Here is a 72089-nt window from a genome sequence, read left to right on the forward strand (position 1 = left end):
ATAATTTCTTATGGCAATTTTTATATGTCTCGATCATTTTTTCCAAAATCTTTTTAATATTCTTATTCGCAGCTTCTATTACTCCATTTATCTTTAGGCAATATGGTGTTGAATTATGGTACCTAATTTTGAATTGAGCATATATTTCTTGCATCATCTTGCTATTTAAATTCTTAACATTTTTTGAGATAATCCTCTCGAGGAGTCCATATTCATAGATTATCTCTTTCTTGATAAACTTGTAAACTACTAATCATATCACACTTGCATAAGTAGCTACCTCAACCTATTTGATGAAATAATTAAGCATCACAAAAAAGAATCCATTCTTATTTAATGCTTTTGGAGTAATAGGTCTAATGACATTCATACCCCACATAGAGAATGATCAAGGTGGTGCCAAAACATATAAAGTAGTAGCTGAAGAATGTATCTTGTTAGTTTAATCTAACATCTATGACATTTTTTAGCATAATCAATGCAATCAGCTTCCATTGTTAACCAATAATATCCAGATCTCATAATCTATCTGGTTATCATGTGCCTGTTTGCATATCCTTCATACATGCTATCATACACGACTTCGATAATCTTTTTTGCCTCAGCTACATTTATACATCACAATAAAACATGATCTCTATTTCTTTTATAAAGAACCTATCCATCTAAGAAGAATCATATAGCTAATCTCCTCAAGACTCTCTTATCATTTTTCTGTTACCTGATATGGATATTGCTGACTCTTTAAGTATTATAGGATATCATGATACCAAGGCTTTCTATTTTTCTCTTTTTCCACATTGGTGCAATGTATTAGTATGTTCTTGACATTTAACTTAATGGGTTGAACTTTAGCATTGTAATCAATCAGGATCATTGCAGCCAGAGTGGCCATGGCATCCACAATTTGACTTTCTTCACGTGGCAAATGTTCAAATTAGACTACTTCAAACTGCTTGCGTAACTCTGAAATGTACTTATGTTATTAAAACTAATGCTTTTCCAAAAAGCACACTCACAGAAACAATTTTTTTTTTTACAAACCAACCTAGATTCACCCTAAAAAAAACTCCAAAAAGAAATAGAATTCTTTTCATGCCAAAAACCTACAAACTTCCCCATTCTTTTGTGGGATTTAGGGTGCCATTTTGTAGGGCCTTGTTTACTAGAAATTCAAAGATTTTATTAACTAAATCAAATCTACCATATTCGATTAAGGTCTTATTGAATAAGAGAAAATCATGTCTATCAATTTCAATCCCAGTCACCACGTGAGATATGAATGAAATCCATTGATTATCTTGCCTTTAGAATCATGATTTGATTTAGGGTTTTAACATATGATTTTGTTTCCAATTCAGCTTCTGGCAAGCATGATTTTAAGGTTGACCAAAAAAACTGATTTCATTCCCTTTTCCTTTTTCGTTTTTTTTAATTATTTCTATTAAAAATAGTTTAAGCAACTCAAAAAAATATGAAAATAAAAATAATAATAACAATAAAAATTGGGTAGCAAAACAAAATTAGAGTAAGTCAAAGGTTTGAGTTCAAAACCCAAGCAAAATAAAGTCTTCAGTTGGGCTTAAAATCTAAATTATCCGCTAGAGTAGGCTTACCTGAAATCTGAAAGTTCCAGTGCACTTCTCACAAGCCTGACAATCTTGATAATCAAAATTTGAGAAATATCATGTAATCCTGAACAAAAAGGGGTGTCTATAGTTTGTCTCAACTTTTTTTATCTAATTAAGTCAAGTTTTTCTCTTCATTTAAGATTATTAAAGATTAAATTTTGATAATTAAAATTAAAAATTTAGCATTATATTAATATGACTGCCATTAGGTCAAGTCTATTCATGAATCTTTTCTAATTTTTTTGTGTGTATGAGTATGTATTTTTTTTAATTGTAAAATATTATCATTTTTTTCATTTAAGACTTAATTTACTTAATTATTTAAAAAAAAAACTTAATTTAGTTAATAAGAGAGATAATATATGTCATAACATATCGGTTCGAAGACTCGATCGTTAGATATAAAAATTTAAAATCAAGAAAACGAAGAGAGTCTCCATCAATTTTTTTTCTATGGTGTGATTGACCACCCAAAAAATTTATCTTTGTAATAAAACAATAAAACAAGTTTAAAATTTATTAAAAAGATAATTTTGATCTATAAAAATAAGAGTGGGTTTAGGAGTCAATTACACGTAAGAAATGATTAGTAACCCTACAACGCTCATAAAATTGGTATCAATTAACCATGTGCTATCTATAGATTTGGACAAAAATGATTTTATTTTAGATTTAATAATAATTTCCTTTTTTAAGGAAAGAAAATCAATTAAAAAATTTTTATTTAAGAATATTGTGAAAATCTTTAAATTAAATAAATATCTTATAATTCTCCAACATTTAGGTAAAATGTAAAGATAATCATTTTCGTTTGAGATTCACCACAACATTCCTCTAAAAACAAAATAACATTTTTTGCAAATGATAATTATTGGTGAATCTCTAACTTCTTGACAGAGTACCAAGAATTATTTCATTCGGAATGTTATTTTAATTTTATTTTTAAATCCATTTTTAAATAACTTTTTCCATAAATAGATATTTGTGCAAGAAAAAAAAAATGATGTTACAATTAAACAAAGGACAATAACAACAATTTAAAAATAAGAGTATATGAAATGAATGAAAATAATAATCTAGAAAATAAACATATGTGAATGGATGAAATGCAAGACAATGAAATGCAATTTTAGAATCATGTCCTTAAATATAAAAAGACCACTAAGACTCCCCAATATCTAAGTATAATTTAAGTGTGACTATATATATTTAAAATCTCTTTTTTTATTTTTTATTTAATTTTATTAATTTTATCTTAATAAAATAAAATTTTCTAAATACCATATCATTTATGCAACATTCAAGAATAGATTATTTCATAAAAGATTTTCACATAAATTCTTAAATTTTGGGATGGTTTTTGGGTTTTGAGAGGATTTAGGGTTTCAAGGTTTTATTTAAAGTTTCAACTAAGGTTTTGAGGTTTCGTTTAAGGTTTAAGTTTTACCTAGGGTTTCAGGTTTCATCTAGAATTTAAGGCTTCGTTTTAGGGTTTTACTTTAGGGTTTTATTTTAGGGTTTCGTTTTAAGATTTTACTTAGGGTTTTACGAATTTACGAATCGCTAAAAATCTTTACCATATAGGCAAATTTTCAGAGTAAGCTTGTTTTTCATAATTTCTCTAACAAAAATAAATTTTTATATTTTTATATTTTTATTAAAAATTATTATTATTATTAATTTACCTTTTATTATTTATTATTTTTATTGTTTAATTGTTCCCCAACATTTAGGTAGAAATAAACTTTTTAAATCTTGATTTTTAATTCTTTCTAACATCTAGGCAAGGTTTTAAAAAAAATTTTAAAATCTTTTTTTAAGCTTTGTTTGTTAATAATATTTTTTAGAAAATTTTTAAAATATAAATAACAATGAAAATGCTTGAATAATCAAAGATAATATAAACATATAAATTAGCAACATAATTTGTGTATAAAATCGCTAAACAACTAAGATCAAGCATAGGCTAAAGTAATCATATAATAATAATAATAATAACATCAATAACAACAACAATAATAATAATAACAATGTATAAGCCCATGTAAACATTTATAAGCCCTAAGCTTTTTCTTACCATTTTTATTTTAGTTTTTCTATTTTTCCTTTTTATATATTTTTTAATATTTTATAGTTATAATTTCTTTTTAACATCAATTTTTTTATAAAATTTAATTCTTCAATATTTAGATGAAATTAAATTTTTTTAAATTTGATTTCGAATCTCCTACAATATTTAGGCAGCATTTTCAAAAATTATTTAATTTTTTCATATATAATAAAGATATTATTACTATCATTTTTTAACCATCAAATTTTCAAAAATATATACATAATTTATTAGTTTTATTATTATTTTATACTTATTTATTTTTTTAAAACATACACACTCTTTTTTTTTGTATTTTTAATTTTTGTCCCAATTCTATGACACATGAGTAGAATTTTAAAAAAATACCTAAAATTTAAAATAAAATAAAAACTAATATGGGTAGCTCCTTAACAACCCAAAAATCAATTAAATAAGATGGAAATAATACTAAAAAAGGTGTTCTAAGCAAAGCTATCACTGTCCCCACCTCCTATCTCGCTAGCTTCATTATCCCTCTGTTATCCGATGTTATCTATTTAATGGTTGTTACATGAGAAGAAAGGTGCGACCCAACCCACGCGACAAACCCAAAAGAACTACAGCCCCTAATCATAATTTCGTAAGTTACGGGGGTTTTAATTATTGGATTGTTATTCCTTTTGCGTTTGTGAAGTTCTCATTATATTTATTATTTTTTTAAATCATGAACTACTTTACTTGCATAACAATACCAGAAGCATGAATGGAAAACCATGAACTTTAAAAACTAAAAGAGAGAACTTAAACTTCATGACAGCTAAGAACGAAACCAAAAGAAAAAAGGATTCCTTCTCTAGACCCTCTACGAGTCCTTCCCCTATACTAAGGAAATGGTGAGTGCCTGCATTCAACTTAATGATAGTACATTACATTCAAATCACTCAGATCTGTTCTTATGAAATGTGAAGTTTCAAAGCCGACTGCTAGCAGGCTACAAGTAACAAGGAAAAATGATTCTCATAGTGTTTTGTAATCATGAATGGCCTACCTCTCTTCAGTGGTTGGAATGAATGAAGATGATGATGACAATGCCTTGCTTAGACTTTCTCTTTACTATTGACTTTTTGGGTTTAAGTGCATTTGTCGGATCAGTGAAGTCTAAAGGTGACCTGATAAACAAAACATTTTGGGTCAAACAAATTTGTTCATTGATTAGCAGTGGACAAGATAATTTCAACCTGAAATTGTTCCATCTTGATGTTTGATATTTAGCACTTTAGCACATAGCTTAATATTTTTAGTCAATATTTATGATGCATGCTTGCTCAGTGCTCAGTAATTTGTATTGTAGCATCCATAGCTGCATCTAACTTTCCAGGAATAACAAAAGCATGTTCATTTTCTTACAAGAACAACTGGTTTATTTGTTTTTTCCATGGGCTATAACTTCACCAATCTGATCTCTCCCTAGTCTTTATTACCCTAGATCTATGAACTGAAAAACAATTGTATACAGAGATCAAGACCAATTTTGCACTCAGATGAACAACATCTAGCTTTCAAAAATCTCATAGCTTTATTTTATTCTTGTATAGCATCAAATTTTTCTTGTTTGTGAACAATATTTGTAATCAACATCTCCTTTTTGTCAAATTTTCTATTTCAGCACTTTTCTGCTGCTAGAATTGATTTGAATTTTAGAAACTCAATCTCCACAATAGTCAATTCTACATCAAATTCTGGGAATATATGAAAATTGCCAACAAATTAACAAAGAAAAAAACTGCTATCCAATTGCTAACAACTAATATCATTATAATTTTCATCATTTACATTGATAAATTCAGACCCAAAAAAACTCCAACAACACTAAAGAATACAACGAAAAAAGGGAGAAAAAGTTTCTTGTACATTTCAAACCAAACCACCACCTTACATTTCAAACAAAATAATCCTTTATGTCTAAGATTCACCACATTTCTCTAAAAACAAAGTAACATTTTTTGCATAAAATAATTATTTATTACTCTCTAACATGTAAGCAAAGTACCAAAAATTATTTTTTTTGGAATGTTATTTTAATTTTATTTTTAAATCTATTTTTGGATAACATTTTTCATAAACAAATATTTATGCAGGAAAATGATGATGTTACAATTAAACAAGGGACAATAATAACAATTTAAAAATAAGAGCATGTAAAATGAATGCAAATAATAATTTAGAAAACAAACATGTGTGAATGGACGTCATGCAAGATAATGAAATCCAATTTCGAAACAAGTCCTTAAATATAAATATACTATTAAGACTTTTCAACATTTAAGCAAAGTTTAAGTATGACTATTTATATTTAAAATCTTTTTTTTATTTTTTATTTTTTATTTAATTTTATTATTTTTATCTTAATAAAATACAATTATCTAAATACCCCATCATCTAGACAGTATTTAAGAATAGATTACTTCATAAAAGGCTTTCACATAAACTTTTAAATTTTAAAATGGTTTTGGGTTTTAAATGGATTTAGGGTTTCAAGATTTTACTTAAAGTTTTAACTAAGGCTTTGAGATTTGGTTTAGGATTTCACATAGGGTTTTGGGTTTCACATAGGATTTAAGATTTCGTTTTAGGGTTTTATTTTAGGATTTTACCTAAGGTTTCATAAATTTACTAACATCTTTAAAAATCTCCGACATTTAGGTAAATTTTCGAAATAAGCTCATTTTTCATAATTTCTCGAATAAAAATGAATTTTTATATTTTTATATATTTTCATTAAATTAATTTAACTTTTATTATTTTTATTTTTATTATTTAATAATACTTCAACATCTAGATAGAATTAAAATTTTTAAAACTCGATTTTTAATTCCCTCCAACATTTAGATAAAACTTTCAAAATCTTCTTTCAATTTTTTTTTTTGAAGCTTTGTTTGTTAATATTATTTTTTACGAAATTTTTAAAATGTAAATAACAATGAAAATACATGAATAATCAAAGATATTATAAACATATCAATTAGCAACATAATATGTATATAAAGTCACTAAACAACTAAGATCAAGCATATGTTAATGATAACAACAACAACAACAACAACAATAATAATAATAATAACGATGCAAAAGACCATGTAAACATTTATAAGCCTTAAGCTTTTTCTTACCATTTTTATTTTAGTTTTTCTATTTTTCCTTTTTATATATTTTTTAATATTTTATACTTATAATTTCTTTTTAACATCAATTTTTTATAAAATTTAATTCTTCAATATTTAGATGTAATTTCGAATCTTCTCTAATATTTGGCAACATTTTCAAAAAATTATTTTATTTTTTCATATATAATAAAGATATTATTACTATCATTTTTTTACCATCAAATTTTCAAAAATATATACATAATTTGTTAGTTTTATTATTATTCTATACTTATTTAATTTTTAAAACATACACACTCTTTTTTATATTTTTAATTTTCATCCTAATTCTATGACACATGAGTAGAATTAAAAAAAAAAAAACCATAAACTTAAAATAAAATAAAAGCTAATACGAGCAGCTCCTCAACAACCCAAATAACAGTTAAATAAGAAGATGGAATAATTGTAAAAAAGGTGTGCTAGGCAAAGCTATCATTGTCCCCACCCTCCTATCTCACTAGCTTCATTCTCCCTCCGTTATCCCCTGTTATCTGTTTAATGGTTGTTGCAAGAGAAGAAACGAGGGACCCAACCCACGCGGCAAACCCCCAAGAACTACAGCCCCTAATCATAGTTTCGTGAGTTTTGAGGGTCCTAATTCTTGGATTTTTATTCCTTTTGCTTTTGTGAGGCTCTCATTATATTTATTGTTTTCTTAAACCATGAACGACTTTGCTTGCATAACAATAACAGAAGCATGAAAGGAAAACCGTGAACTGTAAAAACTGTAGGGTAGAACTTAAACTCCAAGCCAGCTCAGAACGAAACTAAAAGAAAGCAGGATTCTTTCTCTAGACCCTCTACGATTCCTTCCCTATACTAAGGAAATGGTGAGTACTTGCATTCAACCTGATGATAGTACATTACATTCAAATCACTCAGATCTGTTCTTACGAAATGTGAAGTTCCAAAGCGGGCTGTTAGCAGGCTGCAAGTAACAAGGAAGAAGGATACTCAGAGTGGTTTGCAATCATGGAGGGACTACCTCTCTTCAGTGGTTGGAATGGATGAAGATGATGATTACGATGCCTTGCTTAGACTTTCTCTTTACTACTGACTTTTTGGGTTTGAGTGCAGTTGTAGGATCAGTGAAGCCTAGAGGTGACCTGATAAACAAAACTTTTGGGTCAAACAAATTTGTTCATTGATTTGCAGAGGACATGCAAATTTCAACCTGAAATTGTTCCATCTTGGCGTTTGATATGCAGCACCTTAGAACATGGCTTAATATTTTTAGTCAAACATTTGTGATGCTTGCTTGCTCAGTGCTCAGTACTTTGTACAGTAGCATCCATAGCTGCATTTAACTTTCCAGGAACAACAAAAGCATGTACTTTTTCTTACGTGAACAACTGGTTTATTTGTTTTGTCCATGGGCTGTAACTTCACCAATCTGATCTGTCCCTGGTCTTTGTTGCCCTAGATGTATGAACTGAAACACAATTGTATACTGGGATTAAGAACAATTCTGCACTCAGATGAACAGCATCTAGCTTTCAAAACTCTCATAGCTTTATTTTATTCTTGTATAGCATCGAATTTCTCCTGTTTGTGAACAATATTTGTAATCAACATCTCTTTTTTTTCAAATTTTCTATTTCAGCATTTTCCTGCTGCTGGAATTGATTTGAATTTTGGAAACTCAGGCTCCACAACAGTCAATTCTACATCAAATTCTGGGAATATATGAAAATTGCCAAGAAATTAACAAATAAAAAAACTTTTATCCAGCTGCTAACAACTAATATCATTATAATTTTCATCATTTACATTGATAAATTCAGACCAAAAGAAACTCCAACAACACTAAAGAATACGCCAAAAAAAGGGAGAAAAAGTTCCATGTACATTTCAAACAAAACCATCACCTTACAGCATCGTTATCCCAAGAAACAAAAGTGTCTCCAAGGCCAGATTCCAAATCCACCCACTGCCCTTCCTCAAACTCCACCCCACCTGCCACCACCTTCACCTCCATCAAAACAAACTACTCTGCAATCTCCACCACCTCCACCAGCAACACCACCCTCCCTTTCCCCAACCCGACAACCCCTCTTTTCCCTCTCTCCACTCTATACCCCAATCTGTTCCCAACCTCCCCAACCCTGTCCACCACCCCATCCAATGACATCATCGAAGTACTGTACCTCTTTTCCTTCCTCCTACTATGATTCCCTCCTTCAAAAAGCCCTGACAAATCCAGTCCTGAAGATAAAGATATTATATCAAAGGCATTAACTCCATTGCAAACCATATCATGTTTTAACTTCCTGTCACGTAACAAACTTTCTTGTTGGTTGTTTGATGACGTAAATGTCATTAAACTTCTCTTAAACCATGAAGTTTCCATTACCTTTGCTATGCTCATTCTCGTATCGGGATTCGGGTCTAAAAGCTGCCATATTATAGCTTTTGGTTGCTTTGAAATCCAAGATGGAAAGTGAAAATCCCTACGATGAATCTTTTTGTACATAGCCACCAAGTTACTATCATCAAAGGGTAAATAACCAGCCAGCAAAACAAACAAAATGACCCCACAAGACCAAGCATCCGCCTTGGAACCGTCATACCCTTTCCTCCGAACCACCTCAGGAGCCGTATAAGCCGGTGTTCCGCAAGCTGTATGTAGAAGTCCGTTGTTTAGCTGTTCGGGTAGAGCTGAGAGACCAAAGTCTGAAACTTTGAGGTTACCATTGTGGTCTAATAAAAGGTTTTGTGGCTTCAAATCACGGTGGGCGACACCGTTTTGGTGGCAGCAATGGAGGGCAGAAACGAGTTGTGAAAAGTACCTACGTGCGGCTGGTTCAGCTAAGCGGCCACGGCGTAACACTTTGGCGAAAAGTTCACCACCTGAGGCTAGTTCCATGACGAGGTAGATCTTAGTCTTTGTTGCCATGACTTCGTGGATTTTAAGGATGTTTGGATGATGTTGTAGACGGCGCATAGCTGAAACTTCCCGGGTTATACTCGATTCCATGGCAGCGTCAAGTGTTTTTGTCTTGTCTATAATCTTAATCGCCACAACTCCGTTGCTGTCCTCGAGTGAGGTTGCCTCGTGAACTTTTGCAAAGCTTCCACGGCCCAACAGGCGACCCAATTGGTACTTACCTAAAAGTTTAACGGTGGGTGTTTTGGTACGGGTGATTGTTGGTGTTGGTGTTCGTTGTGGCGGCGGTTGGGGTGGTGATGCCCCTGATGACATGGTTTAAGGTGGTGGAAACGGTGGGGGAAAAGAGACGTTGAAGCAACTAGTTTGCTTGGGACGGTGAGCTGAGCTGGGTTATATAGTGAGGGAAGTTTTGTTTGGTTGGCTTCTCACTGTCAAAGATTCATGCTAAATAGGACTTTCTTATTTTAGGTTTCCTTAACTACCCTTTAGGTTCGTGTTTTTGTTGCTTCTTTGGACTCCAAATTTTCACTGAATTTAGGTGGTCTTTTTTGTAAATAACAATTATTAGGTATCAATTTTCTAATGGGTTTATGCCTTAAATAAATCACCAACGGTATTGTGGAATAGTTAAATTGTACGTTTCTTTTCTACATTTTTATTGACTCTATTTCATTTTTTTTTAGGAAATATTTCTCTGGATTTCTATTTTTAGTTTCTACTCTATTATTTTGAAGTTTATTTTTATCCTAATTTTTTAATTTTATAAACCAAAATTAAAAGACGATCACATGTCATAAGTAAGATTTAAGGGTATGTAGTATCCTAGTAATAAAAATTCCACCATCAGTAAATGTAACAATTTTTTATTATTTTATTTAATTAGGCAAATAATGATTAATTTTGTTAAATATTTTATTTTTAAAGTATATTACCCAAGTTGATTGCTTGGATTGTTTATTTTTGTTAAATTACATTGTGTTTTAAAATAAATATTTTTTAAATATATATTTAATTTTTAAATAAACTTTCGCTCACGTTAAAATGGTATATAATAAGTTATACAATTAATACTAGAATTAGGAAAATCATTATGTGTTTTTTTTTCATCTTTAGAAGGAAAAGTTTTGAAAAAATATAATATATTATAGCTTTTGTATCTGTTTATTTGGAATCATCTCTTCAATAAGTAAAATTTTTTATTCTAAAATGGGTAATTTTCTAATTTTTTTAAATAAAAAATGGTTTGTAAAAAAAAATTGAAAAACATAAATATCTCTGATTCTAACATTTTAATTGATCACATTTTTAATTTTCTGCTCTCAAAGTGGAGTCAAGATCAAACAATGCATGAAAAGCCAACTGATATAATTAAAAGACTGCTAATGAAAAGTACTTGTACCAGCAATTAAGACCATAATGCTAAAGCCAAAGTCCTGACGCACACCACCATAGTTAGAAAATGAAATCTGACGTATCACCATTAACCCAACTTTTAACCTTTTTTTATAATTTGCTTAATTACTTCAAAGATTCTTTAATTTCTTTCAAAATGGTGTGATAAACAGCAGGAATATGCAAAGCATCTAACTGGCCGTCACTAATTTTGTTTTAATAAACTGGTTCATTTTGTTGGGACACTCCTAATCAAAACTCGTTTATCGCACTGAGAAAATCAGCTCTTATATATATATATATATATATATATAGAGGAGAGGATATAGCTCTTATAAGAGAGAAAGAGAAGGAGATCCTGAAATCTTCTTACCTGCTAAATCAAGAAATGGAAGACAGTCAGTCCTCTTTAGCTCGTTACAGTGTTTAAGCAGAAGTGAATTCACATATTTAATTAGGATGCTTGTGAATATCATTATATATACAAAATTTTTTAAAAAATCTTACTCTGAACATTTAAAAAAAATTTCCTAGACACCATTTACATTGATAAAATTAATAAATTCAATGAAAATTTCAAAGGAAAAATATCTGAATCTGCTGTCACTTTTTTATAAAAAATCATCACCTCACGGGATGCACACTGCTGGGAACAGCTTGACTTGCATGCTTGAAAACAAAATATCGACTAACATTTCACATTCTCAATCTCTCTCCGATGGTTAATGGGGGGGGGAGGGTTGGTAACTTGGTAGGATCGATGGTGAATTCTGCAATTGGGTTGAAGGCTTTTGGGTGGCGTGTGGTTCGATGGGTGCATGTTTTCATGTAGTTGGCGCAGTTGTTGCAGTGCAATTGGATTGAGTTGGACGGCTGTGGAAGTGCCATTTAAGCACGCTGCAGGTGACCCATTAAAGTTTTGCAGAAGGAGAAGGACCCAGTAATTGTAGATTTAAGTTTAAGCAAATCTATTGATATGATTACTTTACATACTGTTTTTCCTTTTCTTTTTTTGTTTTTTCCTTTCCTTCGTTTAGGGTATTGAGTGCCTAACTAAATAATTAACCTTAATCTATAAACTCTTTGTGGAAAATTAATTAAATATGCACATATCAATGTATGAATTTGGTAAATTTTTCATATATTTTGGTTTGAAGTGATTCAAATCCAATATCTTGTTTTCCTTTAAAACATTAGAAATTAAAGGGACATAAGTTGAATCAAAATTATAGGAAAATTGGTTCAATCTTCCTCGTATACTATTGTTAATTAATTACAACTTAAAATTGGAAGTTATGTTGTTTTGAATTTTTATTTTTTAAAGTATTCGTGTTTAACACATAACGAACATGATCTACATATCCGATCTTCTAAGTATATGAAAATTAAAAAAATAATATGCCTGTGTCAGATGGATTTATATTACTTATAATTCTTCTTATTTCAATTCTATAATTAATCAATCGTAATAGAAAAATTATATAAAAATTGGAAGCTATGTTTTCTTGAATTTTTATTTTTTAAGTATTTCTGTCCAATACATAATGAACATTCAATTATAATTATAATTAATTATATAAATCTCACATTTATTTTTTTATATAAATCTCACATATATTAAATTATAATTAATTAATTATAAATTATATGCTCACATATCAAATATTTATTTCAAATTTAACATTCACCTTCAAGTCCAAATAATTGAAAGAGTGAAAGCTAGAAAATCTTGAACTCAATATCTATAGTCTCTCGCCTTGTGCGAAAGGACAAGTAGGTAGAAAATCAAATGTTATCGCAGAGTATGATAGGAACAGGCGTCTATAACTCTAGGAACCTCACGCTTTTGGGCGATAATTATGAACATGTTACATTATAGGCCCCTTCCATTAAACAAATATGATTTTCAAGCATTTAAATGATAAATTAAAAAAAAAAAAAAAAGGATCCCGACAACATTGGAACATAAGCAACAAGGCTAAAACTAATTTTGTAAGATTTGTTTTATGTCAAATTAAGAGTGTGTTCTTTTCGTTGTCTAGCTTTAAATTTGTTAGGAGATTTTGACAAGCAATTTTTTTTATAAATTTGTTTAAATAAATTTTGAAGAGAAATAATTTTTTTTTAAATCACTTATAGAATACCCGAAAAAATAATTTTTCTTAAAAAAATTTGGCTATTGCTTAAATACTTGATTTTACTTGCTCAAACATAACTAAAAAGTTAAAAAAAATAAAAATAAAAATAATATTTAACTAAAAAATAGTTAAAATTACAACAAATGTAATGACTATTTAAAACATAATCAAATTTGGGCCGTTCTTGTTTGTGGGCCATTATTTACAGAACTCAAAAGCCCATTAACATCATTGTTACTGGAATTGGCCCATGATGGATATGACGTATCCAAGACAAGGTTTCAGCCTATTAACACAAGAACCGAGTAGTGTTTCTCTGGTTTTTTGAACGATTTTTTTTTTTTTTTTTTGAGTGCTTGGATTTTTTTTCCCTTTTAAAATAAAGGCATTTTAGGTTTTTGTGGCTAAGCCCTCTTTAGCACCCAAAAAAAAAAAAAAAAAAAAGGCTTTCAAATCTAAGACAATAAAGGCCATTGTTAAATTTTTAGGTTATGCTTTTTGTTTTTGGGTTTTTGCTTAGAGCATCCATTTCAAGATTAGATTTTTTTAACTGTAAAATTACTTTTGTCATTATTTTTGTAAGAGATAAAAAAAATTAGTCAAAGCGGGGTTCATATAGTATAATAAATAAATTTTATCTAGTAAAATTTATTTTGATTCTTGACTTTCATTAAAAAAAAAAAAACTTTTCAATCTTTTTTTTTATGAAATAAAAGTAAGAAAAATGCAAAATAATTTTAGTGAGATATATTTGCCCCTCACTAGACTTAAGATGCATAATGTGAAAATTAACCTAAAAAAAATTATTCTTAGTGAGAGTTAGAGAGTTAGGAAATGTATTTTGATTCTTATCCGATCAATTTCGATCCGATCTGATCTTTTAAAGTTGGTTTTCTTTTTTTTAATTGGGTATCAGCTCGAGTTGGGTCATATGATAAAAGAAAAATTTTAGGATCGGGTTATAGGCAAAAACAATCCTACCCAACCCAATATATATATAATTTTATTTTTTAATTAATTAATTTTATATTTAGATATATTTATTTAATTTTATATTTATATTAAAAATAATATTTTATTAATTTTAGATTGAATCAGATTGAGTATGATTTTATATATTGTCGAATCAGATCAAATACGATTTTATATAATATTTTATTCGATTATAAAAAAAAAATTTTAAAAATCAAGTTAAATCGAATTCAAATATTATATATATATATATATAATCAGATCAATTCGATGCAAACAAAAACTTGTCCCGACTTGACCCGATCTCGTTCCCATCCATAGTGAGAGTCAATAATAACTCTTACATACAAATAACAATTAGTGAGAATTGGCACAGGATCGTCACTAAAATCCTCAAGAAAGCCTTTTTTTTTTTTTTTTTTGTAAAAGCATGCAATTTGTTTTAGTCCTAGTGTCAACTTAAATTATATTAAACCAAATTAAATTAGTCTATTAATAACTTGAATAATACGAAAGATCTCTTCTTAAATATCATAGAAATTGACAGGATTGGCAAAATATATGTTGCAAATGCTGAATTGCTGATGGCATGAAAATGCATGTTGAATTATTAATTTTATTTTTGGGAGAAGTGGTGTAATATCAATTTTCATTATCCAAAGAAAAAACTTAATTACATGTACATATAAAAGGTTCTAATTACATGTACATATAAAAACTTAATTTTATTTTTGCTTTTTAATTTGTATTTAAATGAACTTTTAATATAAATTAATTTTTCTTTTGAAATAAAATTATAAAAATTTGTTTAAAAAATAAAATAATTCAGATTTTTTAAATATTTTAACCTCCAATATTTGAGAACTCATCCATATCATGGCTCAAAGAACATATTAAATATAACCATAAATATAAGAAGGAAAATTCAACTACCATCTCCTGCAATCTATATTAACTAGCTAGCTTCCAAATTCCTATATCCCCAAGCCAACTGCCAACACTGACCCTTCAATAAACCAGTAGCGTGAAATGCAAATGTTGCCTTGAGAACGACAAGAAAAAAAAAATATTAAGCTTTCAATTACTTCATTAAATGCAAACATGGATACCTAAAATTAAAATATTTTCTAGAATTTAAATCCTAATTCAAGGTCTAATAAATTAAAGTATTTAAGTTTTTCCTTAACTTTCTTAAATTTTAAAGACATTAATTTTATGTCTAAATATTATAAAAATAGGTTTTGAGAAAAAACATAACCCCTTTTTTTAATGTTTCCAACATATAATAATATTTTATCAATTAATTGATACAATTATTTTTAATAAATAATATTAAGTAGACGTAAAATTTAGATTTCAGTACTTACAACTCTTAATTTATATCATCGAATTTATTATAAAACTTAACAATCGTGTGATTTATTAATAAAATACTAAATTTTTAATTATAATTATTAAAATTCAATTTTTGACTATAGGAAGCATTAAAAATTTGTTAAAACTTAGGATTGAGTCTCAAGATTCTAGAAAAAGACAAAGGTTTAGTGGCGGACCCAAAAATTTTTTCTTGACATGTTAAACTATGATATATATAAAAAATTATCCAAATGTTTAATAATTTTATCAATAAAAATGGCATTAAGGAGAAAATTTTGAGGGTATTTAAGAAAGTTTTTTCTTCAAAATTTTTTATTTTTTAATTTTTAGAGATGTCTATGAAAAATTTTTTAAAAAAATTTTAAACTTTTTTTATTTGTCAAATTTTAAGATGTGTATCAAACACCAAATGCACCCTTGCAAAGGTTTGTCCATCAAGGTCCCAATAATTCCTTGGTAATCCAATCAAGAAAAGTGAATGAATGGCAGAGAGGATTAGACAATTTCGTGTAAGGGTTATTTCTTACCAACCATTTTTTCCCCGAATTTAAGTAGTGACTCCAACCATCACCAATATCTATCTATATATATATATATAGTATTTTTTTTTTTTTGGTCTAAGATTTTAGTGTTTAATAATTATTTTGTGTCTTGATTAATCTGAAATTAAATTGAACTGAATCTTATAAAAAAATAAATTTTTTAAAATAAATTTTTTTTATTTACAAGATTTAAAATTAAAATTTTATTTTTAAAAAAAATAAATTTTTTATCACTCACGTTGATTATATATAATATTATAAGTATTGATTGATCAGTTTCTTGTGGGCAGACATAGAATGTGATTAATAAGCTCTAATATCATGGGAGTGCAAAATTGGTGGATATTAGGTTAGAAGATTTGAGCGTTGAAGACACGAATGGTTTTAAGTTTGACACGCAATTTCAACACAAATATTAAAAATATGAAGAAACAACTAAGAAAGAGAGAGAATTAAGACCATGACTTTTGTTTCGAAGTCAAAGGGATATTTCCATTCATACCACGTTTATAGCCAGCTGTAACCAGCAATCTGACACAGTCCTTTTTTTTTTTAATTTTGTCTTCATCTTTAAAAAAAAAAACTTTATGAGAGTCCAAGAATGCCACTTTTTGATCGTTTTAAATACAGAAATACCCTTGATTGTGGTAAGGGTGTCGGGGTATTTTGCATGGATAGAATACGGTTTTGAGTGGTAACGAATTTAATTCTCTTTAAATAAAGTTTCGATTATAAATTTTATAAATAAAATAAAAAAATTTATTGAGATATGATCTAATTTGATTTTAAATTAATGAAAACTCAAAATAACTTTTAATATTAGAAGGTTTTAGACAAATAAAATTCAGATTATAATTTTGGTCTATTGTCTTTTCATCCTTTTTTTTTTTTTTGAAGTTTGTTAAAATTATTATTAAAATTTTAAGATTTTAATATAAATATTTATAATTTTTTTATTTTTGAACTGTTTCCTCCTTTATTAAAAAAAAAAAAACTACTAAAAGTAATATTTTCATGCAATATATTGAAAATCACTTGTAAAATATTATATTTAATTAATGTAAAATAATTTTTGTAAATATATAGGACCTTTTAATTGGTATTCCTAAGGCACTAATTTGTTAGCAAAAATAATTTTTAAAAGGGATAAATGGGATTTTAATTTTTTTTAAAAATCCAAAATTGAGCTTATTGAAGATCATTATCTTAATTCCAATAGGTTTTTTTTTTTTTTCCACCCTGTTCTTTAACTCAAAATCAGACAGACTTTGTGAGCATTCATATTTAAAACCTATCTACTTTTATTTCTTACAAAACTAAAACAAGATTTTAATGAATTAAACCACTTAATGGAATGTTAAACTCTTTAATTTTGCTTGTCACAAATGTACATCATAATAATAATAATAATAATAATAATAATAATAATAATAATAATAATAATAATATATGATTTGTGTAAATTAGGCCTATAGCTATTTAACTTCATAATAGTCACGTTTAAATCAAATTGAATTGAATTAAAGCTTAAAAAGCAAGTGAAGGCAGCAATTATGGCACAAAGATGAACCAAATGATCAGACTGATGAACAAAACTTTGGTCCTAAATTAAATGGGAAAATGAATGTTAATGGAAACTTTCAAATGGATTGAGTACCCTTTTGCTTGGATTATAAGGGTATGTACATACAAATGGTTGAATTGTACTTCAAACTGCTTATTAATTAGAAGGTTGAGGCATTCTTGAAAGAGTAGCAAAGTCAAAATCCATACCCATAAGGCAGAAATGGCTGGCTGTTCGGTACCAAAATATGCAGTGTTTAGGGGACCAAGTGTCCTAGATTTTGGTCCCAAATCACTACATTAATAAGAATACATTAGCTGTGTCTGCTTGGATTTCAAAAATACTAGCAAATAATTAAGGGAAGGAGGCTAGCAGTTAAACAATGTTATCAATTAGCCCAAGAAAATTGAAATTCCAACATCAATAATTAAATCTATCCTTTAATATTTTGGGCATTGGCATCTGAATGATTATTTCATAAAATTTTCATCGCTAAAAGTCTGATTACTCTTAATCCTTTAATATTTTTATTATTTTTCACATTCGATGTACTTAAATGGTTATTTTATGAAATTTTTATCGCTAAAAATCTTATTTTTGTTAATATACTTGCCACTTAGTTGGCGGCCCTAAATTATTGATTTTAATATCAATAAGTTAGGGTTTCAAATAAGCCCCCAATTCCAATCCATAATTAATTTTTCTTTTAAGAAAAAAATTTTGAGATAATACATGAATTTACCCTCTAACTTTCCTTAAAATCATACTTCATCCCTATAATTTTTATTTTGATTACATAAAAAAAGTCATGCATTGCAAGTTAATTTTACCATTACAGTTATCTTAATTAGACAACAGAATAAGATAAATTTATCTTATTTCTTTGATTAATTTTAGATTATGAGTTAATTTGATTTTCTTTTACTAACATTGTCTTTTAATTTGGGTAAGCTAAGTTGTTCACCAACAAATGGTATCATGCAAATAATATATTAATATTCATTTGACATGTCAATCTTTTATTTTTTTTATATATAGAGATCAAAAGATTGAGATAAAAAAAATTATAAATATTAAAATTTAAATTTATTTTTAAAAATTAATTATATAAATCAACTGAATTAATTTAAAATCGTCAACCCTCTTTCTCTCGCATGCATTCACAATTTCACACCATAACAAGAGTGGCAAAGCTGAAATTCGTTCATTATAAGAGGGCAAAATATAAATCTCACTAATATAAATTAACACAAAAAGTATATATAAAATAAAATAAAAATTGGAGAAAAAATTTCCCGGTTGGCGAAATCAATGCGATGGCGCGTTCACAATTAAAAGTTCGTTGGGGTGGTTGCATCCTCCAATCTCTCTAGGCCCTTTAAATTGCTCCAACTTCTTCCCACAATTGCAACTTATTTACTCTTTTCCCAATCTTTCCTTCATTTTCTTAGCGAATTCGAAAACCAAAAAGCTACCGATTTTTGTTCAGTTCTTTACACCGAAGTTTTCATTTCTTGAATTTCAGCAACTTTTCTGATCAGGGTTTTGCTTTAGAATCCAAATTGTGTTTGGTTTAGAGCAAAAGGAATGGCGCAAGAGAGTAGGCAAAGCTTGAATGCTGAGCCTGTACAGGTCCAAACAGCTTCATCAGAAGAAGGAAGATCAAACAATCTCCCAAACTTTCTGCTTTCAGTAAGGCTAAAATATGTGAAGCTTGGCTACCATTACTTGATCTCCAACGCCATGTATTTAATGCTAGTGCCTCTCCTATGCATTGCTTCGGCTCATCTTTCAACGCTTACTTTCCTTGATTTTGTTCAATTATGGGACCAACTCAAGTTCAATCTTATCTCAGTTACACTTTGCTCAGGTCTCTTAGTTTTCTTGGCCACACTTTACTTCACGAGCCGCCCCAGGAAAGTCTACTTGGTGGATTTTTCCTGTTATAAGCCTGAAGCTGATCGAACCTGCACCAGGGAGATCTTCATGGAGAGATCTGGTCTCACTGGCAGCTTCACTGATGAGAACTTATCCTTTCAAAAGAAAATCCTTGAGAGGTCTGGTTTGGGGCAGAAGACCTACTTGCCTGAGGCGGTGCTGCGTGTCCCACCGAATCCGTGCATGGCGGAGGCCAGGAAGGAGGCTGAGATAGTAATGTTTGGAGCCATTGATGAGCTCTTGGCGAAAACTGGTGTCAAGGCTAAGGATATTGGAATCCTTATTGTGAATTGCAGCTTGTTCAATCCTACACCATCTCTTTCCGCCATGGTTATGAACAGATACAAGCTTAGAGGGAACATTTTGAGCTACAATCTAGGCGGAATGGGATGCAGTGCTGGGCTTATTTCTATAGACCTTGCTAAACAGCTGCTACAGGTATTTTTTCACCTCCTTAAATCACATGTTTTTCCTGTAGATAAAGTGTTGGGTTTTTAATTTAAATAATGCATTTTTTGGTTATAAATGAGCCAATCTCATTTAAAATGGTCCACTCTAGAGGAATTGGAACATAGGGCAAGAAAATTTTATATGTTCCACTAGCCTGCAGAGCACATGTGCTCGAGATGGTAATTGGTCTTATATTAGGTGAGCCACATTACAGGATGGCTGCAGGTGATCTTATTAGGCCAACTGACTCGAGGAAAAGACAGGTCTCATAATCAATTTAAGAAGAAAAGGTGCACGCTACTATTAAATTCCCAGCTGTAGCTTAGAGGTTCCAGACCACCCAATTGGAAATGTGGAAGGGTAACCTTAGCTGGTTAATTTCCACTGTTACCATTGAGTTACATGTTATGGAACCCATCAAAAAATAACGTTAGAACTAAAAAGAATAATTAATGCAAATCTAAAGAAATAAATAGCTTGAATAAAATGAAAAATCGAATAATCTGTTAATAAAATATTCGATTTTTCTGATTGTAAATATTAGAAAAGTAATAGGTAGATTTGCTATAGATGCAATGACTGAAATAGTTTGTTCCAATTAACAGGTGCAACCGAACTCTTATGCCTTGGTGGTAAGTATGGAGAACATTACTCTCAACTGGTACTTTGGCAACGACCGATCAATGCTCGTCTCAAATTGCCTCTTCCGTATGGGTGGTGCTGCAATCCTTCTCTCCAACCGGTCCTCCGATCGCCGCCGCTCCAAGTATCAACTTATTCACACCGTACGAACCCACAAAGGGGCTGACGATAAATGCTATAAGTGTGTCTTCCAACGCGAGGATGACACCAAAAGAATTGGCGTTTCCCTCTCGAAAGACCTTATGGCTGTCGCTGGAGAAGCTCTCAAAACCAATATCACCACTCTCGGGCCATTAGTTCTTCCAATGTCCGAGCAACTCCTGTTTTTTGTCACTTTGGTTGCGAGGAAAGTCTTCAAAATGAAGATCAAACCATACATTCCAGATTTCAAGTTGGCTTTCGAGCATTTTTGCATTCATGCAGGAGGAAGAGCTGTGCTAGATGAGCTTGAGAAAAACCTTGATCTCACGGATTGGCACATGGAGCCATCGAGGATGACTCTTTACAGGTTTGGAAACACTTCAAGCAGTTCTTTGTGGTATGAATTAGCTTACTCTGAGGCAAAAGGAAGAATCAGAAAAGGTGATAGAACATGGCAGATTGCTTTCGGCTCAGGATTCAAGTGCAACAGTGCGGTTTGGAAGGCATTGAAGAACATCAATCCTGCCAAGGAGAAGAGTCCTTGGATTGATGAAATTGACGACTATCCTGTTCATGTGCCTAGGGTTGCAACAGTTGGTTCTTCCTAAATACCATAACTATCATTAAGGAGAGAACATTAATTACTATTTACTATTATGATTTATTTCATACATGGTTAATGTGTTAATTTGAAGGTTAATTCCAAGTTAGAAGCAAAAAAAAAACACATCTTCCATCACTTTTTCACATTTTCCTTTTTAGTATTATAAAAATAATTGATTAATGAATGTAAATCTTACACAAAGAAATGTTACTTATTCCCTTATTTGTTGAACAAATTTGTTGCCTACCTATTTATTTGGTATATTGTGTTGGAATTACTATAAACTTGAGGCTTCAGTTTAATATAAGAAAAAAATTTCTGAAAAATACCCATAAGCTTATATAAATCAATTACATTAAATTTATAATTTCATGAATAATCTTTTGACGGTGTCAATGTCAACTTTTAATAACTATGTTTTTTTTTTCCAAACAAACCAATCGAGCTAGAGTGTAGCTTTAATGAACAAAGAAAATGCATTCTGAAACAAGTTGAGGATCATGGGGTGTCATGCAAGGAATCCATGCATAGTTGTTAATCTAACAATTTGGGTTAGAGAAATTTTGCACCCAAGCAAGCATGTTTGATTGGGACTTCAATCTGATTGGCCTTGATTAAACGAACCAACAATGAAAATTTTGGTTTACCCAAACCTGACTTTGATCTTTCTACTTTCGTTTTTCTTTTTTATTGTTTCTAGGAGTCAAAGAAATAAAATCCTTAAAACTTGCATTTCCATTTGAAAAATGATTTGGCTCGTTCTTGAGAATCACAAAAATTTTACGTGACATCATTAACAAACATTAATTATGTATTATCATGATCTAATCATGGAATTCATTAATTAATTACTCCTTCTCAACCCTATGAAAGATTTAGATAAAATTTTTTGGTGAAATTTGTGAAGGTTTTTATTAAAAATGATTACATAAAAACTAAATTCGAAAATCAAAATTAATAAATTAAAATATTTCATTACATAGATCAGTGTGTAAAATTTTTAAAAAAAAATTATATATTTTTTAAATAGATATTTTAGTAAAAATGTTGATAAAATTTTTACCATTGAATAAGTATCGATAAAATTTAAATTATAAACAACATTTTTAATAAATTTTATATATTATTAATCTTCACATTGAATTTTATCAATCTATCGATTTATATTTTTTATTAAATTTTTCATTAAATCAATTTTAAAAAAGAATTTTATAAACTTTACCTCAAGAATTTCATGCAAGTTTTTTCCATTTTAATACATACATTATTCACATCAAATATAAGTTTTAAAAATTTTTTAATGCATATAAAAATTTTAATACTTTTCATTTAAGTTTCTTAAATAAAAAATAAATATGCAAAGCTATCATTTAAATGCAATATGTTAGTGCATCTGGCACGATTCATTTTGAATTAATCTATTTTTAAAGGTAATTATTGCTATAAAGAAACCATAATTTAAGTATTCTTTTTCTTAATCCTTCATTTGTATGTTAAAAAGTAGTAGTCTTTTCAAAATATTTTGAAACAAAATTCATCATTAATATTTGAACATTCCTTCGTGCACTCCAATGATGCACTCACATATATAGTTATTTTTTATTTTAGGGACTTAAGTAAAAAATACTAAAATTTTTATAGGTTATAATAGAATTTTGAAAATCTATATTTTATGCTAATGTATTGAATACAACAATAACTACAACAAACTGTTGGTTGCATGAAAATTAAAAAAAAAAAAAAAAAAAGAATGATATTTTTATAAAAAAAATAACATCTTCAACTATATCGTTAATTCTTATATTATTTTTTATTATTTACATTTATAACTTTGGTAGTCTACTTCTAAAAGCTTTGCTCTCTCTCAAATCTATAAACTCATTTCTCCTAATTAATATATACATCGGCCTATGTTACATGTGTCCAAATTATCTCAAAAAATCCTCTCTCATCTTTTCTTCAATTTAAATTGCTTTTAATTTTCCTCGAATCTTTTTATTTTCTTATTTTATATTTTTTAATCTTACCAAGCATCTGTTTAAATATCTTCATTTTAGCTATACTCATTTTCTTGTTATATTATTTCTTAACAGCTCAACACTCAATCTCATATAATAATGTAAATATGAAATGTGTGTATTAAATGAATGTATATAATCTTTTTCTTAATATTTATCTTTGAGTTTTCTTCATTAACAATCTCATAAACTAGGAAACCACATAAGCATTTTATCCCCTTCTAAAGCTCAAAAATGCCTTAAAAGGTATGATATTAAGAAAACTAGTATATAAGTTTTCAACAACTTGACTTTTCTACTTGAAGATCTTATTTCGATTTTTTTATTTTGTTTTAAAGCAAAGAAAATTGTAGCTTACAACTAAAATTTATATACGAAGAGGTTATAAGTATTAGGATTTAAACTTCAAATTTATTAAATGTTATTTTTTAAAGATAATAATATAAATCAATTGAATTAAGTTTTGATATTTGAAAAAAAAATTTTGATTTTTTTATAGGAAAGTTACGTGTGTTAATGTAAAAAATTTATTAAAAAATGGTATGAAAAAGATACTTTATGCTAACAAATAATTTTCTTATCCTCTCAAAATAATGACATCTAATCATATGCATGATTAATGTAAATATTACTTATATATGTAATTTCATAAAAAAAATCAATGACATAAGCTTGGTTTAGTAATTGTTAATTTTGTTTCATAAAGTTAAGATTTAAAATTTAATTTGGTTTAGTAATTGAATTTGACTTCAAAATTGAAGATTTTGAATTTGAAGTACAATCATAATAAAAAAAATTTTAAAAAAAAGAAAAAAAATGTCACTAAGGCAAAAAAGAAAAATATACATGGGCCGTTTGATTGAATAAGGCTCACTAATTTTCTCCAATATTGGATACTTGAAGTTTGTCAAGCCCATAGTCGTTAGGGAACCCAAGAGATTGGGCCGGGCAACCATTCGGATGTTGGAACGAATCGGATCCATTTGGATAAGTGGAAGAATCTAAAACCCACGTTTATTTTGTTTATAATGATAATTAATTAATCTATAAAGGCTAACTTTATGAAGCAACCAAATATTTAATAAATTTAAGATTTTGTTGAGACCAAAATAACCCATGAGATTGGACTAAGATATTTAGTAATAAAAGTTTGGATTAAGTTCAATCTAATTCAAACAATCAATGATAATGGGATCGAAATTAATTAATCAAATTAAGTTTAATGGATTATGTTGACAGTCCAATGTCTTTTTTTTTTTTTTCTGTCCAATAACAGTCGAATGCCTTCGGGTTAGTAGGATGATTTAGTGGAGGAAAAAGTCCATAATTAAATTAATAGAGCCCAATACAAACGAGACTAGAGATTTCAAGTAAGATGAAACTGTATGGCAAACGATTTTGCTAGAGAAAATATAGCATTAGTAGGTAGTTATTAAAGATTGAACATTTGGTGCTAGAAGAAAATTCAGCACAACGATTGAGAAAAGGCGAGGCTCAAATTAAAAATTTTGGAGATTTCAACGTAGTGGGATTCCTAAGATATACCCCATTTCAAGGGCCATTGGTTCTCTTCGTGTTTTGGTCGGAAAAAATTTAAGAGCAAAAGAGGTTATTGTCAACTCATAAAAGAAAATTTATGAATTTTTTTTATTTATACCGTAAGGATTCGAATCTGATTGCTTTATATCCAAACCTTAAACTTTAACCACTTGTATCAACTTCTATCGATAGGTTTCTTACAACTTCGATAGCTAAAACAAGTCTTCAAAAGTATTTATATTTTTTGCGATTTGAAATTTTGGTCCAATTATAAATGGTATTAAAATTCCTTTAAAATTCCTCAATTAAAATCAATGATGTGTCCGTTGACCATTGACCAAATACAGGGATGAGTAGCATAGTTTAGCCGTCTTGCCCTATATGTCATGCATGAGGAGACAAACAACAGCTTATGATCGGTTGTCGTAATGGGTTGATGTATACAAATACTAGGAGATAGCTTTATAGCGTAGCTTCGTGAGGGTTCAAACTTCAAAACATCAGTCGAATACAGGAACAATACAAAATTACACGCACTACATAAATAATGATTAGTTCAAAACTTAAAATCTATACTCAGTAGTCAGCTTAGGGGCCAATGTCGCAATATAACAGTCGACTTCGTTAGTGTAAAACTACAAAAAGAGCAGGGTCTCAATTACAGGCCCCAAATTCCCCGAGCTGCTGCAATTTTGTTGCTTGGTTTAGAGGTCAGTTCAAACAAAATCCTTGCAAATGTATCAGAATGTCTACCGTCTGAAAAGAGTATCTCCGCAAATGCATTTTCGTAAGCTAGCAGCGACGTCCTGTTCTGAGGATCAGATGCAAGGTGCTCTATTATCATTGCAGCTTTTCGGCAGACTTCTGGCACTGGATGTGGTGTCTTGATCACTTTCAGTATACGATCAATGGCCCTAAATTTAGTGAATTGTATATAAATAATTAAGTCATTTTGGCAGCAAATCTTAATAGTAAAGTTAATAACTGGACTATTAATTATCATCACTGTCATCATCATTATCCTATCATCTATATTTACTAAAAAAAAGATACCATCTCTCACTAGCAAGCTTCAATCTGCAGTCCATATTTACATCCACAAGGTTATAGAGTGCACCAATGGCAGCAGCTTGTGCATCAGATGCCTGCAAACTCAAAAGATCTACCAGACGCTTGTACATCTGCAATTCAAAATGAAGTTCTTACTACAATTTTTAACATGATAACACATTTACTTGCACAAGAAAATATTGTCAGCAGAATGATATTCACCTGTGGAATAAAGGGAAGGAGAAGAGGTTCATTATCAGGATTTATAATCATGCGCCCAAGAAATTCAGCAGCTGCACAGTGCCAGGCTTTGACTGGAGATCCTAGCATCCCCATGATAGCTTGAACTGCACGTTTTTCGCTGTTTGGTAAAACAGTTCATGTAATCGTCAACCAGAAGTTAGAAACTAGAAAAGCATGCACTAAAGCAAGAAAGCAGATCAGGGTTCTCACTTTATTTTAATGTAGGATGGTTTTGGTGAGCTAAAAATTCGAAGATCAAGCAAGGGAGCCAGATTTACAATTGTCTCAATGGCATTTGTGACGAGTTCCTCATCCTCTGCCAAGAAAAGAAATTTTAGAGGAAGCATAAATTGAAACTTTGAAAGATCTAGCGAAATTTTTACAATACGTATTAGAAGAAAAATACCATTAACCTACATGAAAAAAGAGAGACTATTTTGTAGAAGGGGAAAAGGGAAATAAGAAGAAAAAAAATGCAAATATTTTCTATAGCAGTAAATATAGCCCACGAAGTTCCCATTCCACTGCTCCTGATGATTCACCATTGGTCTACACATAATAAACTCAACAGAAAACATTTCAAGACCATTCAAGAAATGCAATAATTTTCCTTCTGTTAACAATCAGTATATCACAGCCAAACTAGTTTAAGACTGTCGCATCTGATGGTACCTTCAACACGCAATCATTCCCCGTCTGAGCAATGAGCCAACCAAGTTATAAATATAAAATTCTTCAATCTTGTCCTAGAATCTAAAAGTTTATAATTTTTGAAGGATACAGACATATATATACATAAACTAAAATGTACATGATGAAAGAGAAAAGAGAAGGGTTATCTCACCTACGTTGTGATCTTCTATGCACTGAAACACAGTTTCCAAGCAATGCCGATGTTGAGCCATAGCAATTTCATTCTCTGGCATGAAAGAAAAGTTGCGAATAATATTAGAAGCAGCAACAGCACACTGCTGTTTTTCTGCTCGACCCTCATCATCTAGATTAAATAGGCCATCTTCATCAAACCACCACTCTGATGGACGCAATTTACTTGAATTCTTCTGCCCTGACAGTTCTACAGCAGAAGAACCTGATCCTAATCTGCCATTCCAGAAAAACAAACATATTCATTTTCCAGTAATTCAAACTAACAAGAGAGCATAAAAGGATTTTCCAGCCTACCCTGACTGTGGCAGCAAGGTATTCGTTCCCAACGCCTGATATTCATGTCCAAATCCAGTTACAACAGAACTCGCACCCAATGTTCTAGCTCTATGTCCCTTTCTAAGTTCCTTAGGAAGGGCTATATCACGCCAATCATCTATCTGCTCCGCATTATAAATAATAATAAAAAAAAAAGCTACCACCGCCATCATTCAATCTTAAAGCACATGGATATTCCAAAGAATTCTCACCAATTTATAATAAAATAAAAGTTTATCGAGACATAGAGAAAACATACAATTTGGAGAAGAGCATCGAGCAAGCCGGGGATTTTGGCTAAGCAGGCGTCTTTACGCATATCATCTTTCTCTTTGAAAGAGAGCAATGTGAGAGTGTTCAAAGCCCAAGTCAACTCACTCTTCAACCCACTTTGAAGTGCTAGAACTATCCTTTTATTGTTTTGCTCTAATTACAACACCATTAACAAACTTAACAAACAATTTTATAATATATATATATATATATTAACAAAATAACTGTAAATCAGAAATACTCATAAATCAATGGAATGCTTTTCTTATGTTTACAAATTGTACCTTTTGTTTTAATTCTGGGTTTAGGATCTATTACCTGCGAAGGATGTGTGGATTTGGAGGGAAGGGCCGAGGAGAATTGAGGGAGCCACTGAATCAGCTGCGGAAGCGGAGGCTGCGCTTCCTGCCGTGCTGCCAAATGGACGGCCTCTCTTGGGCGGTGGTGCAGCGGTGCCACCACCCGCGACACCAGATTTACCCTGCTCTCTCTTCTGCATTTTTTAAAAAATATTTTTTTCCTTTTCTCGACTCGGAGAGATTTGATGTGGTGTTTCTTTAATTACCCGAATCCGACTAGCCCGAATTATATACCTTTGAAATAATAACAATAATGGATCCAATATGAGTTTGAGCTTAGTTCTCGTAAAGATAGGAGAGCTCTATGCTTGGCCCAGTTAGTAATCTATAATCCCCTAAAAAAATATTAAATTACTCATTTCCTAGTTTGGTAAGAATTTAATACGTGATATTCGATTATTATATTTTCGTATCATAATTATAAAAATATTTTTATAATTATTTATTATAATACCTTATATCATATTATAAAAATATCATTTTCTTGAATTAATTATTATGTTTGTAGGTACCTTATTTGGTATAGGTTTAATTTAATTGGGTCTGGCTCAATAAGATTTAATATATTTAGTCCAATTAATCATTGTATTTTATATTTTATTATTTAATTTATTTATTTTTGGTTTTTATCTTCTGATTATTCAGTTATTTGGTTTTTATTTATCTTTAATTTCTTTTATTTTTTATTTGATTTATCTTTAGTTTTTTTTTATTATTAGATTAGGTGTTAATAATAGGATAATAATAAGAATAAAAGAAATAAAAAATAATGAGGCTATCGTGAATGAGTAATGGCAAAATTATGGATGAATTTAATTTTTATGGGATAATGCAAAAATCTTGTTGAAGGAAGTTATGGCTAATCAGAAACTCTTGTGATTACCCTTATAAATATAGAGCTGAATCCAACAAAAATGAACAGCAACAAACACAAATCAGCAACAAGAGATCAGAGACAAAGAAACACATAGTAACAGAGAGAGGAATACAGAAATAGAGAATACAAAATATAAAGATCAGGTAGATCACACTCAAAAAAGGTAAAAAATATACAACAGAAAGCAAAATGATCAAGCAAAAATAAAAAAAAAAATTGAAGATTTTTGGAAAATTTTGGAAAATTCCCAAATTTTAGCAAAATTTTTTAAATTTTGGTGAATTTTTTGGCACATGTTAAGTTTTTGGGTGAATTTTTTAACGTCAATTGAATTTTTCTGTAAGCTTTCCAAAATCTAGTTGAAGATTCTGATGAAGGTTAAAATTTTCAGTTAACATCCGACGAACCAACCCAAATTTTAATGATTTTTTTCAAAATTCAGTGAAGATTCAATCGAAGTTCTTCGATTTGTAGAAAGAGAGAAAAAAAAAAAGAAAAAGAGAAAGAAATGGGAGAGAGGAGAGAGGAGAATCTGAAGAAAAAGACCAGACTTAGGCTTTTATATCACCCCCAAAATGACGCTGTTTTGGCGTTTAAAAGGACTTAGGATCCATGCATTTTCATTCGAGTAACCCGACCCATAGCATTGACCAATTTTTGACTCGTGTTTGACCTACCTCCAGCTTTTAACTCCAGCGGAATCGAATCGTGAGCCAAGTTGCCAAGCTGCATCCTCGAAGCTACCTTTTCTATCTTTAGTCGAGCCGATTTATTTTTTGGTATTTTATTTATTTATTTAGTTATATTTATAGGTTTTTTTATTTATTATTTTGTATGATTAAATTTTAAGGAAAAAAGTATAAAAAAAATTAATTTTTTTAGAATAAATATTAATTGTCTAATGATAGAATTTTTAAAAATTTCAAATGGTAAATTTTTATAAAATTCGTAAATGAGAAATTTTTTCTAAATTTGTCTCAAATGGTGGAATGATTTAGATAAAATTTCAATAACAATAACTAATATTTTATTTTGAAACAAAAAAAAAGAGAAAAAACTAAAAAGATAAAAGATAAAAATATTAATAAAATTTTGAAAAAATACTAATTACCCAATGATGAGATTCTTAGAAATTTCAAATAGTAAATTTTTAAGAAATCACTAGCTGAGAAATTTCTCTAAATTTCTCTAAAATGGTAAAATAATTTAGATGAAATTTCAATAAAAGTAATTGTATTTTTTTTCAAATAAAATTTTTGGTTGAAAATATTTGATAATTATCCAAGAAAGAAAATCTTAGAAATTTCAAATGGTAAATTCCTAAGAAATCTCTAAGTGAGAAAATTTTTTTAAATTTGTCCCAAATGGTGGAAGAATTTAAATAAAATTTCAATAAAAATAGTTGTCATATTATTTTCTTTCTAAAAAAAAGAAGAAAAAATTTTCTAAATAGCCCCAAATGGTGAAAATTTTAAAAATTCAGAAAAAAAAGATATTTCTAATTTTGCTCAATTTGTGGAATAATTAGATATTTTTTCAACAAAAACCAAAAAACAAAATAAAATAATTAAACTTTTTGTTACGACGAAGCCTCTTCAAGAAAACAAATAGATTGTTGAATACTTTTAAGGTGAAAAAATATTTTTAAGAGTTCTATCAGATCAATGGAAAGTCCTAAGAATTATTTTCAATATTTGAACCTTAAATTTTAAAACCATTAAAATCAAGATCTTATGATAAATTTAAAATTAAATGGTACTATCATTTGGATGGGCATGTAGGAGTGCTATAACTTTTCTCATATGTAACCGAACTCCTACACTTTATTCTGGTTTATAAACTTGAACTTATTTTTTTAAGGACCCTTAGTCAAGATTAGGAGCTCGTTAAAATGGTAGATTCGTTAAGTAACCAATCATACCTAGTAAAAAAGATTAGTAGTAACTCCATTTATTAAGTTTAGCTATAGATTTACAGATCTATATGTTATGACAGTTTGTCAATTCCACTAGGGATGCTATAGAAAATCAGGCCATAAAATTTTAAATATATCATATCCTTTGATATAATGGTTTTAAATTGTAATTATTGTTTACTAACATTTTTCCTTTTTTGTCTCTTACTTTATTTATGGGGTTGACGATTATATGTTCCTTCACACACACTATCACATGTATTTATATTACATAAGCTCTATACTCGGGCTTTATTCCTGTTAGGAAGGGGTAAAGTACTTACGCTCTCGTAAGATAATAATCTTCATAATGGCTAACAAAATACTCTCACTCAAATTAAATCTTTTTCATTGGTAGCCTGTGATGGGTGAAGATTTGACTGCCTTACTAGTCTGTGATAAAAGATGACGTAAGGAACAATTTAAAAACCTTTAGTGGTCAAAGTCACCTAACCCTACATATAGTTTAAGAGGTTAGCCTTAAGATAGAGCCGTTCTTACCCAATGATAGATGTATCTTGAAATTAAGACACAATAAGAAATATTTTTTGTATCTATCCATTTTGTTTGTTTGGCTTTGTGCATTTGCATCATGATAATATCATGCATCATTTTCATTATCATATTCAACATTGTCTTTTGCATCATTTTCATATAGGGAATATGTACATCTCATACCTATCTAAGAAAATGTATGTTACATGCAGCATATCGTTTCTAATAATAATTATGGTATTCAAGATTCAAGGATAGCTCCACCAACTAAGAATCCTACATAACCAACTCACCAATATAATATAAGAGCTCGAGTCAAACAAATGAAACATGAAAATTTTAATCATCTCGAAAGGATAAAAAAAGCTCAAGAGAAGCTGAAAGAAGAGTTGAGTAAAATTTTAGATGCTTTGAATAAATTGAACAAAAAGAAAGGAATAAAAGGAAACACTAGCCAGCAAGATCATCCATCACAAAAGGTGTATAACCCTTTATACCCTTATAATTTTAGGTCGCATCAAGCCCAATCTACACAAAACCCACCACAACAGTGGTTCACATATCTGGTAGGATATACATACCCTGAAATGCCATCAGCTTTGAACTCAAAACATTATCAGAGTTATGTAAATCATGTTTTTACTAAGAAGGTAGTAAAACTAGTACCAATCCCCAATGTGAATGATCTAGAAGATAAAAAAGAATTGATGCCTATAGAGAAAGAGACTTTAAAGGACTCAAAAGCTAAATAAAAGATGAATTTGTTAGAGAAAAGGTTATGAGCCATAGGGAGAATCGATTCTTATGGTTCTGTAAATGTTGTTAGGCTCTATTTAGTCTCAGATGTCATTATTCCCCAAAAGTTCAAGGTTTCGAAGTTTGAAAAATATGATGGTATAAAGTGTTCGAAGACCCACATTACTATGTATTATTAAAAAATAACTATTCATGCTAATAATAAAAAAACTTTTAATGCACATTTTTTAAGATAGCCTTACGGACTCTGCTGCTAGGTGATATTTCAGTTGGACAAGACAGGCATTCAAACCTGGCGTGATATAGCTTACGATTTCATTAGTCAATATTGACATATCATAGATTTAACTCCTGATCGCCTATCCTTACAGAATATGAAAAAAAAGTGATTAAATCATTCAAGGAATATGCCTAAAAGTGAAAGGACATAGCTATTTAGGTACAGCCTCTTTTGACTGAGAAAAAAATCATAGTGTTATTCATCAGCACTTTAAAATCTCTTTATTATGAAAATATGATAGAAAATGCAATGAAGAACTTCACTAGTATGGTAATTTCAGGGAAAATCATTGAAAATATCATTAAGAGTGACAAGCTTCAAGAAAAAGAAATAACTAAGAAAAGAGGGTTGCCTAAAAAGAAAGAAGTCGAAGCCCAAGCTATAAACTTTGATAGGCAAGAATACAGAAGCTATGCTTCATATCCACCGTCAGTTCATACTGTTTACAATCTTGTAATTAATGGTATTGAGTAGGCCCCTTACCAACCATATCCACAACTAGCTTACCCACCAACCTACCAATCAACCTTTCAAGTACATGTATCAGTTTCAAAGCTTAACAACCAAGTAAGTGGTTTAAGGAGATCTCGGGATAACCAAGAAAGGACGCATATTGATCCTATCCTCATGACTTACACTGAATTATTCTCAAAACTGATCAATAATAACTTGGTATCTCTAGTTATTCTAGAACTATTAAAGTCACCCTATCCAAAGTGGTACGATGCTAATGTGACGTGTAATTATCGTAATGAGAACGTGGATTATTCTATTAAAACCTACCTTACTTTTAAACATAAAGTGCAAAGTTTAATCTAAAAAGGCTTAGTGAGCTTCGCTGAATCAGGAGGATAAGATATCAATAAAAATTCTTCACCTGATTGCATAGAGGCATAATTTTGAGAAAGATAAGGCTGGTTGAAAGTTGCTTGTCATTTTAAGATTACTTTCAAAGTAATGTTAGGAATTCTTTCATGCAATAAGGTTTCATTTGTTATCATTTTAATAAAAGACAAGTTGATAGATTTCATTACATTTTCTTTTTTATCTCAACCATTATTCCGTGCTTTGTTATTTGTCATATCTTTTTATTCTCATTCTCAATGATGAATATTTAGACAATGATAACAATAATTCTGAGATTTAATTTTGAAAACTCATTCACATTGATAAAGCTCAATTTGAGGAGACTATTTGAGCAAAAGAAACCAACTAGTAACAAATATGAAATTAATATATCTTAAAGATATACAATTTTTTATAAAAATTCATGAGCTTGTTTTTGTTTAATAGATGATCTTCAAAGAAAACATTCATGTTTGATATGAAAAATAGTCATTTTTCTTTTACCTTTTGAAAAACCATTCATTGCTATCCTTTTGGGCCTATTATGATTTCTTTTTTAAAAAAACTCCAACCAAGGATCACCCTCCACACTATGGGGTAATTTAAAAAAAAAAAGGTAAAAGATTGCAAAAAGGTCTCAAAAATAGAAAGAAAAAAAAAAGCAAAACAAAAAAAAAAAGAGAAAAGAAAAATGAATGCCATGAGTTGGGGCAAAGTAATGAAAGTCATTTTGTAAAGAATAAGGTGAGTGAAAAAGAAAAAAGTAATGAAATGATGTGGAATAGGGCAAAATGCTAAGTTGCATCAAATGATGAGAAATGATCCTTTGATTTTGTTTAAACACATATTTTGAGACTATTTTATCCATTTTTTTCATGATCCCTCACAATGACCTATTTACAACCTTTAAAAGTCTATTTTGATCAAGTGTGAATGCTTGAATTGAATGATCATATATTAGGCTAAGGTATGCTTATGATAGAGCAATAGAATTGTGCTATGCTATTGATATGTGGGAGATATCAATAGAAAAAAAATGAAAAAAAATGAAAAAATAAAAAATGAAAAAATGAAAAATGAGAAAAAAAGAAAACTCAAATTGAAAACCCAAAAGGGTAATTTGGGTAAAAAAAATATTTGAGCTGAAAATTAGATGGACAGTTCTAATATATGAAAGATCAAAGACATTTGAAGATCCCTCAAAGCTAGGGCAAAGTTTAATGCGCTTAAAATTGATTTCGGAAGTCAAAGGAATGAGTTTTTGAAAAAGAATTTTAGATTAATGTTAATAACTGTCTAAGTATTTATTGTTTAGACATTATGATACCATTCAATGCCATTCATCTTAATGACATGCTTTAAATTTGTTCCTTTATCCATTTATTTTTATTAAATTCACTTCTTATTGATTACCTTTTTTTCAATTCACCTTTTTTTTTTCTTTTTGCATCCTCAGAATAAATCGAAAAAATGTATGATTGCGTTATATTTGTCAAGATTGAAATAATAATGAATGATGATGTTCATGAAAGATTCATGTATTCCTTCAAAAAGAAATCTAAGAAGATAGGGGTAAAAAAATAAAGAGATGGCAAAAACCTAAAAAGATGATTTGGATAGACATCGAAGATGACCAAGTGATGAATATAGTGATTGATTGGTTGTCATAACTTATGAGATGTGATCAAATAATGGAAATGATATGGATGAAATTCATTTTGAAATGGTTAGTTCTGGGAAACCTGTGAGTTATGATGAAAATAATATGGATTAATAAAAGAAATTTATGCTAAAATTGTTAATGCTGAAAAGCCTGTGAATTACAATCAAATTATGCAAAATGATGTGGATTAGTTGACAGAATTTATTCTAGGATAACTAGTGCTAAGCAACTGAAAATAGAAAAATATGGGATGGAGGAGTCTTAAGAACCATATTACCACAATTAATTAGAATTTTATGCATTATGTTTGCATCATTATTTGAACAATACATGCATATAATTTGGTGAATATTTCAAACTTTGTTTGGACATGCATTAGCCAACAAACATTTTATGGCATCTACATTATTGTGAGAATCCAGATTGTTGCGTTTGCATCATTGATCATGACATTCATTACATACAAAATTTTAACTTTGATAAAAGTTTGAAAGTCATCTGAAAAAGAAGTTTTGAATCTTTTGATGAAGTTTCTTAAGATAAAATTATGAGTTTTCAAATGAGAATCTTTGAGATTTTAATGAAAATATTTTGAATTTCTAATGATAATCTTTGAATTTCAAATGAGACTCTTTAAGTTTTCAAATGAGAATATTTAAGTTTTTAAATGAAAATCTTTGAGATTTCAAATGAGAATATTTAAATTTTAAATGAGAATTTTTGAATTTCAAATAAGAATCTTTAAGATTTCAAATGAGAATATTTTAGTTTTTAAATAAGAATCTTTGAGTTTTTCAAATGAGAATATTTGAATTTCAAATAAAAATCTTTGAGTTTTCAAATGAGAATCTTTAAGTTTTTCAAATAAGAATATTTTATTTTCAAATGAGTATTTTTTAGTTTTCAAATGTAAATCTTTGAGATTTCAAATGAGAATCTTTGAATTTCAAATGAGAATCTTTGAATTTTTAAATCAGAATCTTTGAGCTTTCAAATGATAATCTTTGAGTTTTTCAAATGAGAATCTTTGAGTTTTCAAATAAAAGTCTTTGAGTTTTCAAATGAGAATCTTTGAAAATTTTTGAGTTTTTAAATGAGAATCTTTAAAAATCTTTGAGTTTTTAAATGAAAATCTTTCAGTATCAAATAAGAATCTTCAAGTTTTCAAATGAAAATCTTTAAGTTTCAAATGAAAATCTTTAAGATGTGAAACCTTAAAATTCATCATATGTGAATCCTTAAACTAGAATGAGAAGCTTTAAACTTTTGGATGCGAATATTTAAATTTGTGAATGAGAACCTTTGAATGAGAAACTTAAATGTAATACGAATGTGAATCTTCGAAAAGCTTTAAACTTTTTAGATGTGAACCCCAAATTTGTCAAATATGAACCTTTAAACTTAGATGTAAAGCTTTAAGATTTATTGAATGTGAACTTTGAATTTGAATGAGGAGTTTGAAATTTTGGATGAAATCCTGAAGTTTTTAAATGAGAAAATTTTGAATCAAAATCTTTGAAATTTGGGAAATGAATCCGTGAAGTATTTCAAAAGAAAAATTTTACCTTTTGGGTGTGAATCTCCAGAATTCGAATGTGAATCTCTAGAATTCAAATCTTTAAATGTTAGATGTGAGCCTTGCAATTTGCATGCGAATCCCTAAATTAAAATTTTGGATGTGAATCTCACAAATACGAATCTTGAAATCTTGCAATCTAAATCTTTGCAAAGCTGAAAAATGTTGCATATCTAAAATTTTATGAATAAAATTCTTGTGAAACTGAAATTTTGATAATCAAATTTTGGTGAATTCTTTTGAAGCTGAAAGGTTTTTACGAATTTGAATTTTAGTAAATCTTTGAATTGCGAACTTTTAGATTTCAAATTCAAATTGTAAATCTTTGAGTTTCCTAAAAATTCTTTAGACACAATCTATGACTCCTCTAGACAATATTATCGTGGAGCTTTATTTATTTTTGTAAGTTGTTAAGCCTCTGTTTATAGGAGTTTTATTTATTTTTAAAGTTATTGAGCTTCTGTTTAGAGCAATTTTATTCAATTTTCAAAGTTATTGAATCTTTGATTAGATGAGCCTTTATTTTTCAAAGTCGTTGAGCCTCTGTTTAGAGGAGTCGTATTTATTTTTTCAAAAATTGTGAGCCTTTGCTTAAAGAAGTGTTATGTCATTCAGCCAGTTTGAGTGTTTGATTAAAAAAACCAAAAAAAAGAAAAATGAAGATGTTGGGATGGTTATCTAGATAAGAAGGGTGTCTACGTTTTTGCACAATTCCTGTTACACAAAAAATACTCAAAAAGGGATAGCTATAAACATCCTACTTGGCCAAGTCCAAGTTATTTGGGTCTGGCTCAATAGGGTCCAATATATTCAGCCCAATTAATCATTGTATTTTATATTTTATTATTTAATTTATTTAATTTTTGTTTTTATCTTTGATTATTCATTTTATCTATTTTATTTATCTTTAATTTTTTTCATTTTTTATTTGATTTATTTTTAGTTTTTTTTTATTATTAGATTAGGTGTTAATAATATGATAATAATAAAAATAAAAGAAATAAAAAATAATGAGATTGCCATGAATGGGTGATGGTAGAATTATGGATGACTTTAATTTTTATGGGATAATGCAAAAATCTTGTCAAAGGGAGTTATGGCTAATTAGAAAACTCTTCTAATTATCCATATAAATATAAACCTGAATCCAACAGAAATGGACAACAACAAACACATATCAGCAACAAGAGATTAGAGATAGAGAAACACACAGTAACAGAGAAAGGAATACAAAAACAAAGAATACAAAATATAAACATCAAGCGGATCACACACAAAAAAGGCAAAAAATATATAGTGGAAAATAGAATGATCAAGCAAAAATCAAAATTTTTTTTAAAGATTTATGGAAAATTTTGGAAAATTCTTAGATTTTAGTAAAATTTTCTAGATTTTGATGAATTTTTTGGCATTGGTTGAATTTTTCGGTGAATTTTTTTATTCCGATTGAATTTTTCAACAAGCTTCCTAGAATCCAATTGAAGATTTCGATGAAGGTTGAATTTTTCGATTAATGTCCGGCAAACCAACCTAGATTTCGATGATTTTTTTTCAGAAGCTAGTGAAGATTCAACCAGAGTTCTTTAGTTTATAAAGAAAGAGAGAGAAAATGGGGAAAAGAGAAAAGGGAGAAAGGAGAATCTGAAGAAAAAGACCAGACTTAAGCTTTTATATCGCTTCTAAAACGACGTCGTTTTGGCATTTAAAATGATTCAGGATCTGCGTGTTTCTATTTGGGCGACCCGACCCATAGTGCTAACCTGCTTTTAACCCACCTCTTACTTTTAACTCTAGCCGAGCCAAGCAGTGAGCTGAGTTAGCAAGTTACATCCCTGAAGCCACATTTTTTGTCTCCAACCGAGTCGATTTAGCTACCAAGCCAAACTGATTTTATTTTTTGGCATTTTATTTATTTAGTTATATTTATTGGTTTTTTTATTTATTATTTTGTATGATTAAATTTTAGGAAAAAAAAAGTATAAAACAAAAATAAAATTTTTTTAGAATAAATATTAATTGTCCAATGATGAAATTTTTAGAAATTTCAAATAATAAATTTCTATAAAATTCCTAGGTGAGAAATTTTTTTAAAAATTTGTTCCAAACAGTAGAATGATTTAGATAAAATTTTAATAACAATAATTAATATTTATTTTCAAACAAAAAAAAAGATAAAAATAAAAAATAAAAGATAAAAATATTAATAAAATTTTGAAAAAAATACTAATTACTCAATGATAAGATTTTTAGAAATTTTAAATGGTAAACTTTAAAAAAATCTCTATGAGAAATTTCTCTAAATTTGTCCCAAATGGTGAAATAATTTAGATGAAATTTCAATAAAAGTAATTTTATTCTTTTCCAAATAAAAATTTTGGTTGAAAATATTTGACAATTATCCAATTATGAGAATATTACAAAATTCAAATGATAAATTCCTAAGAAATCTCTAGGTGAGAAAATTTCTTTAAATTTATCCCAAATAGTGAAAGAATTTAAATGAAATTTCAATAAAAATATTTGTCATATTATTTTCTTTCTAAAAAAATAAAAAAAATTTTAAATAAGCCTAAATGGTAGAGAATTTAGAAATTCAAAAGAAAATATGTTTTTAATTTGATCGAAATGATAAAATAATTAGATATATTTTTAACAAAAACTAAAAAATAAAATAAAAATAATTAAACTTTTTTCGATGATGGAACCTCTTCAAGAAAATAAATGGATTTTTGAATACTCTTGAGGTGAGAAAGTAGTTTTAAGAGTTCTATTAGATCAATGGAAAGTCTTAAGAATTATTTTTAATATTTGAACCTTAAATTTTAAAATCATTAAAATTAAGACATTAGGATAAATTTAAAATTAAATGGTACCATCCTTTGGATGGGCATGTGGGGGTGCTATAAACTTTCCTATATATAACCGAACTCCCACACATTTGTTTTGGTTTGTAAACCTAAACTTATTTTTTTAAGGACTCTTGTCAATATTAGAAACTCCTTAAAATGATATATTCCTTAGATGACCAATCACTCTTAATAAAAAAGATTGGTAACGATTTCATTTGTTAAATCTAGCTATAGATTTACAGATCTATATGTTATGACAATGTTCTTATATCATAATTACGAAAATACATTTTCTTTTAAATAGATTATTATGCTCTTACATCATAATTATAAAAGTATCTATTCTCTTATAATTATTTACTATAATATCCTCATATCATAATTAAAAAAATACACTTTTTTTATTATTAGATTACAAAAATACGCGTTTTCTTATTATTGGTCGAAATAACTATAATACTATCCTACTATAATTATAAAAATATTTTTTCTCCTAATTAATAAAAATTACTATAATACTCTTATTCTACCATAATTACGAAAATGCTATTGTGACTGCTTAATAGGAAGTTGACACGTGACACTTTATTTCAAAATCAATAACACATATTAAAATAATCACCTTGATAATTACTCAAATTAACTATTTGTTTATTTGATATGATATTAACTTGTGCTTATATTTACTACAATACATTTCTATCATAATTACAAAAATATTTATCTTATTATAATTAATTAAAATTACTATAATACCATTTTATTATAATTATATAAATATCCCTCTTAATACAATTGATTAAAATTACTTTAATGTCTCTCCTATCATTATGAAAATATTCTTACTATAATCGATAAAAAATTATTATAATATCTTTCATTTTATAATTATGGAAATGCTTTTATGAGTGTTTCATAGAAAGTTCACATGTGGCATTTTATTTCAAAATTATTACAATACATTTATTAAATTACATATTAAAATTTCAACATAATGTAAAATTAATCATATATTAAAAATTAAAATATTATTACAATTGGTTTATAAAAGTTTGACATATGATATTTTATTTAAAAATTATTATAATACCATTACTAAATTACATATGAAATTTTAACATAATATAAAATTAACTACATATTAAATTACTAAAATACCTTTACCATTGTTTCATAAAAATTTGACATGTGGTATTTTGTTTGAAATTTAATATAATAGCTCTATTGAATTACTTATTAAATGTTAAATAACATACATTAAACCTATTCCTATTGAAATTATTATAACATCCCTTTCTTTATTTGATATGATTTTGATATGTATTTAAATTTATTATAATACATTTATACCATAATTATGAAAATACCAATTTTCTTATAATTAGTTAAAATTATTATAATATCCTCCTACCATAATTATAAAAGTATCCATCATATTATAATTGATCAAAATTACTATAACATTATTTTATTATAATTAAAAAAATACCTCTCTTATCATATTTGATCAAAATTATTATAATATTTCTCATACCATGCTTACAAAAATAATTTTTATCATAGTTGACCAAAATTATTATATCATCCGTTATGAGTATTTCATAAGAAATTAACATATAATATTTTATTTTAAAATTATTATAATGCTCTTATTAGATTTCATATTAAATTTTAACATATTTTAAAATTAATCACATATTAAATTATTAAAATATTTTTTTCATTACTTTATAAAATTTAACATGAGACATTTTATTAAAAATAACCCAAACTAAATGTTCAAGTAAATTAAATAATTATAATTTTTATTAAAATAACAATTAAATAATTTATACTTTAAAATAAAAAAATATTTCATCCCCAACGTAGTGGGGACTACACACTGAGCTTTAGCATTTTTTTGTTATCTATTCAAAAATAATAAAGTTTAATCCCCAACGTAGTGAGTGTAGGTGAAAAAAGGCCAAAATTCGTCTGGGCTTTAGCATTTTTTGGTATCTACTAAAAAAAAATAAATAATAATAATTTACCAAAATATGATATAATTTTTTAAATGGTCACATTAACTAAAAATAAGAACTACATTCATAGCAGACGTCACACAATTTGTATGATAAAGATTCAAATCAAATTAGATTCTATTTGATTTTTTTTAATAACGCGTAAAATTATGAATTTGTAAAATATGATTCAAATTTAAATTGTATTTCATTGAATTCACCAATTTTTTAAATTTATTTTTTATATATTATTTTAATATATTTAAATAAATTTAGCTATAAAATAATTATTTTTATTTTATAAAAATTTAAAATATATATAAAAATTAACAAAAAATATAATTCGATTCAATTTGATTTTTTTTATTTTTTAATTTAAAATTTAAACTGAAGTTAATATATATATTTAATATTCGAATTTAATTTGAATCAAATAAAAAATTTTTATTCAAACCGAATATTATTGTTTTGAATCAAATTTTAATCTCATGTGCTTGTAAAAACCAAGTTAAAACTTGACATGCAGTAAATTAGAATGTATATATTGAGTTGTTATTATAAGAACCAAATAAGCGATCCGCAAGGCTAAATCGTTTCACTTCTGCTTCTATAGAAAATCAAACTATTCTGTAGCCTCCGCTCGGCGGGCACCACACCCTTAAATATGTTTTTAAACGGATACCACAACACTCTCAAGCTTTGTATACATAGCATCATCGTGCACCTATTATTTCGTTAGACCATATCAACTAAAATTTTCAAGCAGGCAATAATCCCCTAATGAAGTGAAGATTTTTCTATCCAATGATGTTATTTGTTAGACATTCCATTCACATTTATGTTGAGCTTTTTCTTTAGAAATGTAAATGATATATTTGTAAATTATTTGAATTTAATTAAAATTTTTTTAAAATTTATTTAATTATTATTGAATTAAATTTAAATAATTTAATATATTAAATGAATCAAATTTAAATATTTTTATATTTAATTCAAATAATTCGTAAATTTCATAAAAATTTTCAAATTTAATATATATTTTTATTATTTAATTAAAAAAATAATATTTTTATCTTTATATATATATTTATTTATACACACACGTAAATAACCTAACTTAGAAAAGAAATGCTAACGGTAACCATTATCATACTCTCCTTGTAACTAGAGTTGGCATTGGGTCGCGTTCGAGGTGGGTTTTGCTCGCTTCGAACCCAACTCAACTTTATGTATTATCAAACTCGAATTCGATTTTATTTGAATTTTTTTTTTTATATTCGAATTCGATCCGATATTATATAAATCATATTCGACCCGAATTAATAAAATATTATTTTTTAAAAATATAAAATATTTTTTTTTAAATATAAATATATAAATAAAAAATTAAATAATTAATTAAAAAATAAATTTTATATAACATCAAGTCGAATTTACTTAAAATCTAAATTCGACCCAAATTTAATTATTTTATAATCTTACTCAATTCAATTCGATTCAAAACTTAAATTTCAAAAAAAAATTTAATTTCATAAAATTAAATCGAATCAAAACTCGACACAATGAATTAAATCGCCGACTCTACTTGCAACACTCGTGCAAGTAAAAGGCCCATATCATCGTAAATAAACCTGTTACCGGAACTTCCAGTAAATAACATTTTATTTGCTGTAGCCTGTAAGCGAGAAAGAATTGGCTTTGACTCCAATAAAATTTTGACAAAGACAAACAAAGTCTTTTAAATTTTTTTTTATGTTTTATTGAAGGCCGAAAATATCATTCATATACACCAGTCTTTTGAAAAATATCATTCCATGTGTAGTGAATGCTAGGGATAATCGACAGTCGTTTTCATCACTTGCTCTTTCAAAAAACATTTGGAGTGCAAGGATAAAATCGTAAAAAGACTTTCAAGCTCAAACTACATAATATTATTAAAATAATAATAATAATATTAATAATAAAAATAAGAGAAGGGAGAAAATTAATTATCAACTTAGAATTTAGTTTAATTAGTTTATATAGTTATTTTTAAGATGTAATATTTAATTAAAATTTGTTAATTTTGGTTTTAATAATTTTAAATATTTAATTGAATTAAATTTTAATAAATAAATTTAAAATTTATTTTATTCAAAAATTTGAAAGATTTATAATACTAATTTTCAAATATAGTGATTAAACTTTAAAAAAAATGGCTAAAAAATAAACTTGAATACAAAGAATAATATTTTAATATCCATTTTGATGTCAAAATATTTTTCAATTTTAATTAATATTTCAATGCTATTTATTTTACATTTGAACAGTTTTAGTTTATTTCTTGTTCAAAATTATTTTATCTAGCTAACCAAAAAAAATTAAAAAAAAAAGCACATAAACTAAATTTAAATTTTAAACTATTGTAATAAAATTAAACATTTTTATTACACATGAAGCTAATTAAATTTTAAATAGTAATACTAAAATTAATTAGTTAACCTTTCTGAATTACTGTGTATGACGTGGCAAAACATAACCTAGTGTATTCGTTGGCCTTTTAATTGCTCGAGTATTGCAAAATGAGTGCCGGAACGGCTGCCGCTAGCATTCCTCAACCTCGAAGTCCCTAACTCACACTTTGCTGACTCTTTAACAACGGCGTCTCCTTCCTCTGAATCCTCTCTCAGACTTTCTCTCGATCCCATCCCAAGTCCCGGCTGTTAACATTTTGTTGGGCATTAATTAGGGGACTTAGTGCTTACGTTCTCGGTTGCATCTTCTGACGATTTGTGTGCTGAGGTGACATTCCTGATAGTTGTTATTTAGGAATTATATTTCTAAAAGAACTAACTGTAAGCAGAGGTATTAGTTGCTTACATGTTTAATTTGAGATGCTGCTAGAGTTTGTTAAGTAAATATGTCTGTTCTTCAAGCTTTTGTGCCTTTGTTTTTCAAAGAAGAATAATAATTCTATGCTATTTACTTTTGCAAGTTAACGAGGTTTAAGTTATTTAATGATACTTTATGAATTTTCGGTTATGGGTTAGTCTCTTACTCCTGCCGTCCTAGGGGACCTGTGTATTCTGCTATAACTATGGTGTTTGTTCATTCTATGCATTATTTGTTTTGGACCTTAATGAATTGCAAGTAGTTGTGCTTTTTTTTTTTTCTTTTTTTTTTTGTGGTTGTAACTTATAATTTGTTTGTGATTGACTTTTGTCAGCTCTTAGTAGCCTTCAAAGTGTGTTAGCTATTTAATTTCTTTGCTTGGATGTTTAATTTCTTTCAATTATGACTTTAATTTCTAAGTTTAATGAGAGATTTTTACTTTTTTAGGTGGAATAAGGATAATTTTAGAACTTTTATTTTTTTTGTGACGCCAAGAGAAAGCAAGTCCAATTCCTGAATAATGGCTGATCAATTGGAAAGCATGTACGATGTGGGATTGAAGCCTATGATGCTTCGCAGTCTGATTAGACAATATGTTCTTGATGAGAAGAATCGTCCTCTCAATTTCAATAACAGCTGTTTTGAGCTGCCAAAGATGGTTTACATCCTCCAAACTCAAAGACTTTTGTCAGAATCGGATGTCCACTCCATGGATCAAAAGCTCACTAACATCTGGAAATCGGCCATCGATGAGTGGGTCAATTGCTTGGAACTGCTACTCTCTAGCGACATGGTATATTTCAATTCTTTCGTTGGGTATTTAAACATTTCCTTTTCCTGTTTTAAAATGAATGGTCAATGATAATTCAAATTTTCTGTTTTTGTTTGTTACTTCACAAATTCTTTTCCAAAGCAGTGAATTAGCTGTGTTTCTAGTTCTGAGCTATGGTTGACAAAGCATCAGTTTGTTAATTCATTACTAGCTCATGTGTAATTTTCTTTTTTTAATAGTTGAGGCCATTAAATTGTGAGATTTCTTTGATTCATGAAAGAGAAAGTCGGTCTTCTCCATTTTATTCTGGTTCATTCTTAATGATAAATTTGTACTTCTACTTTCAAAATTTTTATTACACCCAATCTTATTTTAATTCAATTTTATGTAACTTTTTCTAGTCAGATAAATGTTGGCTTGGAATCTGTCTGCTTGGGGTTACTTGTCAAGAGTGCAGTAATCAACGTTTTTTGTCTTCATACTCTGTTTGGCTTGACAAGCTTCTATCACATATTCAGGTATATAAAGTTTATGTATGAACATATAGTTTTGTTTCTGTCTACACTTTACTTTAACTTCCTGCAAGCGGGCTATTGGTTGTCGTGTTTGTTTAATTTATTTTCTAAAGACTTCTGATGTGATCATATTTTTCTGATAGCTGGTAGTGGTTTATAATTATGATAATTTTTTTAAACAGATATTCTGCTTTCCTTTTTTTTGGGTACATTTAGTATCATGTTTTGATTTATGAAACATTGCAGTTTTACCATGTTCAAGTAAATTAGGTTTTAGGGGAATACATTTAACTTCTTGTATTTCAATTGAACCAATCTAAATCTGGTTTAGACTAGTGGTATAAAAGCATATGTAGGATTTGCGAAAAATTTGTCTGCTAATTGTGGATAAATTTTGTTGATGAACTTTATTTACCATGATTCTTTTGTATGGACACCTGCAAGATGTGCTGTTGTCTGACTTTGGACTACTTTGAGACAGTGATTGAAGATTAAATATGGTGGTATTCTGTTGTCTCTGAGGATTATATATATATACAAAGTTGAAAAGCTTTAGATGAATATTCAAGAGATTAATGTGAGGGAGTGAGTACCTGTGCACTATTTATTTTACATGCATATTGAGACAAAAGCTGTAGGTGATGATGTGATGTCTAGATTGGTAGAGATCAAAATCAAATGGTGATTCTGATTTTAGTTGGATTACATGTTAGATTTTCTAACTTGGTCTTTTATGAGTATTATAAGATAGCAGGTTAGATCTGAAGCTTGTAGGATTGGTGCTAATGAATGGTGATTTTTGGTTCTTATGCTGTGTAGAGGAAAACAACTGTGGGATCTTTGTTGCATGTAATGATCATGGCTTGTCCTTAATATTTTTTGAAAACTTGGATTTATTTCTACATTTAATGTGTTCTTTTGTGTATACGTGCTTGTGGGTGCAAGCATATTTTGTTAAACTTTTTTATATATATTTTTTGATGTAACACGACATGACATGGCATGTCATATTCTTTGTTCCAAACAGCCTCCAGCAGATTCTCAGCTTGTGAAGATTGCTTCTTGTTCCTCACTATCAGATCTATTGACAAGGTTAGATATTTGTTGTTCTTGGCCATGCTAAAACACATATTATGCTTAGGTACTTACATATGCATTCATTAACATATATGTATGTAAATGTCAATACATTGGTTTATATAAAAGCATTAAATATTTTTGCTGTTAGTTGCTCTGAATCCTGTAGCTATCCAACTTTTGTTACTACTAATTCAAAATGAGGGAAACTACTGTATTCGATGATTAGATAATTAATAAGAACATTCAAATTCATATTTGATGTGAAGATGTAATCAGTATAATAAAGTGCCAAAGGACTGTCGGAACTAGTCAAGATGTGTGTTTCTCGGTGTTGTATTTTGGATTAATGAAGAAAACATTGCATTGAAAGGCACACAGTACGAATCATTATACAAGGTAGTTCCTACTAAAACAACCATCTACAAGATCCAAAAATTAGCTGGAAGAACTAATTCTATTGACTTTTATCATGTCTGAACTAGAATTTAAGCCTCTCCAAGCCAATTGATCTTTAACCAAACCTATCATTAATCAAATTAATTATTAGCAGTTCATACAACAAGGAGGAAAGCTGTCTCCTCAAAAAGCAACTTAACAAAAGATGATGGACTTGGACTTCTGCTTCCTTCTAAAGAAAGCATCTCTTAGGAAGAAATTTCTCCTTTTTAGAGGTTTCCAATTATTAAAGTCCTTCCAGAATACCGATCCAAGCAGCAAAAGAAAAAAACAGCTATCTCAATTGTGGCCTTTTTCCTCCAAACTGCTTTCCCATGAAAAGTTTTACCTCTTCTAGTATTATCTTTCATAAGTTGCAGATAGAACAAATTCACCTCAAAGCTTCCTCTTTTTGCTGAGTCTCCCTCTAGGTGTATCTTTCCTGTTCCCAATCCATCTATTGTTATGAAACCGATCATAGAAATTGGTGAAACTTTGCAGCTCATCCTCTTGCATGTTTCTCAGAAAATGAAATTTTCATATCAACTTCTCTTTAGATATTGACATTGGCTATCAGAGGTCTCTTTATCTCTTCTGAATGTAAATAACTCCTAAAATTGATCTTTCAAGGGTTAATGTCTGCAGCAAAACATGAAAGAGATAGTATGCTTACTGGCCACCTCAAAGGAAACGTAAGTTAAGAAGTCGTGCCATACTTTTCTAATCCACTTCTAAACACTGGTATCATTAGAGGTCCCTTGCCTCCTTGTAAATCCAATCATTTTGTATCTCTTCATGCTTAGTAACTACCCCAGATGTCCCAAGATTTTCTTCTCTTAAGATAGATCCCCAAAGCTGTTTTTGAATAAGGGCTTTGTTTGTTTTAGTTGTTTTCTCTTGCTTAATATTGAAAATGATATTTGCTTCAGCTGCGTCTAGTTGTGATAGAGATTGTTCTAAACAACAAATTTCATTGCTCAAAGTTTATTTATGATGTATATCATATTTACAATTTTTGTAACTTGGATAGATTCTTTTTAACTGAACTAGATTGGCTAGATTTCCAAAGAAAGATGGGACCTTACATACTGGGAAGCTTGTCCAACCTGTTTTGAAGCTCTTAAATGAGGATAGTGAGGAGGCAGTTTGGGTATGCTGCAAATTTCTTAGGTTTTTTTTCCTTCTGCTTTGCCTATCAAGCTTGTTTAGATAGAAATTCCTAAAAAACTTTGTACTTGAAGTTTGATTATGTTTTATTACTTATTAAAAAAGAATTTTTCTTAAAAACGTATGAGGTTTAGAACATGTACTATTTGTGTTAATAAACTTCAGTTAGAGGTTACTTGTTTCTTCTAGTAAATGAAAAAAGTTTTCGAATAAGGAAGATGGTAGCTTATATTCAAGAAAATGAAAAGGCATTTTTTCTTTCTTTCTTTCTTTCTTTCGATTGCATGTGTAGTTGCATGTATCTAGAGGCAACTTTGGTTGAAAATTCATTTTTAAACTTGGGAGGGATCAGGTGTATATAGTAAAGTACTGACTTTCTTCTATCTGCTCATCTTTTTTGCTTTCAAGTGTTATTTATCATCCTTGTTTTGCCATGTGCAGGAAGGGGCATCTAGTTTATTATATACCATTATAACCTTCTTTCCGGCTTCCATGCGTCATTATTATGATAGGGTGAGTTTATGCTTATCAGAAGACTTCTGACTCTCAATAGTTGTAAGTAATATACAAACCTTTGAACACGAATATGTCCCAACCCACACATATTAGTGTTGTATCTAACGCAGACATAGACATGCTTCTGATACAGTTGTATACTTATCAGATATAGAGGCATGTGGAGAAAAAGTAAAAAGTAATTTAGACATGAGGTGACATACATTGAGGACACAGAATGTGACAGCTCATTGAAGGGTTGTGCTGGTGTTGGGAGGTTACTGGCAGCATTGGGCAGATTTCTATCAAGTGAAATGGAGGAGGCTGGCTCGTATTTTTTGGTGATAGTGAAATTATACCTTCAGAATTAGGAATTAAAGAGTTTTTGAATAAAGAGGGAGGACCGGCTTGATAGTTTTGCTGGTTTCTGTGATTGAGGTGGAGTTTGGGAGGCTGTGGGGTTAGAATGTTAAGAAAAGGAAGATATTGGTGATACGGGTGGTTTTTGGGCTTATAAATGGGTGGAGTCTCCATGTTTGTTCAGTTTTTGTGCCAACTTTGGTTTTTCTTTAAATTTTGAAAGAATTAAAGTAAGTTCAAGTTTTTTTGGGTCAGATTTTAAAAACTGATGGGCCTTTATACTGTAATATAAACAAAGCCATAGACACAAACACGTAAGTTGTTGTTAGTTGAATCTTTTTATGACAAAAATATATATGTTTTGTTAATCTTATTTAACAAAATAAAAATTTATAAAAGATATATTTTATTGTCATATCCTGTCTTTTATATATCTAATCTTTTGAAGAAATTGCAGTGTCAGTGTCTGTCTTGTGTCATGCTCATGTCCCATGTCAATATCTGTGTTGTGTAGATACCAACACAGGAGCTGAAGAAAACATGCTACCGACAAATAAGAAGCTGCTCTAGCAGGACACTGAAAAATTAATAATTTAATGTAATTTGTGGAGCTTTATTTGTGCTTTATAAAGTAAACAAATGCCCAAATTTGGTTACATACAATTTATACACATTTGTCAAAGGAAAAAAAGAGGAAGAAGGGAGAAAGGGAGGTCGATATTAAAGAAGTGGAGAGAGTGAACATCACTTTGCCTTGTGGATAGAAGATTGATGTTTGGGCTCTATATATATTTCTTAAAAATTTGATTAAAACTGGTCATACATTCGCAGCTGTATATTCATGGCTGTTTATTTTATGTTAACAAATGTTAAGAAAATAACATGATTTCATTATCTCCAATATGGATCCATGATTTGACAACTATTCCTTCAATGTGTCACAGAAGTTGTGGTTATTTATGAAAGTTTTCTGATCCTTATACGTGGCTACCTTAACCTAGAAGTATGAATAAAATCATTGTAGAAACTTTGAAAATAAAAATTGTTTGTTTATTATGCCCTAAATGACGTGTGGGGGGCATATATGATACTATGATTGATGCCATCATAAGGTATTATTGGTTCAAACTGATATGGAGAAAGCTCGGCTGTTGTAGTAAGCAAAGAATAGAAAGTTTTGTTTCAACTGGGTTGCACCTTAAAAAAAGCATCAGATTTCTCCTGCTAACAAATTTACAATTCATTGATCTATAATTTTTGCAGGCGGAAGCTGCTATTGCTTCAAAAATTCTTTCAGGGAAATGCAATACAAAAACATTAAAGGTAACATGTTTCCTTTTTTCTGTTCTATTCAATGTTGGCATGAAATAAAAGAAACAAAAGGTAGCATAGCTTGGACAAGTTTTGATCCATTACAATTTTTTTTTTTTTGTCTGGTTCAATCTTCAGAAACTTGGTTATTGCTTAGCATTACTCCCAAAATCAAAAGGAGACAAGGATAGCTGGTCCTTAATGATGCAGAAAATTTTGATATCAATAAATGATTACCTCAATGAAGCCTTCCAAGGTGTAGAAGAAGGTATAATTTAACATCTTCATGTATAAGTCGTTGACAGGCTTTAAGGGTAATAAGTAGGTGATTTTGCTTTGAATAACTTGCAGAAGCTAAATCCAATGAAGCTAGGAGATTATTGGTTCCTCTGGGAAGAGAGCTGCCATCACCTTTAGGAGGTCATACCTCGTTAGAAGGGGCCTCTTGTAAGGCAACAAGGAGTTCTGAGAGATTGCCTACATCAACTGTCTCTACTCTGATGTTTTGCTGTTGTAAAATGCTTACGAGTTCATATCCCGTTCAGGTATGTTTGTAGGTTTTCTTTTATTTAAAATAGAATTTCAGATGCACATAAATGTGGCTTTATAAATTAATATGTTCGTCAAGGATTTTTCTGACTTCTTTTTTTTTAAGCTATAGGTGCATTAGTCATGTTTTTCAGCAATTATGTATGTTTTATTTAATAGGTAACTGCTCCAATTAAGTCGATGTTAGCTCTTGTTGAGAGGGTGCTGCTGGTTGATGGTTCTTTGCCACACACCATGTTGACCTTTGTGACTGCCATGCAACAAGAGCTAATTTGTTCAGAACTTCCAATCTTGCATGAGTACAGTTTGGAGCTTCTCATTGCAATTATAAAGGGGATGCGCAGGTAAAAAAAAACGACTTTCATTTACTACAATGTTTCTCAGCATTCTAGAAAAAAGTAGCATATATGAACTTCATTTTTTTTTTCTTTTTTTCTTCTGGTGTTGAGTCTTTGATGTACTATGCTTCAGTATACTGTGGCTTTACTTTTTTGTCCTTTTTAATGTTAACCCTCAATTGTAACTCTTGCTTCCATTGCTTAAATAACTAGTTGAACTTTTGTAAAATACCTTCCGAATAGCAGGGTGCTGATTTTGTGTTTCTTTCTGATATGATTCTCTTTGGTTGAAGTTTGAATTTTGGCCTTGTACCGTCTCAATTTGGCCGTTTTTGTCCCTTTACATCAATTTTAATAAATTTAGTTCTTACACTTTTATTAAAAGTCTATTTAAGGTGTTAAGATTTTACCTTTAATTTGGAGGATGTAGCATTTTGGTGATGACCCAATATGTTGAGGTGGATTAACTGTCTAAAAAATTCGTATTTTACGTTAATTAAATAAGAATTAATTTTTAAAGAAATTTAAAAATAGTAATTTTTATAAAAATGTTTTTTTTTTTTTGGTGTGTGCCACATGGTCAAAAAAATCAGTTTGACTTGTCACACCATAAAAAAAAAGCCATATGGTCGAATTTAACTGCAGAAGTTTAATATCGTTATCAATGTTATTAAATGGACTTTTACTAAAAGTCTAGGGGTTAAATTCATTAAAATTGGGGTAGAGGGACTAAACATCACAATTGAGATAATAGGACTAAATTTAAAAACTTTGATGCTTTCTTTATGCTCAAAATTCTTTGCCAGACTTGTTACCGGGATCTCATAACATTTTTTTTTTCTGATCAAAGTATCAAGCCCTGGTATTGTGTAAGTAAAGAATTCATCTGTCCTGGGAGTTATTCGCTAATGTCTTCTTACCATATCCCATCTGACTTTTCTGTGGGCAGTAATAGACCTATTGTAGTTGAGTTTCCTTGGAAATTTAATTCCAAGAGTTAAATTCATTAAAATTGGGGTAGAGGGACTAAACATGACAATTGAGATAATAGGACTAAATTTAAAAACTTTGATGCTTTCTTTATGCTCAAAATTCTTTGCCAGACTTGTTACCGGGATCTCATAACATTTTTTTTTTCTGATCAAAGTATCAAGGCCTGGTATTGTGTAAGTAAAGAATTCATCTGTCCTGGGAGTTATTCGCTAATGTCTTCTTACTATATCCCATCTGACTTTCCTGTGGGCAGTAATAGACCTATTGTAGTTGAGTTTCCTTGGAAATTTAATTCCAAGAGTTAAATTCATTAAAATTGGGGTAGAGGGACTAAACATGACAATTGAGATAATAGGACTAAATTTAAAAACTTTGATGCTTTCTTTATGCTCAAAATTCTTTGCCAGACTTGTTACCGGGATCTCATAACTTTTTTTTTTTCTGATCAAAGTACATAAAGGCCTGGTATTGTGTAAATAAAGAATTCATCTGTCCTGGGAGTTATTCGCTAATGTCTTCTTACTATATCCCGTCTGACTTTCCTGTGGGCAGTAATAGACCTATTGTAGTTGAATTTCCTTGGAAATTTAATTCCAAGAGTCGTAGTTATTGTGATCTACCAATGATAGATCAATATGGAAGCTCTTTGAATTTGGTCTTATGAGTGATCAATGAGGTGAGGCTTGATGTTCTCATTTATAATAACACCAGTAATTTGAATAGAAATGGAAGAATAATGCTAAATGAGATTGGCATATCATTTGTGTGTTGAAAAGTAAGCAGTGTGGAGTAGATAACCTTTTCTTTTTTTAGGATTTACCTTTTAAGCTTTGCTGCCGGTGCCTTTTATTTAAGCAGTTTCCCACTTTCTGGATATTTTGGAGAGTGGAAGAAATGGAACCTATTCCCAAACTAGTTTTAAGAAACTCATCTCTACTTAGTCTCTTAATCAGGATTAGAAGCTGGATCCTCCTAGGTCCAAGGAATATGATCATGGTTAGTCTTTGGTGATGGGACCTTTGAAATAAGGGATCTTTATGTAGTTTTTGACTTTGGTGACTTGGAAAATTTCTTAGATTAATTCCTATAGGAGAGGCGCTTATTTGGTTTTATTGGCCATGCTTAAAATTCAGGTTAACAGTTTAAGGCTATCAGCTTTTAGTTTGAGTCAAGTATTTAGGATTTTTGTTGTACTCTTTATTTGCTTAATCCATTGGTGTATAAAGTATTTTAGAAGTATTTAAGAGACTAATAGAACATATCTTTTCTTGGGACTGAAATTAGTCTTTTGAGTGTTTTGGGGATCTGGGACAATGGTTGTTCTCTGGTCAAACTAAATGAATCAAATTGGGAACAAAAGGACAATTTCCTTGTAAATGCAAACCATCTCAATCCTTCACTTACATCTATGTTGTATGTTTACTTTTGTCTATTCTTCTTTGAAATGAAAGCTAATTACATTTTCTATGTCCTTTATCTTTGTTTGTCTGTGTGCGTGTGCTTACATCTTTGTTATTAAATACTAGCTCCGTGTTCCATATGTTTATATCTTTTTATATTTAGTATTGTTTCTGCTTATCTCTCTGTTTTATTGTTTGTGTATGTGCTTATGCTTATTCCATATTCTATGTGCTTATATCTTTCTTGGCATTGTTTTTTGGATGATGAAGAATGCCATAATAAAGTGGGCATACCTTAGCATATATATAATGTACACCGAAATTCTAATAAAATTAAAGAGATTACAATCCTTATAATTGATTTTACTCATGTATGGCCCAGCCTCCGCTCACCACATTGTGCAACATGGCATGACCTCAAGCCCCTTTTTTTTGCCTTTTTTTTGTTTGGTTTCTTTTCCCTTCTTATCTTTATTATTTAGAATTTTTATTTTTTCCAATTTTTTTGAAATATATTTTTTTAATTTTTATTTTTTGATGGTACCCACTTTATCAAGCTTTTTTTTTTTTTTTTTTTTCATTTTTTGACAATTTTTTTCCTTCTTTTAAAATTCATCATTGAATAAATTTTGTTTCTATATGGATCTTAACTTGGGTGCCATGTGGCACTTTATTTTTTTTTTGGTTTTTTAAAATTTTTTATTGCCTTTTTTATATATTTTATAATTTTTTCCATTTAAATTTTTTAGAAGTTAGACCTACCTTATATCAATCTTTTTTTTTATTTGCCTTTTGTTCTTTTTTACAGTTTTATAAATATTCTTTTTAGATTTTAGATTTCTTTTTTTATGAGATCCACTTGATATAAAAAATATGCCACCTCTTTTCTTTTTGCTTTTTCATCTTTTCTTTTTCTTTTTTCTTTATTTTTTCTTTTTAATTAGAAAATTTTATTGAAAAAAAATAAGGGATGTGTACACATGACACTATATTTCACTTTTTTGCTTTTTCTATATTTTTTTAAAAATCTTTTTAACCAGATAATTTGCATTAAAAAATCAGTAAATAAATGATCCCTGGCATGCACAGGCCTTTTCTAGTTACAATTAAAGATATTAAACTCTTGAAGTAATCATCTGCTCGCTCCTTGCCCAAATTTCATTTTTATAAACATTCTAGGAAAACCCTTTTTTTGTTGTCTGCTGCTATTTTGTTAACGAATTTCTTTATATCTCTTTGTTTTCTTTCTCCATTTTTAGAGATATAGTTAGTCCTTGTATATTTCATGCCTGTATGATTTATATTGCTTGATCTGAAGAGAGCATACCCTTTATTTGTTACTTGATTTTATTTGCAGTCAACTGTTACCACATGCTGCATACGTTGTTAGACTTGTTACGAGATATTTCAGGTGTGCTCTGCCTGAAATGAGGATAAAGCTTTATTCAATCACTAGAATGTTGCTTATATCAATGGGTGTTGGTAAGCAGTAATTTTCTTTGAATATCTTTTTAAATTTTCACCCCTTATGCTAAACAGATGCCGTGTTGGTACATTGAATTTTAATGGTATGCAGGGATAGATTGATCTGTTTTCCGCATGTCAGTTAGGATTATAAGAGTTGGTATTGCATTAGAATTCATGATTTCTCTGCTGTAGTGGTCTTCTACTGTCATGGAAATGAGCTTGTTTTCTTTTCAATCAGGGATGGCTATATATCTTGCACCAGATGTCATTGACAATGCATTTAAGGATCTAAATTCTTGTAGTGCTGAAGATGTTGAAACATCCCCTTCAAACATAAGAGCTTTGCCCCATCCTAGCAATAGGAAAAGAAAACATGGTACTAGAACTGAATCTCTTGAGGAGATACAAGATACAACTGGTTCAGAAGTGGAAGCAGCCAATGCAAATGAAATAACACCAATTACTGTAAAAATAGCTGCACTTGACACTTTGGAAGTTCTTCTCATGGTGGTATGTGAATTACATCTCTATTTGCAGAAAATGTATTGTCATTTGCTTCAAATCATGCTTGAGAGAATTAAACAATTCTCATAGCAATATATCTAGAATAAATTGTCATAGACTAACTTTGTAGAAAAATAGGTGAACTGGTTTAGAGGTTTTAAATCATGTAGAAAATTTTCAATTCCTAGAATAATAGAAATAACAGTTTATCTTTAACATTTTCATATAATGAGAAGAAAATACATGTATACATACATATATACATATAAATATACATGTATACATACATATATACATATATATATTGTTTCTTTTACCTAATGTGTGTAGGAAAATGGCTATTTTATTTATTCTCCATAGTTATGTGATATATGAACCGGAATTTTTTTTTAATTTTTAATTTGAAGTATATATCTATATCTATATATATATATATATATATAACCCTATAAATTATAGATACAAAATTGATAAATTTGAATTATAAACAAAAATAGTTGAGGCAAAAGAAAATTGCTATACTATAGTATTTACTCGTTTCATGTTGCATGTTATTGTTAGATATGTTTAAAGACTTTTTTATATTATATATGAGTATACAAATAGTTAATTGCCCAATCAAGTGAAAAACACTTCTATAAAAAAAAGTAAATAGAAAAATGTTTGTTATACTTGTTTTTTGTGTGTGTGGATAATTTTACTTTGTTGATCTTATAGCAAGTATAATTGAAGTCATCCTTGTATGTATATATCATATATATATATATATATATATATATATATATAAATATATGTGTGTGTGTGTGTATGTGTGACTTTTTCTTTTTTTTTTTCTTGCTTTGGAGTTGGAATTATATCTATAAGATTCAAAAGGAAGTCCACAGTTTCATGGTTAATATTGGTTCTCTAGTATGTAATGAATTTAATGCTTTATGTTGATTTTTCAAAGGGTGGTGCTTCAAAATCTGAGAGTTGGCGATCAAGAATTGATAGTCTTTTGATAAAGATAGCAACAAATTCTTGTAAAGGGGGATGGGGGAACGAGGAAAACAACATTTTCCTGCCTTATGAATCAACCTCAATATGGGCAGATTTCCAGCTCTCATCATTACGTGCACTCTTGGCATCATTCCTTGCACCAGCTCGTGTCCGCTCACCGTATTTATCCCAAGGTCTTGAGCTTTTCCGTAAAGGTAACTACTTTCTGCACGGTAACATTGTTTCTTGTTTTTCCTCATCAAGTAAAATGACAATAAAAGCACATTAACAGTGCTTTTGGAGATGGAATATGTGGTACCAATTGAATGTCTCCTTTTAGTGAATATTGAAGATAATTGGATGTGTTTTTTTCTTACTTAGCAAAAAAAAAAAAAGAATGCAAGTGGTGGAAGCTATATGAAGCATAGACATGCCATGCACCCTCATATTCCTGTGCTGAACACGTGTTTGACACGGCAGGATACATTTAGAACATATAGGGGCATACCAAAAAATTAAAAAAAAAAGGGTCAAGACATGTTCAAGAGATGTCTAGACACTGGATAAAAGGTTTTTTTTTTTTTTTTTTTGCATTTTTTCCTCAAATCTAGAATCAACAGTGGAGTTAAAAACATACTAATATGTTCTTAACATTATTTTTTCCAGTGTCCTTTCCATTACCAAACATCTTTTGTGAAGAAACTGATTATATTTGAAATTTTCGTAACAAAGGATTTTTGTAAAGAACTGATTATATTTTGAATGGTAAGTATCGATATTTACATTTCTTGAATATTGTTATGTAAAAAATATAAAAAATATTTGTCCTGCCATTCTTATGTCTTAATTTTTTTAGAAATTGTAGTGTCTCCGTACTGTGTCATACTCATAGTACATGTCTGTCTTTTGTGCTTCCTAGGGTGGAAGTCAAAGATGCAAGGTGTTGTTAATAATAAATGATCCAAAGGACTAGGTTTCATTGGTGCAAGATTTTTGTAACTGGGTTTCTTAGTTGATGCCCAGCTCTACTAAGTTTTAACTAGCTCATTCTGAGCTCAAGAATTCCTGCTCAAATTTGGCTCCTTTGTACTGCTTATTGAGCTCCCAGTTGAGATCAAGCTCTATGGCTTAAAGCCACTTAGCAAGGGCAAAAAGCTTACTTAGGCCTTAAAGTCCAATAAATAAGGAGTTAAAATATTGGCCAGGGCCTTCCATCATATTATTGGCACATAACGATTCTGTTGGTGGTATAAAAAATGTTGATTATGTTAACTTGCTATTGAAACTGAAAAAAATGATGGATCCTCAAGCATCTCTCCTTCTCTGTGTGCATATGCACATGCTAGCATCCTTCCTTTGGTTTGCAGTAGTTTTTGTGCCATACTTCATACTTCCTGTTGTTTACTGACTGTAATTGTATGCTTCTTCCAGGTAAGCAAGAAGCCGGAACAAAGCTCGCCGGATTTTGTGCTTATGCTCTGTTAGCACTGGAGGTGCTCATACATCCAAGGGCTCTTCCACTGGATGATTTCTACCCTGCTTATCATAACTCTACTGATGGAGCTGGCTGCAGATTCCAAGAAAATTTGTACTCCAGTGGTCAGAAACAAAACGCCATGTTTTTCGACGCCATTCAGAGAACAGAATACAGTGCTCTTGAGTCACATGATGATGATCTTTATGACAGATGGCTTCAAAATGAAAATGAAAGCATCCCTGTTGACAACATGAAGGATAAAACATCAGGACCTAACTTGGGAGGGAAACCTTGTGCAAATGAGTCATCGCTTACAAATATTTTAGAGCTAAGTGAACAAGAACCACCACCAGCAGCAACTAATGCAGATGTGCAGCAGCTAATGGTTCAACCCGGGTCCCTTCAAGAATCAATTACAAAGTCTCCGGAAATTATTTCATCAGCCAAAGGTGTCACAAGTCCTGCAGTTGGAAGAAATCCTGAAGCCACTGAAATGGAATTTAAGAGGGTTGTTTCTGCTCGTGATAATGTTCATGGAAGCACTTTGTCAACCTTATCAAATGCTGAGAAGGGTAATGCATCTAATAACGTTCATGAAAACACTTTTTCAACCTTATCAAAAGCTGAGAAGGGTAATGCATCTGTGGCACATTGGAAAAGTGACTCATCTGACTCCTTCCCTGATATTGTTGATGCTGACCCAGATACTGATTCTGACTAAGAAATAGGGTGTGAAAGAATATATATTGGGAATTTTGACCGCTCTGAGCATTTTTGTACCATGTTCTTAGTTCTTCTTGATAATTGAAAATAAAAATAAAATTAAAAAAAAATGTTTACAAATATGAAAACAAAAAAAGTAGTTTTTAATTATGAATACACTGGATGCTCAATAGTTTTTCTCTTTTTTCTTTTTTTTTTATGCATTAAGAAGTTGGTTCATATTTAAACAAATTTTGAAGTCATTAATTAATAAATATATATTATATATTTATAATTAGAAGCCATCAATATTAATTATTTCTATAAGTATATTGTTTTTATCTTTATATATATTGGGCATTTTGAATTATTGATAATCTCTTTTATCTTTTTTTTAGAAAAGTTGATGAAATTATTAAACAAAATTTAAAAGTATGAAATTAAGATAATGTCATTAAATATTTTATTTTTATTTTTGTAATCATTCCTTTTTTTAACAAAAATTGTATAGTGTCATCAAATATATTTTACTATTTTGCATTAAATAAAACAAATTTTTTGTTCATTAAATAAATTTTCTAGAAACCAATAACTATTTTTCAAAATATAAAATTTAAACGTAAAGTCAAAAAACATTTCTCAAACCAATGTAACTTTTATTTCAAATTAGTTAATATTTAATTAATAATTGAACTTGAAATTAATTCTATTCCTATCAAATTGTTGACATCCACATTGTAGAACCTCTTAATTAAAAGAAGTAATAGCTTTAGATATGATTAATCTCTAATTAATGCTATCATAAATGGATTGGTTCAATGGAGAATTAATTAGGTGTGTTTTTCTATTTCAAAGGGTTAATTAATAACCGTTTAAGCTAAATGTGTTTTTGGTGCTTATTTAATAATAAAATATGAATTTACGATTTAATTTAATTGATTTACAAATTTTTTATAAAAAAAATCAAAATATATATTTAAATAAATGAGACAATTGAATCAATTGATTGAGTTGAATTGAAAATTGATCTTTTTATTGTCTAATTTGATTTTAATCAAATTAATTGTGTGATTTTTTTTTACTAATATTTAGTTTTTAATATTTATGAATTAGTGGAACCCTAATAATTCTTCACAATTTTTAAACATATATGACGTAAGTTAAAAGAAATAACTCTTTTAAATGAGAATTAGTAGGGTATGAGACGGGTAGAGAGTATTTTTTATTTTTATTTTAAAATTTAAAATTATATTTATTTTATATTCATAAGATATTTCAAATCTATCTTCATTCATTCTCGTGAATATTTAATGGTATGGATAATTTTTACACTTGTAACTTTAAAAAAAATAAAAATAAAAATTTATTTTTTTAATTATTTAAAAATTTTAGTTTTCATATTTATGTAATTTTAAAAATATATATTAATATATATTTTAAATAAAAAATATATTAATTTAAATTAATCTAAAATAATAATTTATATTATTTAATAAAAATCTATTTATTAAATATATACATATATATATATCATATAAGTACTAATATATCTCCATTTTATATTTTATAGTAATTTTAAAATTATATCTATCTTTATCCTTGTTTTCATTCATGTAAAAAATGACCACAAAAATTTTTAAGAGCATAAAGATTTAATTTTGAACTAAGCTTCTTCCTTCTCTCTTATAATAAGGCTTTACCCCCTTAAAAAAAAAAAAGTGGGGTCTAACTAACCAAATTGAACTTTTGATCTAATGAAATGAATTTGAACCGTCCGATATATTAAAACCATCAAAGAGAGCTTAACCAATGAAAACCTCACGCGTGGTAAACCTCATCTTCACACCAACTTAGAATAGACCCCGTACGCCGTGAAAACCATGACTAATTTCACGGGCGCCAAAAAATAAATCTAATGGAAATTACAAAAGAGGATATCACGCAAATCTAACGAAACTTTTTTATTATTTATTTGTATTTTTTCTTTTAAACACAAAGATGGAGACGCCATGAGTTGCATATAATAAAAAAAATTCATTAAACAGCTTCATTGTTTTAGGTGTTTTTAAGTTCAATAACGAGATTAATTTGTAGGAAATTGAAAATAGTAATAACGTTAGATTAATTATTATAATGATAAAATTAAATATAATAATAAAATTAAAATAATTTATAAATATATATTATTTATATTTATATTTATAATTAAGTATTATATTTATATAATAAATTATTATACTATTAAATAATTAATTAATAAATTATAATTTAATTAAATGATTAAATTCAGAGATTTGAATGTAGACTTCAAAGTTTTTAAACTTCCTCTTTTTCACTAAATTAAAACTTCATTGATTATGAAAATATATGATTAAAATAATAAAAAATTCTTGAAACTTTATCATTTTGTTTATATAAATTTTTATATTTTTATTACATTCAAATAATTTTTAAATTTTTTATTTTGTACTTAAATAAGTCTATAAATTTAAATTAGTGTTTAAATAAATTTGTATTTTTTATTTATACTTAAATAAACTCCTAAAATAAATTAATTTTTTATTTTAAAAAACCATATTTAAATACAAATTAAAACATAAAAATTTATTTAAATATAAAAGAAATATAAAAATTCATTTAAATAAAAATAACAATTATATTTTTTTTTTATATTTTTGCCAAAATATATATTTAAATACAAATATAACAACAATGATATAGTTGAATATCTTTTCACAGTTAATTTTTCCACAAAATCCTTTTCACTTTAATCTTAGGCCTTAATTTTCACTATAATTTTAGAAGTAAAAGATTTTACTTTTTTATAGAACTATTGAACCTTTTTTTTTTTTTTTTTGACTACGGTAATAGATTTGCTATCTCTTACAAAAAAAGAAAATAAAACCTTGTGAACAAAATATAAGGAATAGGGAAACGGTATTACGCGATTTTTATATTATTTACGGCGAAAATTGTAGTAAAAGAAAACAAGATTTTAAAAATTCCAAAATTTTTATGGTTTCTCTTCGAGTAGAGAAGCCAATCCGGTGACGATCTTCGTTCCTCTCTCTGCACTCTTCGGTTTGATAGCTGGCGGCTGCCACGTGGTCACTAAAGTTGCCGGCAAATCTTCTACGCCGGAGTTATCCTCCGATGAGGCCATTTTTTCCTCGCCGAAAATCAAATCCAGCTCTCCGCAACCACCGTAATCATCTGTTTCGTTGCAATCAGTTTTAGCCGAAACGTCGTCCGACTGAGAAAAGGTTCTGGTGAATTGGGAGAGCCATTTGGCTCGCATATACTCCGCTTTTCTCCAAGGAGGAAGGTGTATGCCTTTCTTTTTCAAGCTCTGCTTAGCTGCCTCCGATACGAGGGAAACAATCTGGTCGAGACGATCCGATTTACCGACGAAGATGAACGGTAATGATTGGACGATCGCTTTGTAGGCAGCAGTCGATCTCGCCATCTCAAACTCCGATCTAAAATCAATGTCAATCAACATTCTCTCCCCGTCTACGAACACGTCTATATACTCATAATCACCTAAAATATAAAAAAAAAATCAAATTTTCATTTCTTTAAAAAAATTTCATTATCAATTTTGGAAGAATCTAGAAAAAGGAGATTACCGTGCGGTAAAGATGGAGATTTGTTCCATTTTGATTTGCAAATTGAAGAGTTATAACCAAGAGAAATTAATCCATCGGTCACGCTCTTTCTCAAATCGTCTTTTCGCTTACAATTTTTGTTCCTTTCAACGATCATCGCCGTGTCTGCTAAGAGGTTTCTCTCTACAACACTGGCGCATGGGACAAGACTCTGCTTTTTTTTTTTTTTTCAAAATTTTCAACATTTTTTTTTTGTTAAAATTTGTTCAAGAAGGAGAACAAAACTGACATTTTTAATTTCTTTAAAAAATTACCTTGAGTGTATCACAAGCATCGACAAGCGATGGTCCGCCATTAATCGACTCACCAAACGCATCAAACTCATCATTGGAGCTATCATTGCTATTTCCATTAAAGCAATTACAGCGATTACGGCCGTATTTAGCCAGAGGCGACCGCAGTGGCGATTGCTTGTCGTTGTGGCTATCTTCGATGAAATTTTGAACCATTTTAGCCAAACAAACCGAACTTGGCTCGAACTCAATCACTTCATCTTTGTTATTAAACTGAGTTTCATCAACACTCGGCTTTTCCGCTGTTGATATTCTCAGAACGCTAGGAAAAGGCCGATCGAAGAGTCTCTTGAGACGCGATTTAAGAAGAGGCTTGACCGGTTCAGCTCGAACAGGAACAATTTCTTTTTGTGCCCGTGAATCGATGTCGATTGGCTGAACCTTCATTGGGAAAAAAAATGTTAGAGCTTCTCTTTTATTTTTCTTTTCTTAAAACCCTGCTTTTCTATGTCTTAAACTCAGCTTAACCAGTTAATGCCGCTGATTTCTTCTCCATTTACATCCAAAAAAGCTAAATCCAAGAAAAAAAATTTACGCACAATACATGAACCTCACAAAAACGAAACGGCAAAATCGATTTAAAAAATTTTAACCAAAGCCATGCTCATTAGCCAAAAAAGAACTTAAGAAGCTAATTTAGCCCAAAAAGCGTTAAGTTGTTTCGTAGAAGACGTGGCGACGGTGATCGGAGAGACGATCATAGCGTACAGAAAGAAAATAAGTGTTCGCCGAAATTTTCATTTCTCCGGCAACGGTGAATAGATAGCTAGAGAATTGCAGGAGGAAGATTGGTTTTTTGCTTCTTGTTTGGGAAAAAGATTAGTAGGTAACTTGGCTGACGCATTTTATAGGAAAAGTCGAAGGGTTTTTTTTATTCCTTTCTTTTGCTGTTAAGGTTGACTTGGACTTAGTACTTCACCTATATTCTTACATGGCATCCTTGTCCTTAATGATGTGGCAAATTTTATTCTGACACGATAGAGGAATTTGAAATTACTATGTTATCCTCCCCCACTGTCCCTCGCTTTATGGAGATAATGGGAATTTTTGCTGTTACTTGAGGAAATGGGATGGGGGATAAATTTGAAATTTGAATAGTGAAGGGTGAGAAAGTAAAGGGTGGTATTATGGTGTGTGTGCAGTAGATTTTGTTGTTGCATAAGCAGAGGATCCAATTCACCGTGATCAGTTTCTTTTTGCTAGGCACAAAATGATATACGTCCCGATGAATTTGGACCGTCTGATCATGATTCTTTTTCTTATTGTTGATGATCTGTTTAGTTGGGCGTACATTTACATGTTACGAAAGACTTGAGCTATGACGTTTCAAGTTTTAACGGTCTGCGGGTGAGTACATTCAAGTATTTTTATGCTAGGTTTTAAAATCAAATCGAATTAATATTTTTATTTTAATTTGGTTTCTAAAATTTTAAAACTAAACCAAACCAAAAAGGAATTAAAAAATAGTTTATATAATAATAATATTTATAAAAATATTAATATTTTATTATTGTACTTGTATACATTTTTATATATTGATATATTTATCTAAAAAAATGTAAGCTTTCTAAAAAAAATTAAAATATATATTTGTAAAATGTTTCAAGATCATACAATTATTTAAATCCCATGTATTCTTTATTCACTATTAAACTTAAATTGGTAAATGATAGTAGATGACAACATAAAAGGTAGTGCTATTTGAATTTAAAGATTAATTCAAATAATTTATTTTTTTAGAAGATAAATTCTTATAAAGTTGAAATTCGATTCTTAACATTGAAAGTTGTGGGTAGGTCACATGGAAAGTGGAGTAGGAAAAGTACAATTTCATGGGAGGTGATTCAAATTGCAACCAATTTAGTTGAAATCAAATTAAAAAAAAATTATATATAAATGTAAATAAGTATTGACTCAAATAGTCATTGCTTCATATAATTAAAATTAGATAAATTAATCCCAATCGTAATCTGAAAAGCAAAATAAATTAATACATGATTTTATGTAGAAGTGTGTAGTGTATAACATAAGAACTATTATTTTAAATTAAAATGAAGTAAAAGATAATATAATTTCGATATCAAACTATTTAGAATGCCATGTTGTTGGAAATAGAATGGATTAATGACCATATCAAGATTTCTTTACTATATGTTTCTAATTTCTATGGTCAAATTGATAGAAATATGACTTTTTCAATAGTAGTATAATTTAATAGTTATGCCTTTTTCTAGTAACTTAAACTTTTGAACTAATTTAAATTGATTGGAGAACAAAGTTTTTGTTTTTTTACATAAAATTTTGAGTTAGTGCAATAAGTGTATGTTTAAATTAACTTACATATAATAGATGGACCCTTTCCTATTCTCTTAAGCTTTGCTAAGCATTACATAATGTCATAACCTTTAAGATAATTGGTTATCTATAATAACATGACATCAAAATATTCAAGTTCCAATCTTAAAAATTGTTTATCATTTTTGAAATTTGTTCACCCGATGTCTTGTTGTATTAGGAATATGTAGGATCCAGCTCCATTATTTTAATTAATCAAAGGTCATGGTTCTTTTGACTTTTAATCTAAAATAAAGCTTTAAACAATAAAAGAGGGGTTGTGTTTTGGTGTGAAATGAGAGGAAAATAAAAACCAAAAAAAAAAAAAGAGAAAAAGGAAAAGGAAAAGTTGGTTGAATAGAAGTTGATTTGTGATTTGATTGAGCTGAGATTTTGTTAGTAGATTTATGATTCAAAGTTTTACATTTTGAATGATGAAGATAGAATTTGAAACTCTCTAGTAATAAATCTAAAGTGTATTTGTTAAATCACCTATTTGGTGAGATTGCTTCGATTGTCTCTCTAATTATTGATTAGTTCTAGTTTTAGCTAGAAGAGAACTTTATATATCTATTATTTGATAGTGAAAATTTTTTCAAAAAATTCATAGGTTTTTTCTTCTACACTAAATGATTTTTCACATAAATTTTGATATGCTTTATTTTTCTTACGTTATTGATTATTGCTATTGCTTTATTATAATTAATTACTTTTATGTTATTGTGTTTATCACTTCAGGCCCAATATGTTATCCATTGCCATTGCGTTTATCCAAGTTGCATGTGAGGCATGTCAAAACTTAAATATAATGGTAGGAATATTTTCCTATCAGCTTAAGTTTTTAAGACAATTGATCACCCAATTAAACATATAATTTTTAAGAAATTTGGTCATTCAATTTATCAAAATAATATAATAAAAAAGGATTTTCTTCGCATTGAAGCCTCAAACAAGATTTTAAAGATAGTTCCATCCTTACATAAATTTTATTTTTCTCATTTCAAAAGAAATTAAGCTTTGAAGATAAATTTTAAAATTAAATTAAATTTTTTTAATTTTGTTTGAAAAACTCTTGTATTTGAATCACGAGATTCATTCAATTTTGGCCATTTGCTTCTCTTTTGGTCCAAAAAAAGGGGGATTTTTTTTTTTTTTTGACTAGCTAGTGCAAGTTTGCAAAGAAAACACTCAAAATATGAGACTGGAGGAAATGATAGTCCAACATTACATAGTCAAGGATTAAATTGTGACATTATAAGCAAAAGTCATTCTTCCCTTATAGACGTTTTTTTTTTTTTTTAAGTAAAATCGTGAAGACAAATCTTTGAATTTTGAAAACAGCTAATACCTCGTAACGAACACAATTCAACAGTCCTTGCATCAACAATGGTGCAGTCTATGGGAATTCATACTGGCCTTTCAATGAAAACACAATGCACACTCTTGATTAGGGAGCTAGTGTTGAAGGGAAATGATAATCTCACTTCTAAGAATCAAGGATTGGATTGTGGCTTTATAAGTAATGGTTACATTTTCCTATTGAGATGCTTTTATCAAAGGATAAAATTGTGATGTTAGGCTTTCAAGTTCCCAAAGCAAACAATTTCTGATAAAGTACGCAATCCAACAATCCTTAAATCAACCATTCTAGACCTAGTGCTTAGTTTTTAGGGTAAAAAAAAAATTGATTCAAGCCATAATTATATGGAAATTATGAGCGAAACGAGTTTTTACTTTTAGTACTCTCATTTTGAGTTTAGGTTCAATTTTGAGAGTTACCAAACTCGATTAATTTATTGAAATTTCAATTCTAAAAATATAAAATTTAATTCTTGCAAAAGTCGATTCAAAGAATTTGTAGGTTTTTTTTTTTAATTTTAATTATAATTAAATATTATATTCATATAATCAACTATTACATTATAATTAAATTATAATTACTGAATAATCAATTAATAAATTAGAACATAATAGTTAAATCCACACACAATTAAATTTAAACCTAAAATCTCAAGATTTTATTATCTAATTTTTACCATTAAACTAAAGCTTCATTGGCTTAGGACCATGGAGTTGAAAGTAAAAAAGAATGAAAATTGGGGACTTGGGTAGAAAGAAGTCCAATCAAGATTATTAAATTGAACCTGACTTTTCATTTGTACACTTGTCTGGTTTTTATCTTCAATCTTCAATGTTGTGTTTATAAAAGATTTTAAACACATGACATTCTATAATGTATTGGATATATGATTTTAAAAAACTTAATCTTTTTTTTATTGATATTTGATATTGTGAAAGTTGGAATTTTGATCTTTAAAATTATAAGTTCGGTACTTTATTAACAGCTTACATGATTGTTAACATGAGTGAATCTACATGTAATACTAATGTATTTATGGACATATTTAAAAATTAAAAAATTAAAAAAATAATAAAGTAATTTCCTACACACTCTAAAATTATTTTCTTAAATACCTTCTCATTAATAAAATCGATAAATCAATTAATAATTATATATATATATATATATTATAAGTGAACAATTAGAAAAAATCTTAATAAATCAATTCACCACTTGTTGTTAGCAAAAATTTCTAATCTCAATTCTTAATAGAGTGTATAAACTCCAAATGATCTTTTCCTATATATGTGGTGGCTAACCCCAAGTGATTGTGTTAGAAAAAACTGAAATTGCCCGTTCAATTATACTAAGTTCATGAATTTGACATACCACAATAAAATAAAATAAAGGTTGAGAGTGAGGAAGGGAAAAAGAATGCGAATGATTTTGTTAGAATAAAACAAGATATATTTTAGTTTGCTTACTATACATATGAAGATTTAGTGGATCTTGAATTATATGAATATGTACAAGAATAAATATCATACTTAAATTGAGTAATTTTAACATAAAATTTCAAATTAAAAAACTCGATATCGTGTAAGAGATGTTAAAGATTGAAAACAGCAAGAGTAGACCAAGTTAGAAGATCATTTCAACAGATTCAGAAAATAACATTTGTTGCCAAATTAATTAGTTTAAATTCAAACATTATAGATGAGATAAATTAATCTCTTATCTTGTATATGGTATATACACATTAATGATGATTAATAAAAACAAATAGGTTCAAATACAAAAAACTTATCTCCCTTTATCACTAGACAAAGGCTCCAAATTTACATTTAAGTTGAAAATAATCAATAAGAATTGATTGAATTTGTAAGTATTAATTTTGTTTGTAAAATTTAAATTCAATTTTTACTATTGGTAATTTTTTTAGTAGATGATTTGTAAATTTAATACAAATCATTGCTGAAGTTTACAGTATACTTTGATCTTGGAATGGGATAATCTCCTTTCACATAAACTTTTTTAAAAATAAAATAAAAATAAGTTCAAAGTAAAATTATGATAAAAGATAAAACAAAACCGCATAGCAGGGAATGATTGTATAAAGGAAGGCATCTTGTTAATTAATGTGAAGCTTTTTGGCTTTTTTCCTTCACTTTTGAAGGCTGTTGGGCTGTGGCCAGCAAAATCCCTCTATTCAAGTGCAAGCAACCGATAATCAAACAATGGGTTTTTTTTTTTTAATTAAAAAAAAAGCCCCTAGGTTCCACTTTCATCAAAACACAAATGGGGCCAAACCTACCATACTTATCTTTTTCCATTGTGAAATAGTATTTGAATCTTTTTCTTTCCTTTATGCTTTAAAAAATTGACAAGAAAGCCAAATCCCAACAATTATTGAAAAACAAATATCATGTTTCATAGATTAGAAATTTGTCATTAATCCATTAGTTTTGTGTTTATTTTAAAGTATAATGTTGGAACTTTAATGTGTCAAGACTATATATATTTTTTTTTTTTGATTTTAAGAAAATTTGAGGGTAGATAGGCTGCTCAGTCTTCCAGGTTAAAGACAGCTTAAGACAAGTGATTACAGGTCGTGCATTCGAAATGATTTCAATAAGTGATCACTGGTAAGATTCGAAACCAAAATCGCTTCATCGAAGAAGATGAGTCTAACTGATTGAACCAACCACTTGTTGGTTGTTAAAACTATTAATTTCACTTTAGTGAACTTTTTTTGCATGATTTCTATTGAAATTATTGAATCTTTTTTAAATCTCAAGATTTTTCTCTCTTTAAAAAAAAACTTTTTTTTTAATGGAACATGGACTAGTAATTTTAGCTTTGGGGAATTGATCAAATGCTTTTAATTTGCAATAGTAGTAATGTTACCCTTTTTGTTGCAACTTTAAGAAGATTTTTGGTTTGGTGATTGATTTTGAGAATTGCGTTGAGCCCTACCTTCATAATTGAATGTTTCTGTGAATTGAAATCCTTATCCCCAATCTTTATTGATGAACTGTTGGATCTTATTTTCCCCATAAACCTAATTATATCCTAAAGTCCCATAGCTTGTTTTATTTAATGATCTTATTGCATACCATCAAATTAATTTGTTGATCTTTGTTACTCTCTGCTTAATCGATTAGTGGGCGCTTAATTGCTTTTTTCTTTTTCACCCTAAATTTCAGTTAAATTGTATTCGTTCTTGTTTATAAAAAATTATCAATTACGAACTTAAAATTTAATCTAATTGATTTATTAAATTATCAATTTGAATTTTAAATTTTAATATTTATAATTTCTTTTGTTTTTTATTTTTAAACTACGGTCTTCTTTATTTAAAAAAAAAAATTTACCATTTAAAAGATGAAATGTTACTCTTTCCTTTTTAATTTTATACGAAGACAAAATAATAAAATTTTATACAAAGATAAAATTTCGTTGTTCTAAAAAAAAATTATAGTAAAAGTACGAAAATATTGCCATATATATATTGACATTGCTTAAGTTAAAGACATAAATAATGAGTAAGTTTTTTATAAAATATTTTTTTTGTATATTTATTTTAAAAGTTAATATTTATTCATTAATAAAGTAGTATTATTCAATTTACTAATAATATATAAAATTTATACATTAACAATGAATCAAATATAATCTTTTATATATATATATATATATATATAATATGTTAATGTCATGATATCACAAGACCAAACTTTGGTCATCACCCCAAACAAGCTTCCCATGGGCTATGGCCTATAGGAAAAAAAAACCATAAAAAATTTAAAATTAATTTAAAATTATAATGTTCTATTCATATTAATTTTTCTTTTTTATTTGATTTGAATTAAATTTAAATATTAAATATATATTTGATTTAGATTGAAATTTGAATCAAGAAGTGAAAAATAAAAAAAAAATTAAATCAAATTGAATTCTACCAATATAATTAGGTTTGAATTAGTCTCAAAAAACAAAAAATTGATTAGATTTGAATTAATTTTAAAAATTCATAATACTATATATTATCTAAAAAAATCAAACTAAATTTAAACCAATTTGAATCACTATCACCTTTGTCTTTTACACAACAAATTAAAACCAAATAGGGCAAACGTCCTAATGTAGTACTAACACTTCCTGTGTTATCTTCTCCCTCCGTATGACCTCAAATGTCAGATTAACATTTTTTTATTTGATACCGATATAAACTTTATTCATTGAAATTAAAAATATAATTTTTATTGATAAACCATATGCTATCATCTTCATCTCTTTAATTTTTCAAAGAATTACTGTTATAAATGATCCTTAAATTATTATAAAATATTTAATATGGTACTTAAATTTTAAAAATCTTTAATATGATATATAAATTAAAAATTTATTAATTAATGTGATACTTACTTTTAATATGACTAATTACAAATAACGTACAAATAACTTTTTAATTATCACATTAGTTAAAAAATTTATCGTACATGTATCATATTAAAAATTTTTAAAATTTTAGATACTATATTAAATATTTTATTATAATTTAAAAATAATTTATAACATTAACCATTTCTTAAAACCTAGTCAAATCTATCTCTATGTCATTTCTTAAATTCAATAATATTGCAATACTATAATCTTGCAAATCAAGACCCAACATTATTGCCAATGAAGTTTTGTCCCAATATCCAATCAAGGAAGTTTTGAAATATTTTAAATCTTAAATATAAGCCTCATTATCTGTAAACTTAATCTAATTATATGGAGATATGTCATATATATATAAATTAATTAATTATAATTGTAATTTTTATTTATACAAGATCTATTAAAAAAACCCAATATTATTGCAACAGAAGTGGACCTTCATATCATTGTCAAAAACCCAAATCCACTTCCATCTTCATTAGTTTACTCTTTTGTCTATAACTAGTCATCCAAAAATTGAAGCTAGTGATAGACAACCAATACCAATAATGAAGGGAAAATAGAAGAGATATCATTTTGTCAATGTATGCATCACTATCCTATTATTAATATAAGGTTTTTGCTTTAAAATAAGCTACAAGGTTAGTGATTAATTAAGATTTCATAAGCAAGGACCCAAGAAAGGATGGAAATATATATTTTTTGCTGCATAAATAATTAAATATATGCTTGTTTTGCCTTGTTATTGCCTATGTTATTTAGGCACATCCATATAGGAACTTAAAAACAATCTTTTATATATATATATATATTTAAAGATTGAAGTTTATATTCGAAATTTAATATCATAATAATAATACCTTGTTTGTTTGTGTCAATTATAACAAAGTAGGTGTTTAAAACCATAAAAAAAATTTGCATTCTATTAAATAAAAATGATGACTGATGAGGACATAAAGGTGTTTGAAAAGGAAAGCTATATATGAAATGATTGCTATGTCTTTGTCCTTCATACACCAAAACCCACCCTCTTTTTTAGGTTGTTATGGTTGG

General features: G+C 28.7%; 4 protein-coding genes and 1 pseudogene across 6 annotated transcripts; 2 read left to right on the forward strand and 3 right to left on the reverse strand.

Moving 5' to 3' along the window:
* Positions 1-8644: 8644 nt before the first annotated feature.
* On the reverse strand, positions 8645-10438 carry LOC111291699 (CBL-interacting serine/threonine-protein kinase 7 pseudogene; annotated as a pseudogene). The gene has a single exon (XR_016328477.1). The product of XR_016328477.1 is annotated as a CBL-interacting serine/threonine-protein kinase 7 pseudogene (transcript).
* Positions 10439-19190: 8752 nt separating this feature from the next.
* Positions 19191-21793, forward strand: LOC111291687 (3-ketoacyl-CoA synthase 11-like). The gene is made up of 2 exons (XM_022883572.2): positions 19191-20159; positions 20777-21793. Exons 1-2 carry the CDS (start codon positions 19371-19373, stop codon positions 21560-21562), a joined length of 1575 nt encoding a protein of 524 aa, XP_022739307.2. The 5' UTR covers positions 19191-19370; the 3' UTR covers positions 21563-21793.
* Positions 21794-25535: 3742 nt separating this feature from the next.
* LOC111291691 (armadillo repeat-containing protein LFR) lies at positions 25536-28445 on the reverse strand. The gene is made up of 8 exons (XM_022883586.2): positions 28203-28445; positions 27871-28037; positions 27591-27733; positions 27253-27509; positions 26619-26724; positions 26388-26526; positions 26169-26296; positions 25536-26029 (listed from the first exon to the last, which is right to left on the reverse strand). Exons 1-8 carry the CDS (start codon positions 28381-28383, stop codon positions 25774-25776), a joined length of 1377 nt encoding a protein of 458 aa, XP_022739321.2. The 5' UTR covers positions 28384-28445; the 3' UTR covers positions 25536-25773.
* A 15664-nt stretch (positions 28446-44109) lies between these two features.
* On the forward strand, positions 44110-59143 carry LOC111291678 (proline-, glutamic acid/leucine-rich protein). Of its 2 annotated transcripts, none has more exons than XM_022883558.2 (14): positions 44110-44320; positions 44858-45203; positions 45584-45700; positions 46725-46789; positions 48263-48362; positions 48821-48892; positions 50498-50557; positions 50684-50813; positions 50897-51090; positions 51254-51438; positions 55183-55307; positions 55531-55802; positions 56746-56989; positions 58206-59143. In XM_022883558.2, the coding sequence occupies exons 2-14, from the start codon at positions 44931-44933 to the stop codon at positions 58970-58972; spliced, it is 2604 nt and encodes an 867-aa protein (XP_022739293.2). In that variant the 5' UTR covers positions 44110-44320; positions 44858-44930; the 3' UTR covers positions 58973-59143. The 2 variants fall into 2 exon arrangements, with proteins under 2 accessions (XP_022739293.2, XP_022739284.2); XM_022883549.2 differs by having other exon boundaries at positions 44235-44373.
* A 2728-nt stretch (positions 59144-61871) lies between these two features.
* On the reverse strand, positions 61872-63450 carry LOC111298526 (uncharacterized). Its single transcript, XM_022893241.2, has 3 exons — positions 62876-63450; positions 62583-62772; positions 61872-62496 (listed from the first exon to the last, which is right to left on the reverse strand). The coding sequence occupies exons 1-3, from the start codon at positions 63299-63301 to the stop codon at positions 61967-61969; spliced, it is 1146 nt and encodes a 381-aa protein (XP_022748976.2). The 5' UTR covers positions 63302-63450; the 3' UTR covers positions 61872-61966.
* Between the last annotated feature and the right edge of the window lie 8639 nt (positions 63451-72089).

This window comes from Durio zibethinus, chromosome 16, assembly GCF_047325235.1.
Source record: "Durio zibethinus cultivar Kanyao isolate XHJ-2024 chromosome 16, ASM4732523v1, whole genome shotgun sequence".
Classification (NCBI taxonomy): Eukaryota; Viridiplantae; Streptophyta; class Magnoliopsida; order Malvales; family Malvaceae; genus Durio; species Durio zibethinus.

What these genes read in the sequence shown, in the direction of transcription:
- LOC111298526 (XM_022893241.2), bottom strand. Translation starts at nt 63,301, where the DNA reads ATGAAGGTTCAGCCAATCGACATCGATTCACGGGCACAAAAAGAAATT. An exon ending in ATGCTTGTGATACACTCAAG is followed by an intron (nt 62,773 to 62,875) that starts GTAATTTTTTAA and finishes AAAAAAAAGCAG; the next exon opens with AGTCTTGTCCCATGCGCCAG. An exon ending in ATCTCCATCTTTACCGCACG is followed by an intron (nt 62,497 to 62,582) that starts GTAATCTCCTTT and finishes TTTATATTTTAG; the next exon opens with GTGATTATGAGTATATAGAC.
- LOC111291678 (XM_022883558.2), top strand. Translation starts at nt 44,931, where the DNA reads ATGGCTGATCAATTGGAAAGCATGTACGATGTGGGATTGAAGCCTATG. An exon ending in GCAATACAAAAACATTAAAG is followed by an intron (nt 50,558 to 50,683) that starts GTAACATGTTTC and finishes TTCAATCTTCAG; the next exon opens with AAACTTGGTTATTGCTTAGC. An exon ending in ATTATAAAGGGGATGCGCAG is followed by an intron (nt 51,439 to 55,182) that starts GTAAAAAAAAAC and finishes TTTTATTTGCAG; the next exon opens with TCAACTGTTACCACATGCTG.
- LOC111291687 (XM_022883572.2), top strand. Translation starts at nt 19,371, where the DNA reads ATGGCGCAAGAGAGTAGGCAAAGCTTGAATGCTGAGCCTGTACAGGTC. An exon ending in TTGCTAAACAGCTGCTACAG is followed by an intron (nt 20,160 to 20,776) that starts GTATTTTTTCAC and finishes TCCAATTAACAG; the next exon opens with GTGCAACCGAACTCTTATGC.
- LOC111291691 (XM_022883586.2), bottom strand. Translation starts at nt 28,383, where the DNA reads ATGCAGAAGAGAGAGCAGGGTAAATCTGGTGTCGCGGGTGGTGGCACC. An exon ending in TCGATGCTCTTCTCCAAATT is followed by an intron (nt 27,734 to 27,870) that starts GTATGTTTTCTC and finishes AATGCGGAGCAG; the next exon opens with ATAGATGATTGGCGTGATAT. An exon ending in CCATCCTACATTAAAATAAA is followed by an intron (nt 26,527 to 26,618) that starts GTGAGAACCCTG and finishes TTTACCAAACAG; the next exon opens with CGAAAAACGTGCAGTTCAAG.